The 72,089-nt window shown below is 30.6% G+C and overlaps 3 protein-coding genes across 5 annotated transcripts; 2 read left to right on the top strand and 1 right to left on the bottom strand.

Moving 5' to 3' along the window:
• Nucleotides 1-12,347: 12,347 nt before the first annotated feature.
• Nucleotides 12,348-29,664, top strand: LOC100169318 (nose resistant to fluoxetine protein 6). The gene is made up of 15 exons (XM_001947018.5): nucleotides 12,348-13,496; nucleotides 23,256-23,428; nucleotides 24,208-24,386; nucleotides 24,460-24,635; nucleotides 24,703-24,750; nucleotides 24,841-25,008; nucleotides 25,115-25,208; nucleotides 25,465-25,593; nucleotides 25,679-25,844; nucleotides 25,929-26,008; nucleotides 27,108-27,203; nucleotides 27,295-27,424; nucleotides 27,488-27,662; nucleotides 27,830-27,972; nucleotides 28,906-29,664. The coding sequence occupies exons 1-15, from the start codon at nucleotides 12,749-12,751 to the stop codon at nucleotides 29,029-29,031; spliced, it is 2,631 nt and encodes an 876-aa protein (XP_001947053.1). The 5' UTR covers nucleotides 12,348-12,748; the 3' UTR covers nucleotides 29,032-29,664.
• Nucleotides 29,665-32,167: 2,503 nt separating this feature from the next.
• LOC100164553 (26S proteasome non-ATPase regulatory subunit 5) lies at nucleotides 32,168-38,243 on the bottom strand. Of its 2 annotated transcripts, none has more exons than XM_001949542.5 (9): nucleotides 37,935-38,243; nucleotides 35,061-35,238; nucleotides 34,839-34,983; nucleotides 34,538-34,759; nucleotides 34,164-34,422; nucleotides 33,876-34,091; nucleotides 33,657-33,778; nucleotides 32,876-33,074; nucleotides 32,168-32,773 (listed from the first exon to the last, which is right to left on the bottom strand). In XM_001949542.5, exons 1-9 carry the CDS (start codon nucleotides 37,978-37,980, stop codon nucleotides 32,562-32,564), a joined length of 1,599 nt encoding a protein of 532 aa, XP_001949577.1. In that variant the 5' UTR covers nucleotides 37,981-38,243; the 3' UTR covers nucleotides 32,168-32,561. The 2 variants fall into 2 exon arrangements, with proteins under 2 accessions (XP_001949577.1, XP_003244310.1); XM_003244262.4 differs by having other exon boundaries at nucleotides 37,953-38,243.
• A 26,288-nt stretch (nucleotides 38,244-64,531) lies between these two features.
• Hb (hunchback) lies at nucleotides 64,532-70,377 on the top strand. 2 transcript variants are annotated; one of them, XM_008184541.3, is made up of 2 exons: nucleotides 64,532-65,053; nucleotides 67,815-70,377. In XM_008184541.3, exon 2 carries the CDS (start codon nucleotides 67,819-67,821, stop codon nucleotides 69,571-69,573), a length of 1,755 nt encoding a protein of 584 aa, XP_008182763.1. In that variant the 5' UTR covers nucleotides 64,532-65,053; nucleotides 67,815-67,818; the 3' UTR covers nucleotides 69,574-70,377. The 2 variants fall into 2 exon arrangements, with proteins under 2 accessions (XP_008182763.1, NP_001155982.1); NM_001162510.1 differs by lacking the exon at nucleotides 64,532-65,053 and having other exon boundaries at nucleotides 67,819-69,650.
• Nucleotides 70,378-72,089: the final 1,712 nt, after the last annotated feature.

Genomic DNA, 72,089 nt, shown 5'->3' with positions numbered 1-72,089 from the left:
AACTTAAAAACAAATATGTACCTATAACTAATATTAATTACGATTATTTACACATCGATAAATTGTGTATACCAACAAATTAACACCTAACAGCGCAAACAGATTTTCACTTAACACCCTTCAATTAAAATGTGTTTTAAATGGCCCTCAAATTATGTTTATTTTCTATAATTGTTTGATATTTTCGTATAATATCTATACCGTTAAATAATATTTATTAATAAACAATTTAATGTAATGGATAATTTAAATTGGTATAATCACAAAAATACAAACTATTATGTATCGTAATATTACTAATTATGTTTAACACATTTTCCTAAATATTATTGAACTTTGCGGATTCAAGGTTGAACAATTACATGCCCTAATTTTTTTAATTTTATACTTGTATACTATTAAATAATATAATACAATATATATACTATATTTAGTATTTATATAGTATATTATTATAAGATTAGAAAGACCAGTGGTCAATTATTTTGGAACCCATTTAATAATACGGCTATTGATTATTATGTATACTCTGTTTGCATCCCATGAGGTCACACCACTAATGGGGTCCTATTTATATTTTATCAATGACGTTATTATAATAATTTAAATTTGTATATTATATGCACGTGAAGGTATGTATATCATATAAATGATGCGAGTTTACGACAAATCATAACAAAAAAATAACTACATAATATTATGTAACATATTATGTTAATAAAATCGCGTGACCCTATAGGTACTATTATAAATTATTCATCTATATGAAGATAATAATCAATGGATCATTTACGCAGGTTCACAATATGTTCAGTTGGCACAAGTTCGTGACAAGCGAACTGGTTTTAACGTTTTTTTTTTTTGATTTTTTTAAATTTCTAATTCCCAGAGTAAATATTGAAAGCTCATTATGGAGCAGTTGATAAAGCGATACAACTTACAAATAAAATACAAAATTACAATAATAATGATGAATTAAAAACATTTACCTAAATAAGTGACATCTTACGGCTTATCTAAGTATAACTTTAATATTATGCACACAATATGGTGTTTAAAACTTAAAAATTATAAAAAAAAAAGAAAAAAAAAGATTTAAATTTAAATTTATGGATGGTAATAATAACTTTTTTTTCTTACGAGTAACATTGTTAGCAGAAAAAAATATGTGGTGATGGTTTTAATAACTGTTGTGCCAACCAAAAATAACCGATTTAATCTATTATCTAAAATTCTAAACTTTCACTGAATTGTCCAAACCTTTCAATTTTTTTTTAATTGCATAAGCTTCAGCCATTTTATTATATTATATGCATTACTATATTCACGTTAATCACGTTGCTCTCGTCTATTTCGCGTAAATGGGTTTGTGCACTACCACTGCGGCAGTGTTCTCGAGGGGCAACCAATGTTTCTTTATTTTGCTGATCCTAGTCAGAGGCTCGAGTTTTCTATTTTTTTCCGCGTATCTGACGTAGACCGGAGGTTCTTAACTAGTGGTCCATGGATCCCTAGGGGGTCCGTAGATAATTACTTAGGGGTCCATAGAGTGGCTGAGTTTTTTTTTTAGATTACCCAAAAAATGAACAAACTTAGAAACTAATAAAATAGAAAGAATATTTACATTATAAACTTTATAATATGTTATATTATAACTGAAAATGCTAATATAAACATTCAGTAAAATTGTCAAGTATCTACAGTCATTCGTTTTTTAATTACAATAAAATAAAATCGTTACATGAGAAATCGAGTGGATATCAAATGTTGTAAAAATATGAATTTCAAACGCTCATAAAAATTTAATTTGACTTTCGTGTAGACATTTTTTTTGAAAAAGGTAGACAAACTTATGAAGAATCTTGTATTACATTTTCAAATATTAGATTTAAAAGGAAAACTTTTCATGAATTTCCAACTCAAACTAATTTGCAAATTTTCGTCTTTTAAACAATATATCAGGAGCCTTCTATTAAATTTTAAAGCTTTTTTAACCAACAAATAACATTTTATTGATATTTATAGAAAAAAAAAACTTAAAAAAATGGAAACTGAAAATGTCCGTGAACAGCTCAAAATAAGTCAAAATATTTGGAAAATGTAATGGTGTATTGAAAATACTAATATAAATATTCAGTCAAAATTTCATATACCTACAGTCATTTGTTTTGGAGTTGCACCAAAAACCAAAATCCATTTTCTCGAAAACAGATTTTGCGTAAAAATTCCCGTTTTTCCTTAATTTTTCTTTTGTTTTTCACGTCGCTTTTGAAACCTATTGGGAAATTTTTATTTTTGACTAAGCCAATCTATTTGGTACAGACTGTACCATATTATTATACTAAAATAGACCTTAAAATACTAAAATATATATAATTATAAGATTTCAACATATTTGGTTTTTGGGGCCACAGGTAGCATATTAAGCGCAAATAAAGGCATCCCCTTACTTTTACAAAACTACGGCGCCCAGGGGAAATTGCCCCCTTTGCCCCCCCCCCCTTAACACGGCTCTGATTTTTGGTACCTAATCAATCAGTTTACACTTTACATATAGTCACATTAGTCATAATATAACCAATACTATAGAATACACCAATGAATAATAAATTGCAACTATTATTTTTTTACACACTCGCGACTCGCCCATCTTATGACACAATATTGACACCCGTCGTTAGATATTGCAATAAATGTAATGAAACGGCTATTCGAATAATAACAATGGTCTCCTCGACAATGCAACAGATTACTCTCTCAAAGCATAATATACGATACATATTATGTATATATTTATGTTGACTATACACGATGTAGTATATGTAAATACCTATATAATATTATGTCGGATGTACATTTATTGATTTAAAAATAAAAACCTTTCATTTACTCACACGGTTTTCGAGAATATATCGACACGTCTTGTTTTGTTCTAAATGAAAAGAGTATAAAAATCTCTTCTGGTTAGCTAATGATGAGTACCTAAACATGAAACTCACCGTGACAGAACAACGAATGTAATAATAATATGATGCCTACTATTGATTAAGCAACGTATTGCAACGCTGAATTAACAAACAAAACATCATTATGTGGTTTACGACAATCGTGCATCTGCAGCTGTTGCTAATACCTCCGTTGATTACACTATATTATAATATAATATCATTATAAGCCGTCTATTTTTCAATAACTAATTTCCAAAATAGTTCGGTTATTCTGTAAATTTTTTTCTTTCAGTTCATCATACGATTTAAGGTCAAATACTTGACGCTAAATAATTCACCTGAAAAGTAATTAGTCACAATCAAAAACTCGACTCATAGGCATTACCAAGACGTAAGACATACGCGTGTAGGTTATTTACAAATACCTATATGTCTTTAAATAATGAATCGTCTATTAATATTTCATGTTTGACACTTCCTACTCAATAATATTATGTTCGTAGTTTTATACGATGGCTAACGAAATAGTTTTTAAGTACCTAATAACAGGTGTTTTGTACTCTTTTAAATTACAGAATCTTAAGGTTTATGTATTTATTCAGAATTTATAATTTTAATTATGTTATGAACGTCGCAGTAACAATAATATATGAATGTCAGCAAACCTCAATAGTAAATTGGCATCCAGTAAATGCACAACGTACATAAACCCATAAATGGCCACCTAAAAATATTGATTACACACTTCAAAATTACAACTTACTGCAATAGACATAAAATTATTATTATAGCTTACTATTTATTATAATTTATAGCGTATCCAAGTAGTGAACAAAATATGTTGTCAAAAGACGATCGTAAAATATTATAATTGTTTCTATACAGCTAAATCCTCAACGTGTTTTCATAAACGTACACGAATACAATTTTTAAACAATTAATCAATTAATAAATAAACCTGTGTATATACTACAGGTTAGTACCTATACGTAGTTATTTGTTGTTGTTGTTATTGTGTATACGGAGTACGGACTTAATTATTGTGAATATTTTAAAACTAATAAACAACTTATCTATTAAAGTGTTTAAAAATGGTTTTTTGTTTAATAACTTACAGAGGACAGACTACATATTATGTATTTACATTTTACAGTAATATTGAACTTATAGCCTAGGAACTACTTTCATCGTATTATACCTGTTTTAATATTTATATTACAAAAAGTCAGTAACTTAATTGGTCTGAAATACATTATTACAGAATGTCTTAAATTTCATTAAAATTTAATCAAAGTTATTTTGTGGTTTTATGTTTTATTTATTCACTGACTAAAAGCATTTCCAACGAAAAAAAAGTTTTATTTTTATAGTTACTCAAACTTTACCCATCACTTTATTTGTGTTAAGATTCACCATTCAATTTTTATGAAAGACTGAATCATATAATCATTATTATTTTTTTTTTAATGTATTTAATTAATTGTGTCAACATACAATATACAATATATTTTACAATCATTAATAACCTTTTGGGGGTATGAATACTTTTTACATCTCATTTACTGAGGTCAATTGGTAAAAGTATGAAGCTCGGATATTGTCCAAAAACAGTTGGAATACCTAACCTAGATAGTAGATATATTAAAGAAACTCATAAGTACTTTTACCACATAACTCCTTGGTAGTATAAAATCAAAGAAGTCGTTTCCCCTTCCCAAAAAATCATCACTACTTAATTCATTAGTGTATTACATAAACTATAAGATATAATTATACTGTACAATATTTTATGTAGGTATATAGATAATAGATTGTATACATTTCTAATAATAATATTATATAATATATTGATTTGAAAATTAGTGAGTTAAGTTTAGTACCTACCTATAATTAACACTGATTCGAACATTTTATAAACAACAATCTAAACTTAATTATGTTGTTAAAGACAGTTTGTAGTCACAAAACAATAAGCCCTAAATTATAGAATATATTTTAAAAGTTTTCTGCAGATCTTTACTAGATCCACCACTGCCGAAACTACATTTAAAAGATTCATTTTGTATTTTAAATTTTGAATTCGTAAATTGTTAAGTTATAAATTAGGTATTCAATTATAGTTTACGTGGTCAACGACATTTAATTTGTAAATTTATATACATATAATATATATATATATATATATATGTGTGTGTGTGTGTGTGTGTGTGTGTGTGTGTGTGTGTGTGTGTGTGTGTGTGTGTGTGTGTGTTGTTTATGTCATTGAATCAAACAAGTGGTGTAGAAGTATTTGAGCCAAATCCAAGACTCGTTCAAGGAATTATTGTTATTTAACATCGAATACAATTGTGGAAGTATATAATGAACATGGTACGCACTATTGTTAATATTTAAAAAGTACCGGTAGATTTAAAGTATATAGGACAGGCGTGCATAACGATTATAAGCAATATTATATACGTATTTTGTTAATAATGTTATGTAGGTTTTTGTACTCCAAACAAGTGCGGCGATTCGGTATAGAAAATGGGTTAGCTAGCCGATCATCCGAACAAATCCGCACGGTCTAAAACCTGTTATCCAACTATTATAATATGTTCGTTCGATTAAACCATTTTAACGCGTATAATATTTTCGAACGAAAAACAGACATAAAATGCATACTTTTTCATTTTTTTTTTTACGTAAAATTTAACACGTCATATTATTATCATAACATAATACGAGTTATGTCGACTTATCGTTACTATATAACAATAACAACGTAGTTGTGGGATGATGTGAAACACGATATTTTGTCAAAGTCAAAAATGTTCTACAATCAGTCTAGATATATAAGGATAGAATAATATGTGATATATAATATAGTCTTTAGAAATCGTGATTTACAGTTAATTTAGGTATATATTATAACACTCATCGTTTTTTTTTTTTTTAAATGAAACCGGCGATATGTTAATTGGAGTTGGATGCAAAGATCTGTTATAATATGTTTTTAATAGAAATATTGTACCGTTATTTAAGAGTTTAGAATGAAACAAATAATAGTAATAAAAAGAAACAGGTATTTTGTTTTCTTCGAATAAATTGTGAGCGCGTAAAAATAATGAACTGCATTTTTTAAGTCGAAAAAAATAACCATGCTCTCTACGGTAGAGGGTGGAGTGTAATAGTATTGCATTTTAAAATATTAAGGAAAAATTCGTTTACAATGATTTAGTCGGTGTCATGCGATGGTAATTCGTTTTGTAATTATTCACAATGACGTATTCGCTAGTCTTCTGACACATACAAATTACAATAACAAACAACCGATCTGTGTATGACCATTGATCGACACCGGTGGCGAGATGAGGCTGTGCTGAACACGAGATGACTGTGCGTATAGTGTCTTCCTTGAATATTTTCGAAACGACTAGCTCTACAGCCCACCTACGAAATATATAAATATACGTCACAAATTATACAGTCTCATAAATTTTGAATTATTGTGCTGAGTTACGATTGATTAGAACGTCGAAACGTGTTGAGATCGAAATGCGACACAGTGGCATACGGGTCTTTACCAAAACCAAATATAGGTACTATAGCCCCAGCGTGAAATAAATCGATTAAATCCAATCGGCAATTATATACGACACGAGTATGCCCCTTGGATTTGATTTTTTTTATAAATTAATGCGTAAAAAGCGGGTAAGTGCGGCGAGGTGGAGTATGTCAGTGGTATTGAAAGTTTGTCCATCGTCCCTTCGGTCCTCGGACAGGATAGTTAGTGTAACTATTATTACAGTTTTCGATTTGAACGCATTGAATCGATAAAAAACGATTCTGAGCGGAGGATCAGTGTAACAAATAGTAATTATATATTTATATGTAGCATTATAAATATTTATATATAGAAATTAGTATGTTTAGTGTAAATAATATTGTATAATTTGAAATAAGATTCATAAAATTATGTTTATGTTCAATAGTAAATTAAATAAATATGAATTCATAAATTTTCATATTTTTAGCGGTTATTTAAAAATTTTATTTGTTCCTATAGTTATAAACAAAGCGTTAGAAAAAAAAATAGCTTAGCAATAGATTTATATTATATTATATTATATTATACTATATTATATTATATCGGTTATACCCTAAATTGTGGTTTTTCCCGTTGCGTTAGAAAACTATTGAGAAAATCGAAAAATTACCTCTTTAAATTTACTCAATTTGCTAACAGACATATTTTTATATGTTGAAATCGAAGCACTCTTTTTGGTAGAAATTTTTTTTACGTGATAAAAAAAAATTAATTAATAAACATAATATTGTAAAACCAAAAAAAAATATAAGCTAAAAAGAAAAAAAAAAGCAGGTAAGTGGATGTCGCTCTGCTGTACAGTAGGTTACAAGTGGGTCAATGTATAATGGATTATATTAAGCTTGAATTCAATGATATAAAATCATTGTATAAGGAAAACGATTCTGCGAGCGGAGACATTTTGTCAGTCTGGATATTTTATATTGTTATTATTTATTATAGCCTGTAAGTTAAATTGATATTATTATTTTTTTTATTATTATTCGTTTCTACCTATGGTGATAAACAAATCGTTAGAAATTAAAATCCCATTTTTAGCGGTTTTTTTTGTAATTTGTCGGTGGTTTTTCCCGTGATATTAAATAATTATTGAGAAAATCGAAAAATGACATTTTTAAAGTATCATCTTGATCCAATTTGCTAAAAGATAAGATACTATATTATGTTGAAATTGAAGCATTCTTTCTGGTAGACATTTTGTATACAGGATAAAAAAAAAAATAAACACCATTGTAAAACCACTAGCTTCCTCGCTCCGCTCAGAATCTTAAATGTATAAGCTATATTTCTACAAATTATAATAGTAATATAATATGTAATTTAAATAAACAAGTATTGTACTGAAAGAAAATGCATGTGTGAGCTAACATTTATCTACCTATAGAAAAAATAAGCTGTAATATCTTCTAATTATTTCTTCTATTACTATATCTGTAAGATGTAACCAATGGCAACCATTTATAAAAGAAAAAATTTTTAGTAGTAACCACCGCTCTTTTAATTTTTTTTTGAGTATGAAAATACCATGAAAAATCTCAGTCTCCAACTATCATAGTTTAGGCTCTACGTTGATCAGTCAGTCTAAAAATCACTTTCAGTTTTTCCCAAATGTTCTAATTTTTTAGTCAACTTACTAAAACCCGTTAACTTAGGGAAAGAGGCTAATTTATTCTTTAACTCAATAAAAATGACCAATACATGTAGGTCACGTCAGAAAAGTCGTGGAAACTCGGTTTACTTTGAAATTTTATTATATGTATCTATCTGGCATTATAATTACGTGTAGCCCAAAGTCGATAAATCTTTGGCAACCTATTCGCAAAAACTCGTCCAGTTAGAATTTGCAACTTTGAGCTATTTATTGGTACCTAACCAGTAGCCGGCACAGCCACAACTTTGACGCTGGATCGCGAAATCATGCTTGAAATCGGATTGATTTTAACTGCGGTTAATATCAACCCTACGATGCACCATTAATTTTATTCATTAACGCGTTACCTATACGTTTCCAGTGAGCTGGAATTTAAATGCATTTAACATTGTACTTTTATTGTTATAATAACTAAAAGAGGAAATATTGCTGGAGAAGTTCAAGAATTGGAGAAAATGTGACAAGTTTATAAATATATTTTGTTTACGCGTATAACGAACTGGGACATATAAGTAGTAATAAGTATGTAAGTAGGTAGAAAACTCGATGCTGCACTGAATTACTAAACTGCTTCTATACATAACCAGCCTGGAGACACGCCTCCCAGCATATACGGGATCGTAGGTACCTATATGTGTTTTTGAACGGCTGACAAGAAATTCGTACGATTTTGGACGCACCTTGCGAAACGCGCGACGTCGACAACAAAAAAATCGAGTTTAGAGCCGGCGAACAATGCGTGTCTATAATATGGAACAAAACTAAATCATTCAATGAAACTATTATTATTATTACTGTTGTTATTATTATTATTATTATTATCATTGTTATTATTATCATTTCAATAGATTACATCAGAATCGCTCGTGTATGCGTGTGCGCACATTTTAATGAATGTCTATCGAAAAGTAAGACTTACGCTCGATTTGTGTGTACATACATATTTAATATAGGTATAGACGTATAGTAATATATTATAGTACACAAATTCAGAAGCGACTTTCCCACCGCATTGCGGAACCTTTCATGGACTACTCATAACGAGAGAGAAGAATATCGTACAAACGCGTCAAATGTGTAAACACGACCGACTTAAATACTTAATGGTGTTACGGATGAAACGTCATCCGTCGGTGTTTACGCGTCGTACTAACCACCATCATCGTCCATCTCGGGTATAGGCGCCGTTAGTGTCGTTAGTGTTGTCACGTGAACCGCGGTCAGTTATGTCTCATGTCTTGCAGGAGTCTGAAACATGTTGATTATAAGTTATAAGGTCAATGGGTCCTTATAGGCGGTGCAAGTGTGGACGCATACATCATAGGCTCTCGCAAAATATAATAGGTTTGAAACGCGCAGGGTGGGTTTAGCGGTGTTTTTCCGTTCACAAATGTTAATTACCTATTCGCATTTCACGTAAAACGTGGAGTGGGTCACTTTACGAATATAAGATCATATTTAAAATCAATGGACGACGCGTAATCGTTTGGGGACGTTGACCGATTCGCTGTGTAAAAATAATAATAAAAGCGCCCTGTATTTGTATGCCTGTAATAAATAATAATATCACTTTATGCGCGCAGCATATTCGATTAAAAAATTTGAAATATTGTAATTTGTGATACCTTTACAACCGTTCGGATTTTATTATCATTAATCCAATAATCCACAAATTGTATACTGCCAAGCTATCATGTGATGTCGTATGCATACGAGTGTGCGACTATGTAGGTATAGGTGGGAAATATTATATTATACATTTATACCTCCTTAAAATCCTATACCTATAGTATAGCATTTCACTACTTCTTAGTTCATTTTATAATATTGTAAATTGTAATAATTGATTGTTTAACACATTTTTAGCGTCATATAATATCCTACAATAACGACTATTGTCGAAACCATTATTTGAACCTAAAAAATAAATTCACAAACTATTGTTCGTTCATATTTCTTGTGGCATTGATATAATAATAGTTATAAAAATCAAGTAAATAATGTCGAAACGATAAGTATCCATAATATAGTAAATGGTAATATTATACAAACTAATAGGATTATGTAATGGTACATTATTAAAATACGTTTATATTTCGGTAAATTAATATGGATTTATGTCAGACTGTAGTCTGTACTATTAGGAAACGTGACCTTTAATTAACATAAATAAATAAATAGGTAATATAATTTCTTCCTGATATGTTCAGTAAAAATATAATGATAATGTTAACATTTAATCGTCATTGCAGTAACTTATAATTTTGCCCAAATATTATAATATATATTATATATTATTATCATAGCGTGGTATTGATGTATAATAATAATTAGTCAGTATGTTCGTGCTCATTGCACATCTGTGTACATTTTATGTCACGCTCAAGATGTTCGGTGACCATCATTTACTTTTTTGCAAATGGTTTCCACTTAAAAACCCACATTATTATTCGATTACGATTTACTGACTTAAATCGTTGTTATACTATAATCATTTATGTATGATATGTCTGCATAGTCGAATTTGAAAGATTTTCCAATATTATAAAATCAATTCTATAGGTATAATATTATTATAATATGAAATACAATGCGAGGTAAAAAAAATTAAAAAACGAAATGTAATTCCGTTTCTTATAATTTCCAACTTATACCTATACTTTTATATTTATTATTAATTATTACATAATATTACATATCACCAAATTTGTCTTTACGCCTTAATGCCTTGTATAAGATATAATTATGTAGGTAAGTGTAACCAAACCTAGAGAAGTATGCATACCCGTTAAAGCGGAAAATGGGGGTGAGCGTGCTTGGTGATTACACCCTGTATGCACAAATATTGAATACCCACCTGTATTACATATGCACACAACACGAACCGTATTCACGTGTGTTCTGTTCCGAAACATGTCATCATTATAGGTCGGTGAAAAGCGACGGTTACGTACGACAAAATAATAATATCATTTGTGAACAAGTCATGGTCGCCGCGGGTGCCGATCGCCGATCACAGACATTACGCAGCCGCCGACGGAGAAGACCCGCCGCTGATGTAAACGGTAATTTTCGAACAAATTGTCTTACAAATAATAATTGGTTTAAAATTCATCAATGATTTCGGATGTTCTTTTTATTGTTTCCTGCAGTTACGATAAAAACCAGCAAAGCCAAGAGTAGATATCCGAAAACAATTTTCAAAGTTCAGAAAAAACTCTTCAGACACATGTAACAAATGATATTGAGTAATAATAGTACTATATTTTTGTTGACAGAAAGATGCTCGCGGTTGCGGAACGGTATACCTATATTGTGTACAAATTATACTTAAGTGGTGTCGTTATAAATCATAATACTCGTGTATAATGTTGGTATAATGGACACACTTTGTATGTATATAGTAATATTATGTGATGCGATGGTTTTTTGAGATAAAGTCGTAAAGGTACGTCAACCAAAGGTAAACACGTGCAGTGCTTTTCGAATATTGTACATCGTCCCGATTGTTATATAATAAGTTATATAAAAAAACAAATATCCTTGAATTTGCTGTTTGTATGTAATAATATACGAAGAAGCCTAACAATATTTCGACGCACGTCGTATACTCATACAGTAGTAGTAGGTACAATTATTATTATTATAATAGTATGATGGTTACTGACCATAACCGTCGATGAGATCACGATGGTTACACTTTACCATAGACACTGCAGCACTATAATTATAAACATTACCATATATATAATACCTATATATATTATACGCTTGCCCTCACGTGATAAATTACAATTACTGAACAAGTTGCCAGACCGTCTCGTATATAATAACAATAATAATTATATAAATATATATTATAATAATAATTATTAATAGTAGTAATAGTAGTAGTAGTAGTATATTAGCATAAAGTATAAAGTATAAAACACGGTTATGTTCAAGATAGGTATCTGGTATAACTTAGTCTGTACAACTATAAAATTGTCTGCGAGTTCGAATTACAATAACAAACTGTTAAACAATATTTGTTTGGAAAAACCCGATGGAACGACAACCGGAACCGCGTATATATATAATATATGGCATATATTGTAATGTACCGCGTCCAGAGTGGTGGTATAAACCTATCGGTAGCGCGATACGGCCGCCGGCCACGAGATCCAATCCGGCCGAGTCCGCACCAGAACTCTAGCCGGACAGACAACTACACCGACAGCTATAACGGCCGCGGCCTCACCTCCCTCTGCTCGTGCGTTGGTTTGCGCGCGCAAAACAGAAATTCCGAGCCCGCGGAGACACGCGGCGGCTAACGAACCACCGCCACCGCCGCACGTTTGAACGGATCTTCGAGCATACCGGCCACTCGACGCGTATCAGTCTCCAAAAACGTCTGACGCGGCACGGTCGTCAGATAGATAATATCGACAGTATCGATTCGCATATTTTTATATCGCGCAACGTACTTATACGAAGTGCCGTTTGACGGTTTACACTCAATATTTATACTACATACGTGTCGAGCACGAGAGTCGATAAATACACACGAAATCGCACGCGATGAAAACGTTACTTTGGTGTTGCTGTTGGGCGCTGATGTTCGCGTCGGCGATGCGGCCGTCCATAGCCACGCCGACGACGACAAACAGCTCGTCCACGGAACAACATCTACGTAGATTGAACGACGCCGGAACGTCTCATAACTCCACAGCCATTACGACGTCGTCCTCGGTGGACGGTGTCGGCGACGACGACAACGGCACTCGGGCTTCTGACTCGGGAGAGTTGACCGGTGGTGACCGCGGAGAAGACGACGGCGGCGGCGGTGGCGTCCTCAGCGCTGACGGCATCACCGCGAGTGACCGGGTGTCCGAACTCTATGAGGACCTCGAGGATTCTGTGGTGTTCGAAGATTCGGACGGCCACGGTCACGACGGTGGTGCGTCAATCAATGACGCTGCCGCAGATCACCAGCTGCCGCTGACCGACGTCGCACCGGTTCCGACAAACGGCGGCGTATCGTCTGCGTCCGCCGAGGAGTACGACGCGGCCGCCGAGGACGCATCGCCCGCCGGCACCAGCCCCGTCGGCCACGTCCTGCAGCGGTCGGTCAAGTATCCCGAGTACGTGCGGTCGTCCAGCTACCGGCGAGGGTGGCCAGGAGGCAACGTCACCCGGCCTGAAGAGCTGTTCCGCTTCTGGGATCCGTACGAGTTGACGGCCACGCCTGCCGTATCGTCACTGTGTGCCGAGCACGTGCAACTCTACCAAGCAGCCCTGCGAAACGGCAAGATGTGGGCATTCAAAAGTGAGTTTGTTGCCAATTAATTATAATTTATTATAACTTAACACCACCGACTAGATAATATAATTCGTTAATCGCGCCTATATAGTATAGTGCAGATAGATCGGACTAAATTATCTCAATTTTCGATTACCCAAGTCCTACATATTATATTGCGATTAAAAGACGTTAAATTTGTTATTTATTTTCATTGTTTTAAATGCCAATTAAATCAGTTAAAATATAAAAGATATTTTTTTTTGTAATTTTATGGAACAGTTTTTGTTTAGTTAGCAATGAGGGGGAGGTGCTATGCCCTCTTTCATGATTATTGTAAAAAGTACTTATCGGTTTCTTATGTACGTGCTAAAATGTCTTTCTACACGTGATAATCGAATAGGCCGACCGCTGGTGGGCAGTTTTTTTCTTTTACCCTCATACTTGTCGTATTTAATAGGACGCTCTCTGTTTAGTAACTATAGGTAAAAATGTGCAACATAGCAAATTTACGTTCTACGACTAATATTTCGTTGGTTAAGTGTTAATGTTAGGGAAATATATACTATTGATTTCTAAACACACGATTTAAACAAACGATATAAACAATTGATTTTAAACTTTTTATTATTCTTATTTATTTTCACATTTTTCAAAATTTTTAAATATCCATTTATAGAATAACATTTTTTAAATCGACCATGTGTTATTACCACATACAATGCACGTGTGAATTATGAAGTTATGATTTAAATAAATAATAACTATTATGAAGAATTTCTGAGTTTTAAAAAAAGTTTAAAGATTATAGCATAGTAAATACGTTTATATAAGAAATTACGACTATAACAATCGTATACAAAAATAAAAATAATATTACCATCCTATTCAAAGATTATTTATAATTCTTATTTTTATCCTTAATTTAACTACATAAGTAGAAGAAAGTTTTTAAATGCATAAACATTTAATAAAAACTTAATGAACCAATCACGGTTAAACTGTTTTAGGACTTTGTATATGTATAATGAGCCTTTATTGTCATTTGCATAAGTCTAGATGAAGATAAAAATAAAAAGTATAAATCTGTTGTCAGCAAATAGAATATTTATATTATGTATTATTTAATTCAATTGGTACCTACTTTCATTTAAAATAATATAAAATAGATTTTCTCTTATTATACTCTTAAAAGATTTTACTTAAGATTGATAACATATTATATGGCACGTTAAATATTTTAAATTTTGAAATCTGTATAATGCAAAGACAATAATTTTCAATAATTATTATTCTCCTTTTAATTGTATTTAACTGTGTGATATATGTACTAAGTACTAAACATCTAAACATCTTCTGTCGAAACTTTGTTTAGGAATGTACCTAGATGTTTAGCTAAGTAAAATATGGAAAACTTAACTTAAAAACAACCATGTGATAAAAAACAATAATCAAATTAAATGAACGTTGGTCATCGAAACAATTCTACCTATATCAGAAGCTTAAAAATTGTTTGAACCTAATAAATGGATTACATTTTTGGCGTTTCAAGAAAACTTGATCTTATTTAAAAGTCAAAAAAAGTGAACTTTTAACGCGAGACATGAACCACGATTAGTACTCAGAACTTACAGCTATAAAATAATAGTTGGGATAGTATGATTATTAGCGTCCATCTATTGATGCATAATATAATATATGATATTCAAAGTCTCGGATGAAATCAAATGCGTATGTATAATATACAATATACTACTCACCAATTTTAAAGGTCATAAAATATCATAAAATATTGATGCGATGAAAACTTTTCAAACGCGAAAAGTTTCTTTTAAAGGTTTAACAATTACCACGTTGAAATCAATACCATTTATCCAAAATACTTGATTATAATTTATAGTACTCAGATTCCAATGTCTGTCAGCTGAAAGACATTTATTTTTATAAAATATTATACATGTACCAGGTACCTATACATTTTAGAAATTATAATTTTTACGTTTCACTATAAACTGGTGGATACATTATTATTCACTATAATATGACCGCAACTAGGGTAAAATTATGATGAGAGACTTAAAGTGTTCATAAAAATGATTGCCCATAATATTTATTATGCTACAAAATTCATTTGAAAAGCTTATCACCAATTCGAACTTTAGGGACAAATGGAACTTCTTGACCCCGTCTTTAATTGCACATAGTTCTCGGCCTGAAATATTTTATTTTCCAGGTCTCCCCCCCCCCCCCCCCCCGGAAAATATACATTATATTATAACATACCTAGGTACACGTCATCTCGTCGTCGAAAATCACGTGTCACTGAGCAGTGATATCATCGTCTCGTGTAGGTTGCAGAGCCCTACTTAGGGCATTTAGGACACAGGGCTAACTTTTTTATGGGGTCCCTTAACTTAAATTATAAATTCCGTTTTTTTGCAAAGATTATAAATAAATTATACGGTAAGTCTGTAAGTATAATTACTTAATTATATTTATTGATATAAATAAACCGTATATGACTGTATTACAGTAATATATATGGGGGCCCTAATTATGTCGGGGGCCGTGGCTGCAGCCCCGTTAGCCACCATTCGGAGACTAAGTAGGGATCTGGTAGGTTGTGACGTCACAAAATTGCAAGTCTGCGTGTTGCGTCGGAGAATATCTAAAGCAAATTTTAAAAAAAAACAGAAACAAAAACAAAAACAAACAGACGCCGTTTAATCGCGGATACTATAATATACAATATAATTCGAGTGTAATAATATGATGGAAACGGCTTTAGCGAAACCAAACGCACACTTAAACACTTATATTATTGTTGAGTGTGACCGCCTGCGACCCGCTGCCGTGGGTAATTCGATTTTCGTGGGCCGGACGAGTTGGGAAATCGAAAGTGTGGCCAATTACCAAGGACCCCATTTCAAATGGCGCGTGTCACATTCGTCATCACGGTCAATGCGTATAATGTATAATATTATTTTTATGTGCTGTGCAGCGGCGCCGTTAGGTACGTATATATTCGACGCGAATCGAACGCGATTCGACATACGATAATGGGTATATAGATACAATATTATATTATATTATAAGACAATATAGGCAATGTATTTGTTGTATATTATATTGTATATCGCATAATATACCGAGTTATTCTTTTACCATAAGACACTCAGTATTAACGTTTTTGAAAATATTTTTCTACATAATTTTAAGTCATTAAAAAACAAAATTTTCTTAATAAATATTATTTTTACTATTTTTACTTTTTTTTAATGACAACATGAATTTTTAATCCCTCACCCTAAAGCAAAATATATTTTAAAGTACGTTTAGATATTATATAAATCAAATTTTTGACAAGTAACTTACGAGTTATAGTTTATTAAAGACTTAAAGTTTAGATGATCGGAGTGTGGAGTGGTACTTGGGTATGTATATTCTACATGTAGAATTTCAAAAAGGTTAGTCCATTACTCTGTTGCTCTAAACTTTAAATACCATACAACAATAACATACGACTAATGCACTATAGTATTTGTCTGAAATTTGATTTTTATAGATCTAAATAGGTACTCCGAATAATATACTGCTTCGGAATATTAAATAAAAATAATGTAATGACGTAAAATTATCTTCCTAAAACAAAATAAATTAATATTTTCTATAAAAACATTAATACTTGTCGAGATAATGAGTGTGTTTTGTGTTTACTGGTATATAATCAGCCTGTATAATATATCTGAGTTGCGCGTATACTGTATTAGATATTTTGAATACTTAGGTATAAGGTTTATATCCGAATGATTTTTTTTTTTCGTTCTTGTCCGTGTAAACAAGCAAAAGTAAACATTCACGATATGCGTAGGTATATATATTTTATTTGTTACGCATAACATATAACTGTAAGCATTTCGTATAAACATAGTCAAATATTTAATATGATATACCTATACATCACAATGAGTAAACAGATTTTCCGATTTGCCGCATTTGCTGGTTGCAAAAGGAACTCGGACCGAACAACCTATACACAGCAAGAGAATTGCCATAATCGATCAACCCGCGAACGCCATATAAAATATCATCAGAGTAATGAAAAAGATGAGGTCTGAAAACTGCTATATATTATGATAATGTATTCAGATGCTAGTAAAAATATTATGACGCATGGTATTTTGAAAAAATATCATGTACTTACTGGAATATCTAACGGATAAATAAGTTAGGAAATTATAAAAGTTTCAACACATTGTTGACAATCATAATTCATATACTCAAGTTATAAGAAATTATTTTTCAAACAGGTTATTTTCTATGATTTTTTATTGGATTTCATCCTATTCGTTAGAAAATTTAGTTAATTTACCCAAATTGGGTATTTTGAATTCTGTATTTCATACAATCGTACTGAGTATTTTGGCTTTTGACCTAAATTTACACAATCAACGCACATATTAATTATTTTATGGAAAAAAACGATAGATATATAACTTTTGCTGAAAACAAATAGGTACCCGATAACAATTATACAAATTATGTCATCATTTTCAACAGTCAGTATTTGTGAAAAACAATACACTTTGTCATTAATCTAATTTCTACCAATGTAATAATATATAAAAATAATGAAAAATAATTTTTTGAATATTTTAAACGTACTGACGTGCCTATATACCTATATACATACTATATGAATTATGAGCTTGTATTGCATATTGCTCATGGGCCTACGAAATTAAAATGTCGATTTTTTTTAAGACCAACTGTCAAAATTATGAATGCCTACTACTGCAGTCTGCAGATATTTATCGCACCATAGAAATGTTAAATATATTTGGTATCATAACACTGCAAGACTAACGATGTTCACAGACCACAGTATATATACGCAGCGCCTTGCACTCTTCATACCTGAAGAGAAATAATATTACGTACCTACTCTGTATAAACAATATATATCCAAAATGTAAATATCGTTCGAATAGCTTTCTTTCGAACACCGTTCACGGATATGAAGTGTGAATAAATTAGCTCATTTTCGAGCCTGTGATGAAATCGTCATCTATATAAATTGGTATATAATATTGTAAGTACATTACAGTATTATAGACTTCCTCCCACGTGTTGACGTTCCGTGTAATAGTGTGCTATAATACCTTTTATTATATAAATCACGCCCCGTAAACGTATATCTACCTATATAATATTATATGGAGTTTGTTCATGTAGCGTTTTATGTTATAATAGGTATATTATGCATACTCGGTTGACGGTTATAGGTACTATCGAGGTGGATATAATAGGCTCTTAAAAATCCGATCCACGATCAAGATAATACACTGATCACGATCGAATACGTCTCTACGACTGAGAATCTTTTTGGGGGAGGCGACGGGGGGCAATTGCCCAGGGCACCAAATTCTGAGTCCTTAAATGGCTGCCATCGCTAGAGGTTATATGAAAAAAAAAATTTTTATTTTATTTGATTGGTTGAGAAATTATATTAGTGATAACGGATAAGGGATAACCTGTACCTTTCTTATGATATATTTTACATTTCTAAACATATTTCTATATATATATATATTTATAATGTACCTATTTTATTATATTGTCATATGTAGATACAATTTAGAAAAATAGGCTAAAATTTAAAATTATAATTTGTTTTATTTTATTATAATAGTTGAATTTTTTACTAGAAATAAATGGAGTGGTAAAGGTAAAATAAAAGTGTTCTCTAAATTAATGGAAGCATAAATGCAATAAGGGGAAAATATAAATTTTGGGTTGTCGCTTTTTGACTTTTAACGGAGAGAAAAAGTAAATTGTAAATTAGAGGGGGGTTTAAATTTTTTTGTAACAATGAGTAAAAGAAACTGAGAAAAAAAGGCGCGCCAAAATCGTAAATACGCCTCTGATAATATTATATTTATGAATAAGGCAACGAGGCAATTCATTACCTATTAAATAATATACGAATAATAGAATAATAACAACTAATCATAATAATATTATATTTGCGTATTATATCATTATTGTGTATCGCCGCGAGGAACCATGTACGCATGATTTACGATTGCCCATAATTTATTTATGAATGTTACAATACAAGCTCACGCGAGTAAACAACCTTGAACTTGACTCCACGAGGTTTTGCAACGCTATAACATGAAAACGGAAACCCGTTTAAAAATGCAGCTATGTTCGGTATCGATTTCTTTATTTACTTATTTAACGTCACAATGTCGTTGTTCTGAAGACTGAAAATGTTATTTTTTTTCGAGACATTAAGAAATGTACAAAATATTATTAACTCGACGATTTTCCGATTGCCACGGTTGGCATAATATTAACTTTTGACTTTTGAGTCTTGATGGTATCAAATTTAAATTAATAAAAAGACACGACGATATTATGAACGAACCGATAAGATCTGCTACGACGCCCTCACGTGGTCTCTGCAGCTACAATTATACGTATTAGCATTGATCAATCAATATTATTATAGCTACTGGATATACTTCCCGTGGCTGTCGGTAAACGAAGTTTTTTTATTGGACGCCGATAAAAATGTGCAGTGACAACAGTAGTAAAACAACTATCAATCACGTTCATTGTTAAGACAATATAGACCTTATAATATATAGGTACGCTATAGTAGAGTAATATTTATTTTTGCAATTTTTGAAAAGAATTCTCTGCGTTTGAGGTATTCAGATAAATACTACTGCGCACGTATATTTCCAATATATAATATTATAACCTTTTTATAATTTATTAAACTGCAATGCAAAAAAATGTTCGTTCGCGGCCGATGTAAATTCACTGCAATACCTACACTGCCCACTGTCTAACTCTGTGTAACACTGTGTAACTCTGTGAAAATAATCTTTACGTAAATCCATTTTCATGAGTCTTGTAAACTGATAGGTAACTATTGCATTATAAATTTGTAACTGAATACTCTACCTAGGCAGCGATTTGTATTTTTAATTTTATAATATTATACAAATATTATTTTTAAAAAATAACTATTTTTTGATCATAAGCTAGATTCATCTGGAACGTTAAATGAATGTATTTATTCCATGTAATTTTGAGTTTTGGTTTATAGACACTATTCGTATTTTATTATGAGTGTTTTTCTTTTTCATCCATATAACATAAGACTATAAGAGTACTAATTACTTAAATCATACGTTTCTTGGTTCTTAGAATCAACTATAATACTCTCCGTAAAGTCTGGCTGTCTCATTTTTAATATGTACCAGAGTTACAACAAAATAACCATGATAAATTTAGTTTCAAATAACTATATGTCGTAAATATCAATGTTTATCGCAATATTTTAGGCCCTAGGGACGAGTGGACAACTGATGGAAAAGTCCAGTTGAACTGCCTTTCTGATTAGTATTAACTATATAACGTATCATATCTGCGACCACTATTTTATAATCTGAAGGAAAACCTAACCATATACAACTTTTGGTGGTTGGGGTATTTCTAAAGGTTGGAAAATCTAACTGAAAAACAAATACGTCAGTCAACTAACAAATTTCGAAGATTATTATTTTTAATATTTATACTCAATTAGCAACAAATTATTTTAATAAAAACATTTTATAAAACAATATTATTTTAAAAAAATTGTTTCCGCAAACATGGTTTTGGGAATACGTTATGGTATAGGTTATGGTTTTAATGCATTCTACACTATCCAAAATTTTAAAAAAAGCTCACGGTCTTTAGTGTTCATATAATTAATAAATGATAATTAATTACTATAGGTGTACCAGGTACCTACCTATTAACACGCATACCTAACAATTTATTATAATAAATACCTATTACTTTCCCAGTCCATGCACACATAATTTATTCGTGTTAGGTGTATTTTTTTTTGTCGGTCTATACTTGATAGTTAAATAACTGCATAATATATTAGACAAAATTCGCATAAAAATATCGTGTTTACATGGCGTAATCAAAACAACATTGAATATATTTTATTGTATATAAGGGGAAATAAAGAGTAAATCGCTATGGACAGCTACTATTTTAAGGGCACCATTTTATGGAATCATCCCATTATAATGGAATTTGAATAATTATTAAATACCTTAATATTTTCCTGGATAATATTCCAATGGGCGTATAATGTATGCAAATTCTACCAGAAAAAATAAATGTGAACACCATCAGTACTAAATTAATGTAAATTCCATTAAAAAAATGACATTTTTATGTACAGTTTATACTATGATTAAATATACATAAAAAATAAATAAACTAAAAATGAATTTATTTTCCAACTATACATAACGTATATAAGTATATTCGTATAATTTTATTTTATTATCACGCTTTATACGCTTTGTCAGAACATAATGCCAACTTTTCATTAATGCATTCTATGAAAATCAAACATTTAACTTGTTGGAGTTAATGGAGTACCTACACAGATCGTCAAAATTTAGTACCAGTGGAATTCACGTTTTTAATACAGGTAAAAAGGCATACCTGTAGAATTTACTTACAAAAAAGATAATCAACTAATAATCAGTGCAATTTACAATCTCCCATACCAATGTATTCCTCCCTCAAATTCTTAAAATACTTGGTACATTATTGACGTTATATATTACCCGGTCACATTGTTGAAGGAACCGTCTATACAAATCCCCGTGACCCTATTTTTTTTAATTAGACCATTCATTTCAAATAACAACCATTCCAAATTACATTCAAATCTATATCTGAATGTAACCTTCAACTTTGAAGTAATGCTCAATAATCAAATGTATTTACAGTGACATATGTTGTCTCCGTCTTTCAAGTGCATAACATTGCAAATTTTACGCTCACCAGTACACGTTTATTACTGTTTGTTTAAAAACTAGAGCGAATTGACCTCTTCTACAATTTAAAGGTAAAATTATTATCTAGGAAATTTCGTGGGCTTCTTATTATATTTTAATTTTAAAGCGAGTTATGAGTATTTACTATTTTAAGATGTACAAACAATTTACAATTTTAAAATACTCATAACTCGCTTCAAAATTAAAATATAATTAATTGCCTAGATAATTTATAATCTTACCTTTAAATATTATAAGAGATCAATTCACTCTTATTTTTAAACTGATGGAGCCAAATGTGATCTGCTGAACGTAAAATTTGCTATGTTCCGCACTTGTAAGACGGAGACAACACATGCGGGTTCCACATCCTCTCAATGAAATTAAAACTTTCCTAAGTACCTATTGTTCTTAAAACAATCAATATGCCCCACCATAATATATCTCTAAGCTATCAAAATATATATTCAGATCTAAAAATTTAAACCTCATACAAATTTAAACTTTTATTCGACGACGAATAGACACATTCAAACAGTAGTATGACTTAACTTGTGCTGAGTAATGAAGGGTCTTAATAAAGATCAGGTACCTGGTACATGTACATCAAAATTGGTAGCTAATGTCAAATTTAGTTATTTATATTAATATATATTTGTATATATTGTATTAACTGTATTGGTTTTAACTTTTAACACCTAAATATATCATAAAAATTACGATAAAACTCGAGTAAGTTCCTACTTTAAAAACTTTTTTATTTAGTCCCAAACTTTAAATTTCCCAAAGATGAAAAATGATAATATAATTATATTTAAGCGTAAAATTATGTAAGTAGACATCATATTCAACATAATCATTCTGTCTCGCCTGAATATTAAGAAAATTAAATGTATTTATTTTTTTGTTTTATTTATAGTGTCAGATGCTAGTGGACATTACAGCAGTGGTTATTTCTGGGGAAATACGTTCTGGTTAGGATCGAAAAGTTTGTGTACAGAAATATCAGAATATGATGAAGAACAACCTTTCAAACTAGGATTCAATATAATAAAAACATACATCGCCTTAAAAGCACCAATTAATTATACGGTAAATATGATTTTATTTAATTTAAAAAATATAAATATGTAAAACTATGTATTCCAATTTGATTTGGTATACCTAAATATTACCTATAATGTATAATAGTATGTCTTTGATTATTATTTCACAATCAATAGTTATCAAATTATATAATACCTAATATAAAATAATACTTTAAAATTATACTGCTAATTGATATTTTGAAAGTATATTAGATTTTATTGTTTTCAATATATTAATTACTAAAAATAATAATTCTTATATATCGCTCGCCGCAGCGAAAAAGGTTGTCTCTATTTTCCAAATTATTTTTTTAAAATTGGTATATTACAGTTTTTTCGTAGTTCCCGCGAAACTAATATAATAAAATAAAACAACTAAAGACGTTATATATAATAAAATTCAGTTACTACCGTCTTCGCGGAACTACAAAAAAAAAAACAGTTTCAACTTGAAAAAAAATATTTGTAAAAATAGATACAACATTTTTCGCTTCATCGATTATCTTCGATTTCATTACCTCTATTCCCATCTAAAAAAATTTCGCCGAGATGCTCTAGCATTTCGCAGGTTTAACCACCATATAAAAAGGTTGGAGACCCCTGCTGGCCTGCTATATTGTATATTGTAGTTGAATTTCGGGACAACATTTAAACTTTAGAGGGTAAAACATTAATTGTTATACATTATTAAAAGAATGTTTTGTTTTAATTGTAAATTCCAAGTTACAGTTTATACTTTACCAATTACTTTCATATTTATCTTATACGTGTTTTCGTAAACAGGAGAGATATCAACACTTGGGTTTGTGTTTACCTTACTCCTGTTCCAAAGAAGACGTGGACGAGATGGTCAATCAGACGCTGCATCAAGACATCCCGGAAAGAGATGTAAGAGTCGCCAAGGTGAAATCGCCTCACGATCACTACGACTTGTTTGATGACAGAGTTTTCTGGCTCCTCGTGTAAGTGTCCATCACACGTAACTCAACCATCGATTGCATTATGTTTAAACCGTAATATCTTTCCCGTTTATAGAATAATATCCGCTATAACTACGGTGTTCCTGATATTGGGCACGGGCTTAGACATGTACTTGGAAAAAAACGACCGTAACAGAATGAACGGGTTCATGTTTGACAATTACAGGTACGCTGTCAGCAGTGCCAAGTTACAACCGCTCTCCGAACATTCCAAAATAGATTTGGAGTCTGGTAAGCTTGGATTTTTAAATATTCAAATAGATTGTGTATTGTTTGAACTTGATTTTATGTCGTGCAGAATCTTCGAAGAGCTCTGAGACGTTGTCTAAAACCGAACCGATGACTTGTAAGTACATAATATATATATATATATATATATATGCCAAAAGTCCTCACCGCAAAGTAATGGATCGTAATGATTTGTTCGCGTTTTCAGGTACAGCCGTGAACATGTTGCTGGCGTTTTCCGTGCGAAGAAACTTAAGACAAATATGCGACAAGTCGATTGGCGAAGACACGATATCTACGGTACATGGTCTGCGGTCATTGAGCATGGTTTGGATCGTTTTGGGCCACGTTTGCATTGTTTCATTTAAATACTCAGGTAACTATCTTCAATTGATCATCATTCGCAGGTCGTCACTCTAACACGATCTACATACGCTATAACGTGAGTTCGACATTTATCATACAATAAATATTTGTTTTAGACAACATGGAATTCCGTACCACGGCCGAACGGCATTTGTTGTTTCAATTGATCAACAAAGCGACGTATTCGGTAGATACTTTCTTCTTCATCAGGTAAATGCAGTGCTGTTAAATATTTAATTACACTTTTATTCGCACCTACGGAAATACTTTTTATATTCGAGTGGTTAATTTTAGTTTTTGGGTAATTGATAAAAATGTTACTAAAATAGTACAATATATCGATAACTTGAAAAACAACAAATAATATAATAAAAAAGTTTTTTAAATATTTATAAATAAGTACTGGTAAAAACTAGAGTATTCTAGATGAGCAAAATAATAAACATTTTTTTTCTTGTGTTTATAGTGGACTTTTGGTATCATTTCTATACTTCAGGACCACGGCAAAAGTGGACGTTAACAAACTGACCAAAGCCACAGGTTTTTTGTCCAATTTTATCGAGTTCATAGGACTTTTGGTTTACCGATTCTGCAGGTTAATAGCGCGCACAAAATTACTCACGGACTGTAATGATTTGTTATTCAATTTAATAATACAATTCTCAAATGTTTATACTCAGACTTACTGCACCGTATTTCTTTGCTTTGGGCGTGGTACAGCTGACAATGAAATGGTTCCATTATAATTCCGTGTTCGACCCCCCGACAGACGACCACTTAAATTGCCCGAAATATTGGTGGAGAAATCTGCTGTACATCAATACTCTATTCCCCGTTCAAGACATGGTGAGTAAAAGGTTACATAGTAAAATGCTTTAATACGACAGACCATCGCAACGATATAATATAATGTTACCGTATTTGTTACAGTGCATGCTTTGGAGTTGGTACTTGGCAGACGACACGCAATTCTACATACTAGGTGTTATTCTTCTCATACTATCTGTTCGGTGAGAGATCAAACGATTAATTAAATATAAGCGACCAAAAATAATGTAATAAGACTTGTAACAGACCATTTATACAGGTATACAGTATACACTGTTTATAGTGTTTATATATAATATTATGCCGAGTAATTATTGTATCATTATACCCTCAATATTTAAAAAGTATAAACGTTATAAAAAAAATAATATTATATAATGTAATATAATTACATTAAAAAAACCTTCAATATATTAATTTTTGATGACTGCCCAATATTCCATCAACAAATGGCCTCTTCAAGTTTCAACAAGTCACCACTTATGTCTGTCCTTCACACATCACTTACACTTTTTGACTACCTATTGTACCTATACCTAATACAGATTGTGTAGTGAATAATATATGTTTAGAAAAAACCTTAATGTGCTCCCCTATGATGGCACTGAATAGTGGACAAATTGGGTTTTATATAATGAATATTGTATGCCTCTAGACTCGATTAGCCACGTTTATATTACGTTTATACACGCCCACAAACCACAGTACAATTTGAAATAATTAATCATTTAATTCTTTTAGTCGTAGGAATTCAAATTAAAAATCAGTACAAATTTTTTTTTTATGACAATCCAAATTATTTATTAGGAAAGATTGGTTTTCATTTATTTTTGTTCATTTGATTATTACAAATAAGTGAATATTGATGATTGATACTGTACTCGATAGTTTGTCCCAAGCGAAACTGTTTAGTTTTTCTATACTATCTCGTTGTTACGCAACAACCATTGTTAGTACTGATATGAGATCACTTTTAAAATATTCTGTATTTTTTAATGTATTGAATATTAAAAATTTTAATTCATCCACAAATGTTATTCAAATTGCCTATATAAAACTCCTTAAATAGCGGGGGTATTGAGAGTATACCTTAGTAGGTTTAAAAGCCAAAAATACTAAATATCCCACACCAATAAATTTTCCCGTTGTGAAGTCGGCAAATAGAGTGAATAAGCTATCGACGAACATATTTATTATGTTTTGCATTTTTACGACTGTTGTCGTAGGTATTATAATTTACGATTGTGTTCAAAACTCACGACACCTATATTGGCTGTTTAGGTATTTCAAAGTATCGGCTGTCATTTTAGTGCTTTGTACGGTCGCCTCGTGGTTCACTACCGGATACATAGCGTACACTAACAAGCACATGCCAAAGTGAGTGATTTATGCACATTTTTTTTTCTTCCCCGTATTATTATTTCAATAAAAACCACTAAAAATGACGAAACAATTCGGTTTTCGACAGCATTGACGACCCGCTGGCGCTATTCGACAAGATCTACGACAAACCGTGGACGAGACTTGGACCGTATTTCGTGGGCATGTCCATCGGATGGCTGCTGTTCAAGACCGAGTGCAAAATCAAGATGAACACGGTAAGTTTCTTTCGATTTTCGGTTTGGCAACGATATATAACATTCGCGTTTCAATATTTTCAGCTGACCGTGATTGCGGGATGGACCATTTCGTCGGCGGTGCTCTGCAGTCTGATATTCGGTCTCCATCAAATGGATCTACATCCGGTCGCGGCCGCCGCATACTCTTCATTGAGTCACACTATGTGGGCCCTTTGCCTATCGTGGACAGTGATCGCTTGTGCGACCGGACACGGGGGTAAGTCACATTCAATTACCGACGTTTACGTACACACACACACACACACAGTTCATAATTTTCTTAACAATGATATTGTTCTAATAGTTACAATTCATCATTCAACACCACTAAAACTTGACTTACATATGTTATGTATAATAATGATGATATTATCTGATTTACAGGTTACATAAACAAATTACTGTCCTGCAAAATCTTAATACCGTTCAGTCGGACTACCTATTGCGCTTACCTAGTTCATCCAATCATCATTAGGTACGTGGTAATGAAAAGAGACACTCCACTTCACCTGACCGTGGAGACTGTGGTACGTATATTATATATCGTTTAACCATAATAAGTATAATAACTATATTATACAGGGAAGTTGTACAAAACTGAGTTGGTACCTACTAACTATATAATATATTTCCACGGTTAAAATGTATTTTAAACTTGTAAGTAACGTTTTATCAACGCGTACCTATATTGACTAAACGTAAGTACCTACGCAAGATACTAGGTGAATTGTGGATTTGCTCCATCCAGTGGCATAATTGTAGTAGGGTTATAGTAGGTGATAAAAGGTACACAACATTTTTGCGGGAAGGGGGAAAGAGGCAAAAGAATCATTTTACCCACCCGGATAGGTATGCCTACAAAATAAATCTTAAAATCTTTTAAAATAAAGAAAGAATGCATTTAAGTATTTAACATAGGTACAATAAATTATAAAATAAATATTTTTTTACTCAAATTATTGCATAAAGTACAGGTACCTATTTCACGTTCCTCCTGTTGTATAATATATTATTATTAATATGTTGATGTATTGTCAATGTTATTGAGTTTCCTATCTGGTTTACAAAAATAACCAAATCATAATATTTCATGAATTATGATTACAGGATTATCACCAGAATATTTTTTTCAAACAAGTTATGTACCTTAATAGGTACCTACTTAATATTATTTAACGATATAGGTATCTAGGATTTGTTTCTAGGACCTAGGTCATAAAATAATATTAGGTTATGGTTTCAATTTTGGTGAATAAGTTATTTTACACTGCCCCAACAATAAAATAGCCAGACCCCTGTACTCTAGGTCTCCCCCCCCCCCATGTGGGGTTCTACTTGAGTGTAACAGATTTACAGAGTACAGACTACCTCTACTGGTACTTGCCAACTTTATTTGACTCCCTACTATACTACTATATAGAGTATAAGTAAATACAGATCTACATTCTTTTGGTTTTCAGGCAATTTTGTTTTTGGGACAAATCGTCGTGTCTTACATTTTTGCGTTCATCCTGTCTATCGCATTCGAAGCACCAATCGTATCGCTGCTGAAACTCGTGTCACCTACCAAGCGGAACAGCCACTGATCATCTGTATTTTCTATATTTCATTTCATTGACATCTATGCCTATTATTTTATTTTATTATTGTATTGTATTATATTGCCTACATACTCTTGACTCGTCCGCCGACATGACACAAACTCGAAAACGAGTTTTTCTCAACGTGTGAATAGACTACAGATTAGCAAGCTAAAATAATAGAACTTACTATATTTACCTAGTGACGAAAAAACCATAGGTAGAAATCGCGAAGTGCTTGGGGGCTTAGCCCCCCGCTTACATTGGAGTTAAAAATATTAGCCATCTCTGAAATTGTAAAGGATTTCTGCCTATGGAGAGAACAGAGTATTTATAAATTAGTTAATAATATATTTATGTGTTGATTATTGTTTTAATAACAGAACATATTATTATATTATATGTTAATAATTGTTGTTATATTAATATATAAACGATTTTCGTCTTATATAATTATGTTTAATTACCTATATAAATAAAAATGTTACTGATTCTTGAATATTATAACTATTATTTACGAATTTGATTATCAATATAATATACAACACAGTTTTTATATACGTTGTATTAATTTAATGTAACAAATTAATTTAAATTTTACAGTAGATATTTTTATATAGGTATATGATAATGATGCACTGCTTCCTAAATCATTAAATAATGTTATGTTATTCGTTATTGTATACCTATCTGTTTGTAACATTTTAAAAAATATACGTAAAATGCAATTAACGTTTTGATTTATTTATTTATCCTAACATAATCTAACCACAGTAGGTAAGTTGATTCCCGAGACCTACTTTATGTATTAGTTGATTCCCGGGTCATTAAGATGTACGTACGAGTTGATTCCCTATTGTATGTATACCAAGAACGCAGGTAAAGAGTTCGGCCGTCAGACACAGCGCGCGCTCATGTCCACCAAGACCACGCTCGTATTTACGAAACAAAAACATTGTAGAGTTTATGGACTACGTCGTATTTGATAATTATTTTTCCTCAGAAGCTTGTTTTCCACCAAGTATATGGGCTCAATTCTCCACTACTTTAAACAGAACTACGAATAGTTGTGAGAGTTTTCATTCGAAACGCAACAATTGTTTTTATAGTGAGCAGTGGGTACACAAATATTTATAGATGAGCTGTTAGAAGTGCAGTTGGAAACGTATATAAAATGCAGAAGCAGTGGGATTAGAAAATCTAAGAAAAACCAAGAAAAACAAATTTTTTTAAGAGAAGTGATGTTACGGTATACTGGTAATCTCATTACCGGGTACCAATTTTTAAAAATAGTGTTTAAATTTTTACCAAATAAATAAATTTTTTAATACAATTTTTTTACCTAATTACTAAATATTGAAAAAAAAATAAAATGACCAGTGAATCAACTCGTACATACCTTTTGATGACCCGGGAATCAACTCTAAGTACTTCTTAATGATCCGGAAATCAACTCAACGGTATCAGTGCAGATAAACAGGTACCCGGGATTCAACTCGTACGCAGCCTATCTAACCACAATGAGCTTTTATCAAGTGAAGTATGGAAAGTCTGTTGATTATAATTTATAAATTAATATACAATCGCTAAACATCGTATTACAATTCAGTGGTTTAACATTAGTTTAACGATCATAATATGGGCACTAAGTTCTCGGCATGAAATTGTGGACGTTATATCACTCATATATACGCATGTAATTTTTCCGGCTTACAAATTCATGTCAAACTACTCAAACTTTCTAAATTGTTTGTTCTGAATAATCATTTTACTATGTTATATAGGTACTTATGTTTAAAGAATCAAAATCAGATTACGTTGACAAACTTTAATTTTGTAGCAAAATTCGTATTTCTAGTGAATTGTATATTGTTAACGAGTTATGTGCATGCTCTGACAAAAGTTAAAAAGTAGTACCCGCATTGGATTTCACTCACACTAAACTAACACAAAGATTCCGAGCAGATAAGACGAGATATAAAATTGCCTAAATATTGTCCCTTAAATAATTGCCCCAGCGAGGTTAAATTAAGGGGGCTGGAGCGTGATTCATTTTCGTTCGAAAACATAGCTCACGACTTCAATCACTACGTCCAATATAATGTTGCGATATAAATTTTGAAAGCAAATTTGAATTCGTCACTAAATTATCTATGCTTTGAAAATTTCATTTTCCTGATTTTTATTTTTTTTTTTACTTAGGAAATTTACTGACAAAAAGAGTAATAAAAATAGATCATATTCATAATTCAAATTTAAATACATATTGATATAGAATATGAAAAATGTACGACAGTTTAAACATAGTAAATTTAGAGGAGAATTCAAATCTGCTTTCAAAATTAAAATTAGAACATCCTGAGCGTGGTAATTGAAGTCACAAGTAGTATTTAAAAAAAAAAAAATGTTTGTAATTTTATAAAGCAATATATGGTGACATGTGCATGCGGGTAGGTAAATTACAGACGTACATCCCGGTCAGTATGATGCCCAGATGCCCCTATAAAACGTGATCAGTACTACGAATTAAACACACTAATGTTCATTGTTCATTTACTTTCAACACATTCATAAGACCTAGATAAACAGAAATATAAAATGCCTAGTTTTTACTCCTTAGAATTGATTACGCTCCAGCCCCCTTAAATATGATATTATTATAATATTAAATATTTTTATATGAAATTATTATACCGAATCAAAAACAAAGAAAACGCAATACAGAGTTCCACATAAATTGATCATATGATCATAACCTGTATAAGAGGTTGTTAAATCTACCGGATTACGCTATTAATAATAGTAATATAAATATAAAACTAAATATTAAAATACCCTTTAAAACATTATAAGATCAGAATTGTATACAATAATTTATCAATTAGTTCAAAATTAACACAACCATTACAGTAATCGACTGAATGACAAGGCACAGCAGCACAACTTCTCCGGTTTTATCAATTCATATCAAATTTGAATGATTTTATGGTTTAGAAACTAATATTTGTCAAATTGAATTAAGTTTAATGATAGCATTTGAATAATTGGCTAATTTGATAGTTGGGAAGACTAATCAACATTTTATGTAAAAATATAATGTCCATAACCCATTCTGAAACCACAAAAGACAAAAAATCAATGATTTAAAAGTTTAAAGTAAAATATATTCAAAATTATACTTTAACAATTATTGACCATTCAATGAATTGCATATTCAGTCTTTATTCTATTTTATAAAATGAATATAATACCAATTATATGATATAATATTCCATTGATAATTACATAAATTGGCTTAATTTGATGATTGAAAAATAACTTTTATAGTTTTTCTTTAAACTTTAAGTGTTAGTAATTTATGATATTAAAAAATAAAAAAAAATCAATCTTTTTCTACTTGTAATAAAATAGTAAAATGTTTGAAGTTAAAAACAATTAATGAAATTATCAAGTTATAAAAAAATACACCATATTATATACTTAATACAAGTCAATATGAATAATATATTTTATACAGTAGTAAATTCATTTAATTACTAAATGGACATATTTTCCACTAACACATCAGGTTGAGGTGCATGTTCATTTGATTTTATAGCCTCACTATGTTGAATTCTGAATAAAAGTTCTTCGCTCATAGTATTTTTGGAAGTATTAGACTCTAATAGAGTTTTAATTATCATTTTTTTCAAATCTTTAATTGGAATAGGATCTTTTGGACAGTCCTTAAACACAAGATCCAGTAATGCTGAAATCAAAGCATATTGGAATTAGAAAATGTATACAAGTTAAAAACTTTCTTAAAAAGTTAAAAATAATAAATTAATATTTAAATATTAATTATATTTACTTGAACATTTATTAATTTCCTCTTGACCCCATGGCTGTTCAGCCAGTGCCTGTAACATTTCATATCCAGCTTGCTGTATGTTTAAAAATGGTACGATACATGATGCATGGACAATATTTTTTAATGGGTTATCTTTCAATTGTTTGTACCATTTTTTTGTACGTTCAATCATATCACTTCTTGAAGATAGTTCACCATTCTAAAATACAGTGATTATGTGAGTAAAAAAACAAAACCGATAATGTTAACTGTTAAGTCCTAAGTTAAATGTAACACTAAATATTAATGAGAAATAATATTTAATCTGTTTCAAATATTTGTAAGGTAGAGAACACTTTAATGCACATTTTGGGAAAAACTTGGAGAACAATTCTATTTTATAATAAGAATGCTTATTTTTTTTAACAACAGATTAAGATGCATCTTTTCTTTTTTTTTTTGTCATATTTATTTAATTTGTACAACCTTTAAAAAATATATTTACAATAAGCACAATGGAACCATGGAGGGATAATTAATAGGTCATGGTTGGCTTGATTGAAGAAGCTATTCAAAATTAATACTTCATGGCAGGGTAGTAAGATGCATCTAAATTACTGAATGTGTTGTAAATTTGGAATTTTTCCAGAATATGGACAAGTCTCAATTAGATTTAAGATATTATAATATATTTAAATTAAAAGTCATTAAATAAACAACAGTTTAATAATACTTTTACCTAATGGGATACAGACATACAGTATATAATATTATAGAAATAAACAAATCAAATTTTAAGTACCTCTATTTGAATAATCTTTGTGATGGCTTGAATAGCTCCTGCTTTTAATTCAGTTTTGGTACTAGTAGCAATACGATTTAATTCTATGATAAATATACTCCAGATGTCTAATTCGTCATCACCTATTTATAATAAATAATTAGTTAAATTTTAGATAAAAATAAATCATGGTTGAATAGTATATTAAATATTCTTTAATATTTAAGCTAAACACTTTACCATCATAGTGTAAGATCGTACTAGCTGAAGGATTATCCAACAACATTTTGCACTCCCAAGAAGATGCCAAAGTAGAGATAGCATTTATAGCCACACCTACTAGTGAATCATCTCCTTCTTTTAACACTTCATAAATTACAACAAACACTTTAGGATATGTTGTAAATATGAAAAGTGGTCTGACTTGAGTAACTTTTATGAAAAACTCCAGCACAACTACATACACAATATTTTTAATATTAATCATCATAATTTTAAATATTTAAAAATTATTAAACTAGGACATACTAGGGTTAAGTATAACAACTGAAGGGTCGTCCAATTCTTTTGGATTAGAGCTCAGTAAACGATACAACCCACTTATAATTCCAATAGAATTCAAATAATCGAACCCATATTCAGTGATACTCAAAGGAATTAACATTTGTATAGTAACCATCTGCATCATTACATCTGGATATGTGATGTCTTTAACCAAATTGGTAAAGAGACCTTTGGAACTTATTAATGCTAAAGCATCCACAGACTTAGCCCAATGAATTAAAATCTGTAAAAAAAACAATACATTTAGAAAAAAAACTGATAGTTGAAATAATTTAGGAATTGGAAAATACCCAGTATAATCAATGATTTAATAACTACAATATGAGTAAATAACTCACATCATAGACGCGTGTACGTATTTTTGCATCCACTGCCATTATGATCTGTAACTTCGATAATATAGGAATTGATGAAAGGGTTTCAACACTTTGAAATCGTTTAAGACATTTAACTGCATTGTATGAAACAGTCATATCACTGCTTGTTAAACAGTCAACTATAGTACAAGCCAAATCCACTTGGATGTCCACATTATTATCATTGGCTAACATTTTTTCCAACTAATTGAAAAAAAAATTTTAATTAATGCATAGAATTACACTTAAGTATAATAAATAATATTCCATTAACAATATTTACCTCTGATAAAATTGTAGATTTAACTGTATCATTTGGATGATGTATAGCACGTTCGATACTGGCTGAATACTTATTAAATGCATGATTTGGCTGTAAAACAGATAAAAGTTTTTGGAGCAATGCACAGCTCATTTCAATTTGTGTTCTATAAAAAAAATGTATTAACTGCATTATAATAACTAATATTTAAAATGATATATCATGTAATATAATTTTACATACTGATCTGTAGTATTCAAGCAATCAAAAATAAGATTTAAATCCATGAGGTTAGCCGATTTTAATAAATCACAACGGTTCAATTTAGTGAGATAAATGTTGCAGTCAGTCAGTACATCTGTGACATTTGTGTTGTCGATTGATAGTTTATGCATTGCTAATGCAATCAAATTTGTATCAACTAAAACGTAATAAAAGAAAGTTATATTATGTAGTTTATTTAATATTTATGTGTTTTGGTTGGATATAACTTTTTTTTTTTTGACCGATTTAGCGTAAACAATTTTATATTATTTTTTGTGAAATTATACACTAACAGTACCACACAACATATATATGATTCTTCAATTTTCCTTGCAGGGAAAAAATATTGAGTAACATGCTAAATTTTTTATGTTATTTATTGCAGTGATTAATGATCACGTGATAAAAAGTCAGCCAATATAAAGTAACCCAAAAAAACTGCACTTTAATTTACAATTCTCAGTTGCCAGTTAGCAATGAGTGGATAAAGTGTGTTTTTGCCATAATGGGAAATTTTTCATGCTTAGCAGGTACTTCTATTTTCCTATTAATTAGTGCATTCAGTATTGTGTCATACCTATCATCAACAGAGTTAGTCTATATTTCAAACAAAAGTTATATTAATAACATAATTACTATACGTATATTTATAAGCATAGACCGAGGCATAGACAAAGAGTTTAGGGGCTAGGTTACTACTTAGTACACTCACTACTTAGTAAAAATGTATAGAGGCAAGTGGCCCAAAATAAGTTTTGTACCATTTCTATGAACCAGGCCATGGTAAACAGCCAAACAGTCAAATGGCAATGCATGTAGTGGTTACAAAAAAGTTTGGATAGATATTAATGACCATTTATATATTATTTTTAAATTTCCGAGAGAATTGTTTGTATACCTATAAATGGTTGCCATGGTAAGATGTAAAACATATTTATCATAATATAGAGTTGGCATTTTTAATGGGCAACAAAGTGCACAGGATCAGCTAGTGACTAAATAAAAAAGGCCAAGGGCAATTCGGACTCGCGCACGAAGGGTTCCGCACCATCATCAGCTATAAACATGTTAACACTGCTTATATTATATATTCTAGGATTTTTAGTATTTGTTGTTATAGCGGCAACAGAAATACATAATCTGTGAAAATTTCAACTTTCTAACTTACATGGTTCATGAGATACAGCCTGGTGACAGACAGACAGTCGGACGGACAGAGGAGCCTTAGTAATAGGGTCCCGTTTTACCGTACGGAACTCTAAAAACAATTAACAATACTAGCAGATGGCTTGAAACAGGTGAAAGATGGTTCTAATTACATTGTTTCAAATTATGTTCCGTGTTAAATAAAATTAATATTAGGTAGTTAACAAAATGTCAGCACATTACCTACAAGTTGAATATAATATTGAACTAAATAGCCTGCACGAGATGGCAGGCGCGTATCCAGAATTTTATTTCAGGAGGGGCTGATGAACATTTATAAACATAGTAATACAGTAAAACAAAAAAATAATATTTAATGATTTAAAACACAATGTATACAAATACAATGTAGGTATTAGGTAGGTACTATATAACAAGTTTTAATTGTCTAGCTCGTCCACTATTGGCGAACTTGTCTAAAACCATATCGTCCATTGTACAAATATTTCTATGAATATTTAGTAATGCTAAACTAACAAGACGATTCTCTGAAGTTGAGTTTCTCAAATATGTTTTTAATCTTGTTAAAAAACTGCGTTCAGCTGATGCAGTTGACACGGGAAGTATGGCAAGTATTTTCAGCAGTTGGTAGAGATTGGGATATAGAGTTTTATCACAAGAAATTAAAGCGTCTGTGAAGGTGGAAGGTCTTGATGATGGTTCTAATGAGGTCCATTTAGATATCCATAAATCATACTCAGCGTCAACTGTATCTTTAAAACCTGGCAAATCATCCATGTAAAAATAAACTGCTTCACAAATTAATATAAAGAGAATGTAAATTATACTGTAACAAAATAATAGTTTCTTTTTGAGTCATAAAACGATCATTTAAAGATGAAATTAAATCATCTAAGTGGGGGATAAAAATAGTTCCCACATAGTCTTTCTTCAGTGGAACAATGTGGAATATTTGATCGATTTCTTTGATTAACACATATTCGTGGTTTTTTTTCCTCGACATATAATAATGTTGCAATTGCTTTTGCTTCTTAGTAAATATCACCAAATACAGCTGAACAATTTTCTCTCATTTTTTGAAATTTTAATGTTATGGTTTCTATTTGTTTAAGAGCTGTAGCTAGATCTAAATTTGACTTTTGTAAGTATTGTGACAAATTATATGTATATTATCCTAATAACTTACTTAAAATATAAACTGCTACAATAAAATTAAAATTACATATGCAGTTTAACACACCGTTAGTTCTAGTTAAGTCAGTTCCAACAAAATAATACGAATTTAAAATCTATAAAATGGAATTTAATAATTTTGCATTGACTTTCATAGACCATGAAAATATTTTTTAGATTTTCTTAAAATTTCGGGGGGGCTGCAGCCCATTCAGGGAACTCAGGTTGGAAAAGTCAACCAGTGTCGGCCTGGTCATCACCAGGTTAAGTTTACACAGTGAAGGAGCCCCGAGCTTTATAAATTTACATGCCACAGGTAGACGCTTAACAAAAATATGGCCTCCTAGGAGCCAAATCTACAACACTATCTATAAGAGTTAACGCGCGTCACACATCAATACATCATACAAACAATTTATTTGAAATTTTATGTACCTATTGTTGTTTATTAAGTATTTAAGTATATATCGTATAGTTTATAATATGTATAAGTATAAGTCAATAATAACTAACGAGTATGTGTATTGTTACCGTCAACCGCTGTTAGATCCACAGACATGACTACAGGTTCTGTAATGAACTTTTGGCGGAATTCGCGAAGTCGACAAATCGAATGAACGACGGTCTATGAGCGGACGAAAAATCGGTGAATTTAATATTTATTATTACTTGGATAAAACGTATTACTATGAATAGCAATGAAAATATACAACAGGCAATAGTGAATACTGGTTAATGGACACTGGTAACGTCTGGTTCGTCAGTAAAATTTAAAACTAAATCGCAGTCACACTGCGTCTCAGTGGTCTCGGGCAATGGAGCACCGGGTATCGGGGTGCGCAGTGTTTGTTTTTGTTATTGTTTATATTTTTTCTGCGAAATCATCTAGGACAGCACGACCAACGTGACGATACAACGCACGCTGCAGTCGCTCAGTCGTCAGTGAGTACCGATAATGGGAATTACGATGACGACTGACAAATCTAAAATCTCAAAATATTACAGAAAAATCAATAACATTATCTTTTAAAGAAAAGCAGTTACAACTTCTTGATGATTGTTTGCTTTGAAGCACGATCGCGGTTTAAGAAATAAAACAACCGTGAGCACGATTATTAAATTGTTTATTATCAGATAATAACACCCTAATTTTACTGTGTAAATTAAATATTTTAATCAATGATAACACGTAAAGTGTTTTTTACCACACACGTCCCATAGATGGCGACACAAAATATCCCAAGCCCATACAATAATTGAATATAATATTATATTATTATTCGGACATGAATAAGTATTATAATTTATAATTTATAATTATTCGTAGCCCCTGGGGCCCGAGTTTGAGGTACTGGGGTGTCAGTAGCCCCTCTTTGTATATGTATCTACAACAATATATTTTTTTTAAATGTACACAAGACGAAAATAATTGTAATAATAATATATAGTGTTTTAATATAAAAAGATAATAATTGTAAATATTACAAAACAATATTAAATCCCTACAATACAGTATTAATATTAAAAAACCAACTGAGTAAAAAAGATTTTCGTGAACCTTAAGTTGGCCTTGTTACACGTTAGAAACACGTAGACAAATAATAATACATGCTAGTAGGACGTCTTGTACTCTCGAATTTACTATTTACGTACATTAATAAATAATAATAATATACCCGAGTCACTCAATAATATACCTAAACCTAATATAACTATTAATGGAATAATCCATCCAAGTAAAAAATTATCTTATTAAATTTGACTTAAAATTAATATTTATTAAAAAAAAAATTAAATTATAGAACAATATAAGTAGGAAAAGTTTTCCAATACATTTATAGTGTGTTGATCCTACATGAGTGGCGTCTCGTGAGACAGACAGTAGGCACTAGGCTAACCGACACTAATAAAATCCTAGCCCGGGTACGTCACCACGTAGCACGTAGGTTACAAATATAGGTATACCTAATTGACTTCCATTTAAAATTTCAAAACTTACATGTTACATTCAATTGAAGATTTTGATTTGGGTAATCTTCACTTGTCGGTGTTTTAAAAAACAATTCATTGAAGTGGATAAACTTAGTTTACGTTGTTTATTTTGTTTCTACAATCATAAAGCGTAAGGATGTGTCATTTAGTCATATTTTCATAATTTTTGTTGCATAAAAAATCGGTTAGATCTTAGATCTTTTGAAAATTAGTTAAACAACATTCAATGAAATATACTCTGCATGTAATACAATGTGAATTTTAGCACAATAGTTGGTCAATATTATCAAGTCAACTGAATTTTAAAAGAGATTCAATCGATTAATCGAATAGATATTGAAAAAAGCCGATCTTGCATATTATTTGAACATTTCATTCAGTATATTAATTATGTATGTATGAATGATTTTGAAGCCCACTAAGCAACAGATATCCTCATCACACCAGAAATCTGAATAACGTGCCTATTCAATAATATTTCAGTTCAAGATAAAGAAAAATACCTACCACTTTTGAACTTTTCAATAACGATAAATCAATAAACTATACAAAGTAATACAGTATACACTTACCTAACAACGATTTAAACAATGTTAAAATATACATAATTTACCTAATTATTGAAAATGTTGTATAATATTATAATATATAGCATACCTACTATTATATAGTTTATGGATGAATTTTGAAATCTTAAAACTAAATAGAATGTTAAAATTACCACCCCTTTGGGCTTGGGGAGACCTGTAGTTAGTTGTAAAGAATCTAATTTCAAAACCAGCAAGTCAGTTTCATATTTCAAAACATATTCCTCGTAATCCAATGATATTTACGTATATCGTACCTTCATATATATGTATTGTTCATTATTACCTATCTGTATTTAAAAAAACGCATCAATTTACTATACATAATAATATTATAGTATATATATAGATAAATCTATAAATTATTGTATGCATACAGCTATATCTATATGACTATATCTATTATTGTCAAATTCTATTAATTCTAATAATACAAAATATATCTAAGTATAACAAACGCAATATTGCAGTAGGTACCTAGTCAGGGTTGGGCAGTATCTTAAATATAATATTGTATCTTGTATCTTGGTAAAAAAGCGATACAATTCTGCTTTTTATCATCAAAATTAATATTTAATATAGATTATAGGTAATTCAAAATTTATTTTATGAATATATACAAATTCAGGTAAATTTACTAGTCACAGGTGATTTTCTGTATGCTGTATATTGTTGGAAATTATTTTTCAACCCATTACCGATAGATAAATCATAATATATAGACATATAAATATATTGACATATAGTTATATCTGTGACGTACGCTAAACGCACATTGAATGGGACTTTACGTCTTTACCATAGGCTCAAATAGCGTTTGAGATTTGGGGGGGCTAATAGGGCTAAAAGGGCCTTACTTTGATAATATTGAATAAGCTTAAAATAAAATGTAGGAAATGTTTGGGAGGGCTATGGACATTTTTTTGCGGGGGCTTAGCCCCTAAAGCCCACCCCTTATTTGCGCCTATGGTCTCTACTGTACGTCTGTACCTTATTCGATATCTTTAATTTGTACATGACGTATATTGTCTACCTTTCACGTGATTATTTTATTTTAATATTAGTGTAATATAGTCAGTCTGCGTTTTGGTCGGCAGTCGGTTAGGATGTGCTCGACTTTCATATAGTTAGATACGGTTTTCCTTGTAATAAAGATATTATCATTAGTCATTACCATCGATTATAACTTTACAGTACTTACTGAATAGTGTCATTTTTTTATAATTTTCTTTGCCGTTCCCAATATTTAACGAAGTGGCCATCCCCACCAGTTGCGTAGCCAGGGTCAAAACCCAGTCAATGGGACTGTGTTAACCTTAGAATTGTAACAAAAAATTAAAAAGTGTAAATAAAAGACATATCGTATTAATTGTATTTTTGTATTTCTTTGTAAGACTTAGCCCCCCTCTCCCCAATACAAAATTCCTCGCTACACCACTGATCCCCACAATAATAAATATAATTATTAAAAACCTGTGACTAATTTTATTCAAATGTATTGTATATTCGAGTATCGAATATCTAGCAGTCTTGTTAAATATTCGAGTACTTGTATTTAAAAACGATGAGCCATAATATTTTGAAAATCGTATGGTGTATACCTGTATCAATATAAAATGCTAATAAAAACATTCAGTGAAAACGTAATGTATTTACAGTAAAAGTTGCACTAAAAACCAAAAGAGATTTTGTCCAATTCCGATTTTGTGTAAAATTGCCATTTTTAATTATTATCTTGTCGTATGCGCTCTACCCCAGATTGCGGTCTACCTGCGAAAATATCGTTTTTGTTTAACGTTTTTAAACGTTTTTGATTGTTACGTTTTTAAAAACGTTATTTTTCTATATTGTTTTTGAATAACGTTTTTGATAATAATATTTTTTTTTTATATTATATTCTTATAACTTATAACTTTTAACTTATTAAGTTATAATAGTAACGCGCAATATAAAAATGCACTTAAATGTTGAAAATTAAAATTAATTATCATATATATACAAAAAAAACAATATTATCAAAAACATTATTTGGAAAGAATAGGAAAATAATTTTTTTAAAAACGTTAGTCAAAAACAATACAGAATATAACTTTTAACTTTTAAGTTATAATAGTAACGCGCAATATCAGTGGTGGTTCCAGGGGGGGGCAAAGGAGCATTTCCCCCCCCCAACACCGTAGTTTTCCTTTGTTTTACACTGTGTTTAGTCAATTTTGTAGCCAATTTTGCAACTTTTTGTACTTTTGCCCCCCCCCATGCCCCTCCCAAAATTAAGCCCTGGATCCGCCACTGCGCAATACAGAAATGCACTTAAAAGTTAAAAATTTAAATTAATTTAAATTTTAAATCAAAATTATAATTGATATAAAAATTAGAAAATTCAAAATTTCTGATTAAAGAGTTTTTAAAGTTAAAGATTAAAAAGTAAAAATAAGTGAAATTTTTTTTGGCTTTTAGGATATTTTGTTATCGTTTTTCAGTTGTTTTTTTTTCGTTTTTTGTTTTTTTCCGTTAAAATCTAGATATAATTGTAGAGTGGCAAAACACGGTAGAGCGCATACAGCAATCGCAATGTTACCGGTAGAGCGCATACGACAAGATAGCCATTTTTTTTTGTTTTTCCCGGCACTTTTGAAAACTTATGGAGATTTCAAGTTTTGATTTCCCGAACGCACCAACCAGCTTCATTTTGATACCGGAAATGATATTGAAGTTGAAAATCAAAGCATTATTTCAACTTATTATCCATAGGCGGAAATCCATTAAAATTTCACATTACTAATATCAATGTGAGCGGGGGGCTTCGGTCCTACAAAACTAAAAATGAGGGGGTTTGACAGACTTTTTGAGGGGGCTAGGACCCTTAAAGCCCCCCTCTCGGTGTCAGCCAACGTAACTTATCGTGTACACAAATTAAAAAATGTAAGAAGACGCATCATTGTAAAATCAATATACAAATAGTATACCTATTTAAATTTTAAACATTTTGAGATACCTATCAATAACTAATTAAGTGATATATTATAATTTATGGCGATTTGAAACAACATTTTTTGTAAACGAGATTCGACAATATTGAGATATCAAAGTTCGAGTTACTGAGAGTACACCAAAGTATAATTGTATAGTTGTATAATACATCAATAAAACCTTCAAAATATTTTTACTTTTTCACCATTTAAAAAGCTTTGATAATGCACTTCATTCAAATAATGTATATAATGCATCTAATTTTCGTGTCAACAATTAAACTGACATATTATGCGATTAAGTTCAAACTTGATTTGAAATTATTTTCGTTATAAAAATAGTTAAAAGTACCTAAATACCTAATACATAGGCGCAAATAGTGTTTGAGATTTGGGGGGGGGGGCTAATAGGGCCTTACTTTGATAATATTGAATAAGCTTAAAACAAAATGTAGGAAATTTTTGGGAGGGCTATGGACATTTTTGGGGGGCTTAGCCCCTAAAGCCCCCCCCCTATTTACGCCTATGAGTCCTTATATTTGATTACAGTAAAGGCGCGTCCAAACGGAGCAGCTTTTGACCCTCGGCGCGGCCTCCGGCGGCCCCATACCGCACAGCAAATACGCATTCACACGAATTAGCATTTGAAAAAAGTTTGTTCGGCAACTAATTACTTAAAAAATAATTTAAAAACATAAAAAAATAAGTACTGATTCCGCGCGGCTTTGCCGAAAATACGTTCACATTATGCGGCATATAGTCGAGGGGCACAAGCCGCGCGGCTTTCCTTTGATGTAGACCGACTATTAGGCGTAGGCCGATCGGAAATTTTGCACGTGGCATCAAAAAAAGCCAAGAAAAATGTATTTATGTATTCATAGTATTCATACTCATGCCAAACAGCCATGCCGCGCGGCAAAAGCTGCTCCATCTGGCCACACCTTAATGTTAATTTTTGTAAAAGTCATCTTAGACAGTTAAAAAGGTGGGTAAGTGGATTTCGCTCTGCTGTACAGTAGGTTACAAGTGGGTCACTGTATAATGGATGGTATTAAATTTGAATTCAATGATATAATATCATTGTATAAGAAAAACGATTCTGAGCGGAGACGGTATGTTAGTCTAGGTATAAGACATAATATTATATTAGGTACCTATAATAAATTCCAAATTAATCATATCATAATATTTATTAGGTACTTATAACGCGTTATACATCAACAAAAAACCGTGGTACTATCATAGATATATAATAGTATACTTTAGAAGTTTCAAGTACCCACGAATAATATTATACAATCACAACAAAATAACTAAAATAGTTATCCTAGGTTTTTAATATGTAATTTCGTCCAAATTTGTACTTAAAATGACTATAAAAATAAACTGTGCTTATGTATTTTTTAGAATTTTTGGCAACATAATTAAATATTTACGTGGAATCTTGTTTTAAATTTTCAATCCTTAGATATAAAAATTGAACATTTTATAAATTTTTAACTACAAAATAATTATTCAATTTTAAATTTGATAAATTTTGTCAACATTTTAACTTCAAATGCTTATAAAAAAAAATTGTGCCTATGTATTTTTAATATTTTTCAACTGCTATTGTAAAAATGTATCAGGAGCTTTGTATTAATTTTTTACACTTTTTGGCCCAACAGATAAAACTTTATTGATATTTATAGAAAAAAAACTAAAAAAATTGAAAACTTACAATGTCCGTAAACAGCTCAAAAAGAGTCAAATTATTTTCAAAATTTTATCGTATATAGAAAATGCTAATATAAACATTCAGTGAAATTTTCAAGTTTCTACAGTCATTCGTTTTTTAATTACAACAAAATAAGAAAATCGTCTCATGAGAAATCGAGCAAATATCAAATTTTGTAAAAATATGAATTTCAAACGCTCATCAAAATTTAATTTGACTTTCTTATAGACATTTTTTTTTGTTGATAAAGGTAGATTATCCTATAAGGAATCTTGTATCACATTTTAAAATCTTAGTTCTAAAAAGGAAAATTTTTACGAATTATAACCTTAACATAATTATGTAATTTTCGTGATTTTTCCATATTTTGTCAATTTTTGAACTTTAAATACTAATAAAAAAAAACTGTGACTAAGGATTTTTAATATTTTTCAAATGTCATTGTAACAATATAGTAGGAGCCTTGTATATTTAATACAATAAAATAATGCCATAACCATGCCGTCTATCGATACCTACTTATATATTTTTAACGTATCTAGAAACTCGTAAAGCATTTATGTATAATATCTGAATATCTGGCTCAATAAATTGTTGACCAAATTACCAATATTATAATATCAATGATAAAAATATTCGATACATTTAAATACTGACTAAATAACCTAATAACTTGTGTCAAAAACTCTGTCGTGAATCATGAGTTCCGAAACAAAATATTACAATATCCGGTGTAAGTAAACCACGTACTTAAATATGTTAGATATTTAAACATCATTCAAACTCTATTTAAACGCTTGTAGGTTTGGTTGGTGTTTAAATTTGGCTATGTTATCTAATAATCTAGCCAAGTCCAACATACGCTAATGACTAATGGATACTAAAACAACATTTTCCCTTACTAAAATATAAATAATACTCTTTGAATTTTGTTATATGATATAAGATAATATCCATTAAAAGTTTGATCTACCTATATATTATAGTATTCCATACTACAGGTACCATACATTTTAGTCATTTTACATTGTAATACACTAATGCCGATATGTACAATGTTTTTAGGATAAAAATGTTAGTACAATAGTAGATTTGGCCATATACATTATACTTATATAGTTATATTAAGTAAAACTGTAAAAGTATTAGTTCAATGAACTTTATTATTTATTATAAATTAAAAATATATTCTAATTCAGTTTTAATCATTAATTTCATTACTGCAAGGAAAATATACCCAAACATTTTACTGTTCACCCATGGAGTGACGTATTTTAATATTTTAATTGTTATTTTTTTTTTTTTTTTTGATAGAGATGAGTTTAATTGTATACAGGGAATAGTTTTATATGCTCAAACAAAAAGCTAAACTATAAATAAATTATAAATACACGGTAAGTGTAAGTTTCTCTCCGCGATGATATGTAGATATTAATATTTTATGTATTTATATACCTAGGGTTAATATAGTACATTATTTATTATATTTATTAGTTAAACAACCAAAAACTTATTTCACTCTTCATTCAGACTTAGATGGTGTATCTTGTACCATGGAAGTATAGCTAAAAATTACGTTTTGTTGCAAGTTAAAGTGTAACATCCAGAATAAAATAAAACTGACCTATTCATATTTCATATTTTCGTATATTTTGAAGTTAATTAATATTCTACAATATTTTATACCAATATATTAATTAATATTGCTTATTACTTATTAGTTTATTACATATAAGATACTATTGATTTAACATGCACCCTGCGGCCTGCATGCATAATGTATTTCATTATTTTAGTAAAGCCTATGAAGCCATGATCCAGAATACATCGAGCGCCGATCTCAATTTGCCATAGGATTGTCCTATAAGAGGCCTCGATTTGCCAACGAAGATTACCGCTGCAAAGTTTTTCAGTTAGTCGAAAGGTAGTAAGTTAATATTTCGTTAAATATTTCATATTATTATATTTATTTATTTACGTACATAATGACAATAATCAGTTGGTACCTATGACTTAGGTACCTCTAACAATATAATGTTCTGTTGAAATGGAAAATAATATGTTCAATCTGTTGTAAATCGTGATCGGGATCATCGCGATCGTAATAAATAAGATAAGATATAGGTAATGATTTTCGATAACGGCATAAATATTTACAATATTTATCTCGGTTTACAACTTTCAAAATAATTCATTAAATTGTCCATAATTTATAATACATTTATTCACACAAAACACAAGTATTAAACCGAAATTCAGAAAATTTATTTAATACACAGTGACAGTGCATATAGTTACAACTTAAATCTAACATTTATTTGTCTGGGCGCCTGTCGTCTGTGCGATCTCATCACTTAATGACTTTTCAAGCCATTGAGGTCTGGTAAAAACACAACTTTTTTTAAATCCTAGACGAATATTCCATCAGAATAATACCAAATTGGATTTTTCAAATTAAGATAAGCTACAATGTAGAACTATAGAAATAATAAAAAGCATTCAGTCTAAAGGGTTCAAACATTACTTTTATCAACATTATAATTTATCATATCTAATCATACCTAATTGTGACTTTTAAAAAATAATTTTATACTATTTACACAATTAGAACTGTTTATTATGTATATCTATTATTTACCAACAGCATATATTATAATTCATTAATTTATCAATGAATTAATCAATAGAATTTTTTTAAATAAAACCTATTGATTTTTAGCTAATCTTGAATAAAGAAAAATTATACTCTGGACATTCTATGTTTCGGAAACAGAGATTACACAGCAAATAATATTCATAATGTTCATATTATTTATTAATGATTAACAAATTAAATACTGCTGTACACAATGGTTAATAACTGAATAACTGATAATAAATAATACTAATTTTGTTTTGAATTTCATGATAATATTATATCAATATAATTCATTTAAGAGTAAAACACTCTGAAGTACAATTATTACTGAATGAAAAAATAGTAGGTATATGGTGTACCCACGAAGAGATGATTTTATACATTTATTTTCGCGGAAAAAAATAAAGTTCTGTAGAACGTACTTATTAGCTAGTGCCTGGTATAGTTATATGGCGTATGGACACTATAATATGCGGAAATTCTTTTGTATATTATATTAGAATATAAAATATAATAAAATAATAGTCCATACATGATTTTTAGTTTGAAATGGTTAAACAAACAGTCTTTATTTTTGTATGTAATACGATTCGGCGTGAATAATACGAATTTAAAATGTGCAGCTCATATTATATAGATACTAAAAAGTGTTTATGATTTTCCTTCCACCCACAAGTTTGTTTAATGTTTATAAAAACTATTGAAGTGTAGATTTTTTTTTAAAAAAATAAGGGCAGTCACATATATGCGGTGATGGAGTAGGGGGATGATTTATAGGATCAATCTTCCTCATGAGCCTAAAAAAAACATAATTCAAATAAAAATTTATATCTTTATAATAATATAATAATAGCTAATGCGATTAACATACATTTTTATTTTTTATCTCAAATACTGTTGTATAAAACTATAATCTGGGGGATCAAGTTCAGGCCACCCGTTGAAAACGATAAATGTAGTTGTATTACATTGTGTTTAGATTTATAATCGAAGTGCTTTTTAAATGGTTTGCACATGACAAAAACGTATAATAGTGCTTATTGTAATTATATATACATATTACATAGGTAGGTGCCTATATTTTATTGGTGGTAGCCGGTATATAAAAAATTGTTGCGGTGTAAAAACTGTTATTAAAATGTGTTATATTATAATAATATTACCGACATGATATCGCGGAGCGTATCTCTACATTATCATATTTATTGCGGACAGTTCGCGTGTCCGCCACCGCCGTGAAAATCGTAGGCGGACATCCAGTCCGATCCCCACAATGTTTTCGTATACATAAGTGTGTACGTACCTATATAATAATAATAATAATAGTAATAATATTAATATTAATAATAATAATATACGCGCGTGCAGCACGGGCCAACGCACCGCACACCGTAGCCGAACAATGCGCGCGGGGACGAGGTGTGCACAGTGTGGTGGTGCGTCCGCAACCTCAGGGCGGCGAGCAGATGGTAAAACGCGACGGCGGCACAGGGTGTGTGTGTGTGTATAATATTAATAATATATACCTTGGTATATGTATATGATTTCGCTTACCGTCGGTTGAGGGGGGACGGCGCGGCCGTTGATCGGCGGACGAGTGGGGTGTGGGGGCAAAACGTAACGTAATAATAATATTTCCTGTGGCACGCGTCTGCGTCTCATTATATTTAGCGTGCGCGCGCGCTGGCAATGGCTCTAGCGCCCGGGCCGACAGGATCTGTTCGGTAACACCTTCCGCGACGTTAATTACCCGCTGCACCCGCGCCACCACCGCCGCCACCGCCCCGCGACGACCGTAATGGTATTTTCCCGCTGTAATATGCATAATATTATTATAAATTATAATTATTATAACATATTATTATATTATAAATTACATTATACACAGACTGCAGAATTTTTCATTTTATAAATTGTCTCTGTTTTCGTGTCTCATCATCGTTATAAATATAATAAAATACAGCGGACCGGTTCAATTCTTCGATTAGCCAGTCTATACTAATTGAATATGTCCTGGGTTTGTTTAAAACTATTTTAATTTTAAGCTTTTTTGAGCTTATATGATACACGGAATCACATAACTATGCTTACGTAAACCCCTTTCCACCGTTAACGGTTTTTATGGCTAATTTTAAGTTTTTAGAACTTATATGCGCCTACCAAACATGACATTTTAATTTACCATTTAGAAATAGATTATACGGATATACGAATTATACGAAAGTATATACAATTATATTATATCTACCTATATGCTATAGCAAGATGGTATTTGAAGAGTTTTTTGTGGAATTCCACCCTCTCTCCCAAAATTATATTTATAGTCGATCAATTTAATTTATGAAACTAAATTAATTATAATAATTTACCATGTTTCCCTAATAATATTATATGATATCTATTTTCTATATAGTATATTTGTATTGTTATACCGTATTATATTATACATAAATATTCTTATATATATATATAGGTACCTAATTATATTATATACCTATAATATATTTGTGCGAATGCACATTTTGTTGGCATTAGTTATTATGTTTAATAAATATGTCACAAAAGATTTATTGACGAATAACGATACCTATAACTTATTGAATACTATGATACGTCTATAACCATCATATTGCCGTTTTTACCCGAATTCGGCTTTTGAAACATTTACTAAATGTAATTCTGAATGTTTTCCAAATATATTTTTTCTTTTGAAATTATGAGCTACCTACATTATCACTGGTAATTTACTTGTTAGACATACACACCAGAACGCACATTTTCTACCATGAAAAGATTAAAAAAAATCTATTTACGAAACTCATCAGACCAAGTACTCTTTTGAGTGTACATTGACAAATTGAAATTAAACCAGATGATATGATCGATTGTTTCGCAAAAGAAAAAAATGACTGGTAGTTTTCATGCTACAAAAATATTTAATTTAAAATTGTATACATTTATCATACATGTTATGCATTTTTTTTTAAGTTTTCCTGACATTAAATCATTTATTAAATTACGATATATAGATATAGATATATTATATAGATTTGCAACTTTTAACATTTGTATATAAAATAATATTGGTAATATTGTAAGTTATACTAGGTTTTAAATTTAACAGAAGGTTAAAAAATTTTACATTTTACAATTATGTTACACTTAAGTATATAACAGTTATACAATTATACAAAATAAATTATATTTAAAATAAAACGTAAAGTTAAATGAGCTATTCTAAAACGTCACGGGGAGGTTGCGTCTGTTAGAACAGACATTCAGCCCGAAATGTTGTAGACCGCTAGCTTTGTGCAACCTAAGTCCTTACTCCTTGATGTAGTTTTTGATTGTAGATATTTTGAAGTCTGTGTACAGTGTATAACATGTTATGCATAAAATTTCTTATTTAGATGTGTTATTATATAGTATATACTATATTATACATTTTTTTTTTTTAATTTGGTTTTTCATATTATGAAAATATATGTTTTGGTTTTAAGGCCCTCCCGAAAATTTGTTCCAGCTACGTCCTTGAACTAACGCAATAGTGATTAAAAAAAAAAATGAAATACTTTCAACAATCTTTTTACAAATACTTGATAACTGCGTGTACACTGTACAAGCACAATTTATTATACTGCCTGATAAAATTTTATCGTTTACATCAAACGTTCATTAGATTATTATTATCCGAGGTGAACGATAAGACAGTGTTCTATTTAATTCAAATGTGGCGGTGGAGTAAACAGATAAATAATAATCAATATTATTAACACAATTAAAAATATCTTAGTATACCTAATGTCATGTCTTTAGCTAATCGTCATTCTTCAATGTAACTGACGGGATCCGGGGTCAAGTTTACCAAAACCATATCCTATAAATAAAAAAAATGTTTCTATGCCCATATAAATACTTGACCACCTTTTTTTTTACCTTAAAATTACCAAAGATCATTTGAGATTACTTTTTTAGCCCGTTTGGAAACGATAACCAAGTATACCATTTTACCTTAGATTTACCAATGCCAATTTGAATTAAATTTGTATAGTCTATATGAGCATGGATTTTTACGGAATCCTCATCTTTGTAATACAAAAATTATTGTGTATAGAAAAAAAATAAATCAATAATTTTCTTTACTAACTTCTGTGTATATTAGATTTGAAATTGTTCAAAAAATTATCGTTAGTAAAAAGAATTATTTATTTTATTTATCTACGAAATCTAATTCTTGATAATCGATACTTGTACAATTCTATACGACTATACATCAACAATTAAAATTAAAACACTTCTGCCCGTTGTTATAAGCTTAACGTTATGCACTTGGCACTTGCACAACGAACTTAATAAGTATACTTATGAACAACAGCACGACAGTTTACTCAATAATTGAAATGTTTAAACTATATTAATATTGTACGCATTGATAAGCGATAAATGTACTGGAAATTAAAGGCTATAAAATATGAACTCATTAGTACATTTTATAATGTGGAACTTATCTACTTCTACTTATCTATACCTGAATAAAACAACTACCCGACATAGCACTATAATAAATTGGTCATTGAAATTGCGATCACATCTCCTACGATTTTATCTATATGCGATCAAACGTCCAACTTCCTAATGAAGACTTTAAAAACGGAAAACATCAAGAGTTACTCTTATACTGTAGGTACTGTACTAGGTCTACATTCTATACCCTGTTCCAAAAGAGAAGACACCAGATTTACGTAGCAAAACCGGTTTTGTCTGTGGCCGCCTGGTGTCTTCTCTTTTGGAACAGGGTATATATGTGGACAGGAGAACAGCAGTCGTCGCCTCAACCAATCGACAGGGATTTTTGGAGAAGCTTTAAATCTACGATACGCCTGAAGACAAGGTGACTTTTGTAGTTAGTCATTAGTCAATATTGATATATGGATCATTAGTATTGTTAAATGGTTTTTATCTAGGTACCGTATACGAATAGGTACTACACTTGGTAATCGAATAACCGCGATATTTTGTACGTTGGTCAGTTGTTCGTGGCGTCCGATTCTCGATCAATTGTTGCCTGTGTGACGTGTGACATGTGTAATACAGGCCACGGTGACAAGTAATAGACTTTTGAGCCCTCTTATAATATTTATTTAACAAGTAAATAACTCTAAGTCTAATTTGGGAATCATCAAACAAATATATTATCATCGTTGTAAACTTGTAAATAGGAACATAACAATTGAAAATATTGAAAATAAATATGAATAAAATGAACATTTTAGATATAAATTAGATACAAACGCACATAAGTTAATTTTTGTATTACAATATAAAACAATAATATAACAATCAAACTTACATTTTATTTAATTTTTATGTTATATTTTGTATCCAGCGCTATTTCACACAATCAAGGGTGTGCTTGTGGAAAAGGGGGTGATCATGGGGTTTGACCCCCCCCCCCCAACAGAAAAATTACTGAGTACGTCTTTGCACTCAATATTATAAGAATAAAAGCATTAATTACATAATAAATTTGATAGGTATAAAATGAAAAACAATCTGGACCTTTTCCGATCTCAATAACGAAGTGCCCCTTGTAAAAACTTTAAAATAAAAATTATAAATTATCATTAAAGTATTGAATGTTGTCTAAAAAATCAATAAAATCAATATATTATGTTGATTGAAAATTGAAATAATTAAATACATATTCATAACCTGGAAAGTGAATAAAAATATTGTAGGTATTTATTGCTATTATATTGAATGAACACTGACCACTGCAACAATATACTAATTATTACAAAATATGTATAATAGTTAAATGTAATAAATTATATTCGAATTAAAAATAGGTGAGTATACCTACATAAAGTCGTAATTTATTTTTAAATATATTAATATATACATAGGTACCTATAATTTATAAATAGTACCTACGTCCTACCTATTATACACCCTTATTTTTTTTGAACCAAAGTAAATATACCTACATAATTTGAAGTTAATTGATGTAATTTATTTATTTATTTATTAATTTATTTAATTTACAATACTGCATAGTTCATTCCTAGCCTAATGTACAAACAACCGACATAATACAGTGATAGTATAATCATTTTTCAGGTACCTGGTACCACACTAAATTTCTCGTCCAGATCGTAATTTTTTTAACATGCTAGGGTGTAGTGGTGTACCTAAATAGGAATTATCCATTTACGAACATTTAAAATAGATTTGTATCTCTCCTAGAAATTAGAACGCACATGTACAGTAAAACCGTATTTTACAGATATAAATATTTTTGATACCATATTTGGGTAGGCCTAATTTTTTTAAGTAATTTTGGCTAAACAGAACAACTACCTATATAAGGCTCTAAAGTTTAAATTGACTGAATGAGAGCCATTTCATTTTCAAATGTATAATATAATGAAAAATGCATTTTTTTCCTTTTTCGATTTATTATTATGTTGACAATCAAATAATTTGTTACATCACTACTATTTTTCATTATTTAATTGTTATAATTGTAATATTTAAATAAAATAATAATTATAATATTGAGTATATTTAAAAAAAATCTAAAAACATTAAGTGCTATCTAAAAATAAATGATCACACTCTATATCAAAATATATTTTGACAAAATACTATTAAATATTATACCTATTACCTATTATAATATAATATAATATCTCTGAACTGCAATATTGGCATTGCACAGTTAATAATTTCACTTCTATAAGAAAAATGAGATAAAAAATAATGCTATCATGCGTCTAATTTATTATTGTAAAAATTATTATCCAAATTAAGGTTACCGCTATGGTGGTGTCCCGGTCTGTCGACTGTCGTCTGTATAAACAATTATTCATTTTACCTGTACTGCAGTGATATTAGCTCACATAATACAGCATTATAGCCGATTATTACAAGACCCCGGTTTCTTCATATTTTTTCGAACTAGCTCATTAGTAAATTATTAATCACCCATCGTTACGTTAGTGGATTTTTATTTCTTTTATTAGATTCTGGTAACATTAGCACAAAAACGGTACAAACGATTTGCACGCGCATATAATATAAAATAGTTATATAGGTACCTACATGTTATATAAATTATAAATGAGTATATTATTGTATATGTGTTTGCGTTAGTCGATTAAATGCAGCAAATGTGATTCTAATAGTCGAATAATTACATAAATTATTATATTACATGATACGTATACATGCGTGCTTCAAAACGATTTCTCTATAATATAAATATACGCACCCTGACATAAGTCGTTTTCATAATGACAGCGTTCTACTTTTTTTGTTCGAACCCTTTTTACAAAGTAGAAATATTTTATGATGGGAGTGAAAAAGAAACGTTGATGATCATTGGTAGATGGTTTTTTTACGTCCCCGAGTTCATTATGCAGGTTGGGAAAGAAAAAAAAACAACCCTTCTATAATAAAATGTGTGTTACAACCAATGGGGATGAAAGAATACAAGGTCGAGGGGGACTGATGCTTTATTTTTTTTTACATGCCCGGGATATTTTTTTTACTCGGTCCTTCATTTTTTTTTTCATAATCGTTTATGTACGGTACACCCATTTATATGATTTTATTGCATTACAAGCGGGACCTGTCAAAAGCGTTTAGTTATAGATACACGTGGTCAAAAATAAAGTAACAACGAATATTACTTATAAATAAAATAAACATCCTTATTCACGGTTTCTTACTGGATACGATAAAGATTTGTTTTGTATTTGAATATAAGAAAGGAAAGGAGGAATTTACAACTTGGATCGTGTATACTGCGGAATGTGATGCGAAAGGATTGCCACTTGGAGTTATATTTAGTGTTATTTTATTTCATGCTGAAATTCTATTAAATCACGTTTACATATTCAACTGATAATTTATAATATTTTTAAAACTGAACTATAAATCAAAATAATAATATTGTCATATCTACCATGGGTATACAGTATAATATACATTATAGTAGGTATAGTACTAAATATAATATAATATAATAATATATAATAATATGGTTTAAAATGCAAAATTAACATACCTACTTCATTGATAATTGTATTTGAATCTTTCTGTAATATCTATAACTGATTAATTTATTTCCAGTCATAAATAAATAACTCGGTTAATATTTAGATTCCTACGTTTCAATAATAAATTTAACTTCCATTTAATGAATTTCAAAATAAAAACAAATATTTACCCACGCCCCACAAGGCACAACTGACAACTGACAAAAACATATTTTAAAATTAATTCTAATTTAAAATATTTACTACCTATTAGCCAATATTAATGATTAAAATTAGGCCTTAACATTTTATAAAATGTTTGGTGTCATAATAATATAAAGAACTAAATTATTATTTCATACAAAAGAAGTCTAATTTTTTAAATATTTAACACTTGGCAATAATTGATAAAATTAATTATTCATATTTGATACATTAACTTACTACTTATTAATTTATAAAATAGAATATTATACTAATATGACTATATGGCTATATCAATTTTAAATTCGTATAGAAACAAAGTTTTAAAATTATTACATAATATTTATTGCTTGATATAAGAACACATTTTTTTAATTATTCAATTGTGTTAATTATATTAAATTAATAATTCTTCTCATATTCGTTTTATTTTATTCTTATTCTTATTTCACTTTAATGATAAATTAATATTTCCTTATTAGTTACTTAAGTTACTGTATTGACAATAAACATAAATACATAATATAATACCTAAGTTTATTGTATAATTATTATTATTTATTTCAAATACACTTTTCATATTATACAGTATAATAATAGGTACAATATACGTCAATTTATTATTAATCTTTATGACACATGAGATATTACTGTAAGTAGATACACAACAGTACGACACCATCTATCATTTAAATCTATAACATTATTATTAAATGGTTTTTTTTAAGAATTCTTTTTGGCATCAAGCGTGTAATAAATCACGGTACCATTTCTTTTAGTCTTTTATATTTCTTGGCAATATTTAGAGATGCGAGATTTTTTTGGGAGGATGTATCGGTTTGGGAATGACTACGGTCTACGATGGTCGTATTATACTTGTAGGTATATAGTAGAAATTCGCTAGACTAAACCGGTGTGAAAAATAATGCACCGGGAATCGGGATGTTTGCACCATATCATTTACATGGTTCATTATCCCGGTGCGGGATAATGTGGGATAATTTTAAACCGGTTTAGTCTAGCGAATTTCTACATATACTGTAGAGTTGCGTATATTTGTATATAGTTTTCATTATTAGAAAACTATACTACTATAGTACTATATGTATAAAAAGTTAAGTTTCTTCTTTACAAAAGATGATTCACATACCCAGTGGCGGTCAATGATTTTGTCATGGGAGGGGATACGGCTGAGTGTTTAACATATTATGCATTATTTTATCATTAAAAATATCATTTATGGTTATGTCTAATATCAATCTATAAAATTATGGTAAATACACCTTTATTTATAACTTAGGTATCATGGTATTATTTAAACACTGAATCACGGACATTCTCCTCGACCATTAATTTATTCATTTTTAATGCTTAAAATATAAAATATATGCTTATTTTTTTTTTAATTTTAATTTTTGAAGTAGTTCAGTGGATCGAACAAATAGATTTATAACCTATTATATTTATGAAAAAAAAATGCTTATATTATGTTTTAAATTAAAAAAAAAATAATAATTTCTTATTAAATAATATTGTATTATTAAATTCAATATTATTAGTCAATAATAAAATTAAAAAAAAAATTTGGGGAAAAATGTCCACATCAAAAATATATCGGGGGGGAAATATCCTACTACACCGAAAACAATCAGGGCCCCTGATTAACTGCACAATGAACAGCCATAGAAAAAATATTACCGCTAAGTCACAACTTGATTTTCTGTAACGATATTAGTGACCTTACTTATTTTTTCATCCGCCGAGCGTTTAGAAGTAGAGGAACTTGCATCAAAATAGCTAGTCATTTTCCTTTTATAGACATAGTAATAAATTGTGAAAATGTAAAATAGACAATATAGTCAGTCAATATTTCAAAAGACACCGACCGTATAATAGTAAGTAATAGAACTACATGGACCTACAGTAGAAAACACGAGTACGAGAGAGTAAAGACGAATCACTGGTGATAACTAAATATTATGAGTTATGACAAATAATAAGCAATCGACATTTCAAGTTTCAAACAACTAATGACTTGGGGCTGTTGGTATAAAAAAAAAATACGTAATATTGTAAAATATACCTACCAATCGCACTATCGCACGTATGGGCCAATGTTCTGGGAAAGTGTAGAGCTAGTTGTTATTGAGAATTCTCGATGATCGAGTGGGATAATTCCCATATTATATTTTGTGTAAACAACTAAATATTAATAATAATAATAATAATAATATCCTAGTTCCTAGATATGAGTCTAGATAGTAATATAGTCATGTCATATAAACACGTATAAACATATCCCGACAATCTGTGGAAATTTACAATATTTGATAATTTGTTTTTAGAAAAAAATAGAACAAAATTTAATGCATTATAGAATATACTTAATTATAAATTGTTATAAATATTGAAAAAAGTTCATGGGGGGGATCTATCCCCCTCATCCCCCCCGTTTGACCGCCACTGCACATACCTATAGCCTATAATACTAACATTTTTTTCTGGATTGTAAAGCATCAGCTTTGGCTGTCACTTTGGTTTTATTAGGAGAATTTAAACATAATAAGTATTATTGTATATTTTGGCATTCAATTTTGAATTTTCATCTGGATAAGAATTTTTCCAAATCTGTAATTGTTAGTTCTTGTAAATTGAAAATGGTACTAAAATCACGCGATAGACGATAGTGAGACTTCAGTTACTCAACTAATCAAGGTATTGCTTTAATTTTGTGATTAAACAAAACTACAGTAATTTTTTAAGTTTGGGAAAAATACAATATATTTAAATTACACTTTGCACTTCTGTAAATTACGACGTGTCGTTACAACCGTTAACAATGTGCACTTATTTATTATTTTAATTTCATTTCAATTTTTTTGTTAAACTAAAAACGGTAAATGTGATTATAAATTCTTTGGCCAACAATGCGTTTTTAATTTTGATGTGGCCCTTGAGTAAAAAGTTATGGTCAGGCAAAATAGGGTTTGTTACCTAATTGCAAGTTATTTTTGCATTATTATTGATACAACTTATATATGTTATTATTATTTAATATTCAGTATATTCTATTATAGTTAATACCTATATAGCTATATGTATTAATTCATTTGAATTTTAATGTTTTGTTTTATGTTTAATTACTATTTTTTTTGTTAATTACAAAAACAAAATACCTGCTAACACTTAAGAGTTTATCAATAACAAACCTATTAACAAATTGTCTGCTATAGTATTTAGTGTTTACTTTAGAAAACTATTAATTATATGCATTGCATTGATTCTTATAACTAAAATGTGTCATTATAATTTCACTAGAGTTTATATTACTGTTAATAGTATTGAATATTAATATACGAGTCAGTGGTGTTTTCGGGGTTTTCGATGGAGAGGGGTGGAAAATTTGTTTACAAAGTTTGCCACACGGTCATATAGTCCCTTTTCATCCCCAATAATAATAGAATATACACTATATATATTAAATATCAATAAATATTATTTTTATACTATATCAGATATCTCATATTAAAAAAAAGATATAATTTATAAGAGTATAATACCTACATTTTTTTGATTTTTGAGACATGACATCTATCAAGAACTTCTTCGGAATCAATTAGCACTTCTCAATAAATGCCTAGCTATGTTAACACATTAAGACTGATCTAAAAAATGATGCTAAATCAGAAAAAATAAAAATTAACATTAAAATATTGTGTTTCTAGTTTCTATTAGGTTAATTTTTATAAGCTTTCAGTATTTTCAAGAGTAATAGTATAGAAATAGCAGTTTCGCGACAAAAGGCTTTTTTGAGGCCTGTGCCTCAACCAAAATCGGTACCAAGACCTGCGGAGGCCAGGTTAGTAAGATTATGAGATCAGTGAGTTTGGGTAATAAACTTACAACTAATATAAAAATGTATTACATTTAACTTAGGTAGGTACTCTACAATCTATACAAATGTTATACTTATAGTGTATACTATTACTTACTATAAGATATGTCTAGGCTCTACCCATGAACCAACCATAATAAAACTAAAAAACTCAATACTCAATAGGTAACTGCTTATATTTAGTATTTAAAATTACATATTATAATCTATTTAGTCCAAATTCAGCACATTCTACATTTTTGGAAAGATGGTAATGCAACATGTTTACATTTTTATTACCTACGTCTGGGTTTTATGCAATATCTGTAGTAGTCTGAATAATAGCAATTAAGTTCAACGGGTTATATACACAATTAGGTACTTGACGAATAATTATTGTATTATTACCCTATCTACTACAAATTGAACCTATTTAAACAATTCAAAAATATTCAGTTACTTGTATAGTTGTATGTTTTCTTAGTTCGGCTATAACGGTATGAATGTCAGCCAAGTGCCTGAGTCAACGTAAATGTAACTGGATAAAAAAAAAATTAAAAAAGATAACGATTAACGAAGCAAAAATTATTTCTCAATATTATTATTAAATACATAACATTATTTGTCACATACAAGTAGTAAGCGCATGATAAACTGCACTCCTATATTAAAAGTATTAGTTTTTAAGATTACATATAAAAAAAGTTCTCGGAATTAGGAGCGATCCGTGAGAAACTACATAATATGATATTATGAGACAAGCGAGTAATCTAAATCAATTGGTGTAATGGTATAATAATATACTTTGGGAAATACCTATAGGTATGAAATACCAACAGCATAATATCTAATATAATTATACCAATATAAAATGATAAATCGGTGGGTACTTTATATTCTTTTAAGTTTTTTCTGTCATCTTAATACTTGTAACAACTATAATATTCGTGTTGTCGTGTATGGTTAACCTATAAATATTTTATTTTTCACTTGTTAACGGGGTTTTTATTTTTTTGTTAGTTTTCAATTTATATGCTACAAAATAATGAATATAATATGAGGAAAAGAAAAAAAAGTTTCTTTCTTCGGAGTTCTCTTTTTCATAAAATTACAATTCAAACAAAATAACTTGTAACTATATTATAATATAATCAATGCGATGAATTATAAAAAATAGATACCTAAACGATAAACATATCATATAAATCTTATCTTATTATAATATATTGCTGTACTTAAATTTAAAAAAAACTATTCAAATGTAAATATTTTAAATATTTTTTCTAGAATAAATAATTTGTGAAATGTTTTACGGAAATATGTGAATGAATATTAAAATAATTTTTCAGTCTATTTTATTATTTAAGTTTTGGAAAATTATTTATTCATCAATCGTATATATTTTTTGTTACTTTTTTTATTGAATACCTACATTACAATAAAAAGATCCTAAATCTTTCGTATTTTCAAAGATTAAAATTAAAAAATTAAAATGTTGGTTTCTTTATTTTTTAAATTTAAATTCCAATTGATTTACCTTATAGGAGGTAATTAATACAAAAATAATTCTGTAGGCTAAAAAAATATTGTTTTAAATTTACCTAAATTGTAAAATTTACATATGCACTGAAAATTAAACGATGTTTACTAAAACAAAATACTATTTATAATATTAATTTAATTAGTTTACGAAATATATCTGAAGGAAGTAAATATCGCAATCGTTTTAAATAGTTTATTATTACTATTATACCTACTATTATATTTATTATTATCTAGCTGCAAGTATAGTAAGTATACTTATTACATTATAATATGTAAACATTTTACCAAACGCTTGAAAATTTAAATAACTATAAATAATTTAATAGAGGTATAACGTTTACCGAATAAGTAATAATATATTTTAGTATGTTCGTTATGAATTCTGTAGTATATAATATATTATTCTATAAGTCTGTGAATTTTATTTATAATCTTATTAGTTATTGGGTACGATTATCAGATTTAACCATTTGTTACAAAATACAATTTTAGTTATAATAATTATATATTTATAAACGTAAAAATTTGTCTTATCTTAAACGAATGATTTAAACTAATTAAAATAATTGTGGAAAAAATAAAAATTATTTTAAAAATCTGACACCTACCTATCCAATATAACTATTGCAATAAATTGTTTATTTAATTACATATAAGATGTCAATGTCTATAACAATAAGTTAATAACTTATATAATATATATAGTGTATAGGTACTTATGATAGAATATAAATAGTACCTATGTATAATATAAAATTAATAACACACAAGCAAATACTTTTTTATTAAGTCTTATTGAAACATATTTAAAGGGTTTTTTTAAGGGTTTTAAATCCAAACAAATAATAAAATAGTTATATTAAAAAATTAATAAGGATGCACTAAGAATACTTTATTTTAAAAATATAGAAGAACCATAATTTTTCCAAAATATACTGTAGCCATATTATGCATTTTTAATATATATATGGTCGTAGATGTAAGTAAATAATAAGAAATGCAATAACTAGAAAAACAATTAAAATATAAAACTTAGATTAATTCTATAAAATACAATAAAATTATAGTTTAAATAACTATTATACTTTTACAATTTTACATAATATTAGGTAAGTATTCGTATCCCACTTAATTATTATTTTGACTCCTACAACGGCTAACCAGTAACCACTATACTAATGTGTACCACCTATAACTTTTGTTAAAATAACAATATTCTTAGATTTAAATTGTTATACTAATTACTAATACAGTAACACTTAAAAGTTACATTTTACTATAGGTAGGTACTTCTCAACTATAGGTATGGTATATAGTTTTATTCAAATACAAACAAACTTTGTGGCTTTATATATAGTGATTGGTTTTGTCCAGTGGCGTGCCGAACTGACAAGCAGACCTGAGGCAAACTATACAATTTGATCCCCCTCCCCACCACCAACAGTTTTTTCACTATTTTTTTTTTATTATTCAAAATAATAAATATTATTAAGTTTTTTTAGGTATAAGTTGCACATCTATACTAACACACCCACCCACCCACCCAAATTTCCCTTGAGGCAATTGCCTCAAAAAATGACTGTTCGGCAAGCCACTGGTTTTGTCCATATCTAATATTCAGTTCAGACAGTACATACATCCTTTACCAAAACTAATTATAATAATATGCACTTATTTTGTTGATATAGCCATATAGGACAATTTTCTATACTGTTCTAACTTAAAAATAATTATTTTGTAAATATAACATATTTATTGAATATTAAATCATTAAATTATTACAATTCATTGTTCACATTGGTAATGAGTACCTACATTAAGAATGTTTTAACATTGCTGAGTATTTTAAACTCATAGTCTTAGGTTTAGGCTGGTAGACTATTCGAATAATTTAATTATCAAAAATAAATTACATTCAAAAATTGCAATTGCCCGCAATTGTTACATATTACATTTAGAGTAACATCTTACATTCCTACTAACAAGTAACAACAAACATACATTGTACTATTGTACTATTAGTATCCCTACCATGGCATTTTTTTAACAGATTTTATTATGTTATTTAGAAGCTATAATTAATAGCCCACAGGTACGATGAATATTTATAATTCGGAAATTCCCATTGCTCAACTTGTTTTTAACCATTGATAATAATCTCTGTATTGCATAAAAAAGTTTTGTAACTCAAATTTAAAATATTATTATGTACGAAATAAGATAATACGATATAAATATATTGTTTTACATAAGGTATTTAAATTTAAATTTCAAACTATTTTTATCAGACCTTCACGAAAACTCAATTGAAGTCTATTTTTTAATTTGACTGCAAAGGTGTTAAATAATTGTTTAAACTTGTGACATAGGGAATTTTTAAGGATTTCCTAAATAAAAATAAATAATTATTAATTACAATAATTTGTGTTGTAAATTATCAGCACGACAGCACATTACGATTTACCTACTAATTCTGTTATGATTCAGAATAGTCAATTATCCTAAAATATATTTTTAAGGTTTACCTATCTGGCTATCTATCATATGTAAATAATGTTTCGGTATTTTTTGTGGTATAAATAAAATTGTTAATAGATTTTTTAATTTTTTTTATAAATATTATTTCGCAAGTATAGCGAAGCCTGAAGCATATCAATGGCAGCTGCATACGGATAAGTATGTATCCTAGCATCTTGCAGACGTTTGCTTAAGGTCCGTTTATCCAAAACAAAAAAAAAATGTCGATTATTATGGAACATACTATTCCTAATTATTATCGATGCATATATACCTACTTAATGCGCAGTATTCTGCGTTTCAATTTTACCGTTTGCATATATACACTTATGTGATTTCTTTCAACCGTCACGTGCATCTTCTCGCGATATCATATCAATTCTCATCCATATCATAATATATTAATATTATAGGATATAAATGCACCCACCCGACGGTGTGTAAGCCCATGTATGTCTGTGTATGTCTGTGCGGCTGTGTCTATCTGTAATTATTACAACGATACGTTGTACGGCGCGATGATAGTTGTTCGTCTACGAATTATGCGGGTGGCAAATCGCTTATTTTTAAACGAATTCTATTCATCTGGTTTCCTTCGGACGCGCTCCGAGTAAAAATAAAAATAAATCGAACAACACCAATAATGACATACCTACAACTTAACACTATTAATAATAAATTGTCATTATACAGTTATAATATACAAACTATACATAGGTATTAGGTAGGTACGCGTTATGGTAATATCGCGTTGGCGGTGGCGTATTTCTATTGACAGAGAGGTGGCGGTAAAAACACACCCAATTACGGGGCTCGGTCCAATCCTTTCGTACGGACGTAAAAGAGTAAAAAAAGAAAAAGTGGAAGAGGAGAAAAAAAACCGACACGCACACGCGAGCGCTTTCGGTGGGCGTGTATCGCGTCGCGAACCGTCGCGTGCCGTCGTGCACCGTCGGCGACTGTAGACGGTGACGGAGGGGGCCAACTCGTTGGGGTAGGTTAACCGAGCCCGCGGCAGCAGAATATGAACCTGCAATAATCGCCGCCACCGACGCGACGTACAGACCGGTCCGTGCAGTGTCCCTTAGTTGTACTTGTGCGCTTTTTGTGTGTCGGTCACGTGCGGATTTCGCACAAACGTTTTGATTTTTTCACATCGTATATCTGTTATTGTCTCCACGCAATAATTATTGCACTCGCCGCAGTGTTGCATCCATTCAGTAGAAACAATATTGGCACCTATTTTATAGAGGCTCGCGCCGTTCGTATTTATAGTTATTATAAATATAGTGCCCGAACGACTTCGGGCTCGTCCGACTTTCGTGGATTTTATATCATTAATTTTTTTATCGTCGTCGAAATGCTGTTAATCTTGAATAGTGATCCGTTGTCGTATCCGTCACCGATCCATGTGTCGACGATTTAAATCTAGAAGAAATTCGTCCACCACGGTGTCCAAGACCTCACACTCACTATTTACCAGCCGGCTCGACCTACAAATGACTTATTGTTGATCGATCATCAGAGAAAACTCGCACGCTTAAACAGTAAGTTAACAATATTTATGATTTTTATTGCAATTGCCTATTATTAGAACTGTAGTTTTAGGTTTTTTTTTTGTGCGGGTGATCTCTATTACCTACTACTATACGTAAATCACGACTAGTATTGATAAAAATGAATTCCTATTTATGAGACTCAAATTATACTTCAGTGATGGACCCTCTTATGATCAAACACTCATTTAAAATAATCCCTAAATTGATGGTTGTCTAGAGGGAGTTGATCAAACGGAAGGGATTTACCGTCTATACGAGTAACCCTTTATAAGTACGCTCACCCTTTAGTCAATTCTCCATTAAGATTTTTGGACTGGCTTTATTACAGTACGTATTGTTTTCTAATTGGAAGTATTCTCTGTTTCTTATGGAGTTGTATTTATGTTCACATTAAAAAATATATAATTATATATTTATTTCTCCATTATAAACGCTTGGTTTAAAAATGCGTGTGTTCTCTTGTATTTCTTATGTACTTATTTCTATCGATATTCGATGTTAATTAAAAATCAACAGATGAACTCGTACAATTTATTTTTAATAATTACGAAATTCCCGGTGGATAAAGAACAACCAATTTAATTGAATGACACTCCTATGCCTGTGCAATGGTTATATTTATATATAGATAAAAAAAAGCTACCCAAACACCGGTTCAGCGTGTTTTTTTCAATAGGCATCACTGATAAGTTAACACGAAGTTCTAGGTAGGCACCTCATTAACGAGTAACGACGTATTGCGTTTGATTTGAAATGGAATAGTTGTTTAAGAAAAAAAAACTACAATATATTTTAAACGTTAGGTAAGTTCTTATCGACGTTTACATTTTTAGCCAATGGAGACTTTTATCACAACAATGAACAAGTATACCTGTATATTTAAATATAGCATTGTAGCATGTACACCAAGTACCTATCATAATCATAATATAATATCAAAGCATGTTTTTAAATTGTTATGAAATCTGAGTAGCCCTCTATTATACCTACTCTCCATTTGGTTTTTGAGTGTTTTTTGAAAGAAATAAAATATTTTGACACAAATTAATATATTATGGTTTACTTACCTATAATTTAATGGTAAGTAAGTAATATATTACTCTTCTGTGATAATAATTGTCGTATTTAATATACCATATTTATTAAAAATGGATGTAATAAGTTAAGTGTTTTGTTTAAACATTATTTTTATGTTAACTACCCCACTTTTTCAAACAGATGGTTAATTGAAACTATTGATTGTTTAACAATTTAATGATAATTGCTGACTAATGCTAAATAGGTACTATTTCATTGTCTATGCGTATTATACAGTTGATATCTAATACCTATTAATAAATTAATTGAATCTACTTACATAGATACCTGATTAATATAATTCAACAGAAATTAAATTATTCATTTATCTTAAAATATTACGTCGTTCCCAATTTTTATTAATAGAAGTCCTAGATTAAATAACGTTAAAAAATATATGATAAATAATTTTATGATTATACATTTTAAATCTTAAAAAAAATATGATTTTAGTTATAATTAAATAAATAGAAGACATAGGTATATGTATATGTATATGTATATGTACCAATAAATAGGTACATTGATTTTATTGAAATATCATCAATATAGGTAATCGTGGTGGTTATTTTAATATACACAATACATAATAGGTACTTAATACAAATATACAAATATATATAAATATAATAGCATTATATACCTTTTATATTTATTTATTGAATTATCTTAAATTCTAGGTATAATATAAGTTCATGAATATCAAATACACATACGTTATGAAATTAAATATCGTGACATTATTTTTTCATCAGGTTCATAAATAACTAATCTACAATTTTGGAAGGTTTTATTTAAGATTCCGAATGCATATATACAGTTATTTTTGGTGGATTCCAATTTCCAACTGAAAATATAAGTCGTAAAAATAATGTTCAATTTTCAACAAGAAAGCTCTCACTTTTCTTTACTTATTTTTTTCTTCCCCTCGCGTGCGCATTTATCCTCTGCTCACTTCTCGTCCATCTCTTTTTCTTTCACCCCAAATGAAAACCATTTTCTTCGAGACCACACACACACACACACACACACATGGAGACGATTCCGAGAAAGAAAAAGGAGTAGGACACGCGGAATACGATGTACCGAGTGGTGAAATGCGGGGTTTGGTGGCGGTAGTGGAAAAAAAAAAGGAAAAAAAGTATGCACGGGCGGCGGTGGTTTCTATCCCGATCATCCCCTTCCCTTATTCATTAGAAAGAGGGGCCCCGTGCTTGAAGAGGCATTTATTTTATGGCTTTTTGTTTTGTCCAGGGAACGGTCGGCCATTTTTCCGCCCCTCGCGCACCGCCGTCGCACACGCCGCGCACACCGTGGCGGTGAAAACAAAAATGAAAAACTCGACCCTTGCGGCGAAAACGATTTTTTACCCGCTCGCTTGGCCTTCTTTCACACTGCGTCCCCCGGTCCAATCAATACCGGCAATCATCGCTTCTCTCTCCTCTCGATGCTCATATATATATATACACGACGACGTCATGCGCCCTAAAAGTCGTTGGGGCTTTTTTTCTTTCTTCTTACTTCTCTTTTATTCTATTTTTTTCCCCCTTCGCGACCCTTAAAAATCAATTCGACGAAATATTTCGCCTGCCGTGCACGTTATACACTACGTTACACCAATATACGCTTATAGGATGTATTAAAAACGTTTTGTTTCTTTGTCGTTTTGCAGAAAAATGTTTTTGGAAAACGAACACCAGCCAATTATTAGCCATTCACCGTACGACCTAGCACGTCCACTTGAACACCATCACCATCATCACCTCAACCATCACGCCGCGTCCAATCATCTTCAGTCGAGCACCGACCACTTGCAAGAAGATTCGGAAGGCCGGAGTACGGCTAGCTCGCCGACGTCCAGTTACCGCGACCTGTCCGGGTGCGAAGACTTTGATCTGAAAATCCCGAAACCGTCTGGTCACGGGTCTGGCACTGGTGGAAATAACAACAACAATAACCACAATAACAACAACAACAAGGAACAAAAACCGAAAAAGCACAAGTGCAAACACTGTGGGCTGGAGTGCACAGAAAAGGTGCAGTACTGGAAGCACATTCGCACTCACATAAAACCTGAACAGTTGCTGGAGTGCCCAAACTGTGAGTTCGCCACCGACCTGAAACACCACTACGAATACCACCTGCTGAACCACACGGGTGCCAAGCCGTTCACGTGCCCGGACTGCGACTACAAGTGCGTGAGCAAGTCGATGCTCCAATCACACCTCAAGTCGCATTCGAACGTGTTCCAGTTCCAGTGTTACGACTGTGGTTACGCATCTAAGTACATGCACAGCCTCAAGCAGCACCTGAAGAAGCGCGACCACCGGCCGGCCACGCCGCTCAACCCAGACGGCACGCCGAACCCGGACATCGTCATCGACGTGGTGGGCAACCGACGCGGGCCGCGGCAGAACAAGAAACAAAACCGGCACAACCCGTATCAGCAACAGCACCAGCAGCAACAGCTCCAGCAGTCTATGACGGTGTGTTCGTCGCAGGACGACGGCGGCAGCAGTAGCGGCGGCCACCCATCACCGTACTCGATGCAACAGCTGTTGCAGATGCCTGCTTCCGGATGCGCCCAAGTTACGTATCCGACCTCGGCCGAGTCGTTTATGTATTCGATGATCACTAAACGCTCCATGGAGATGGTTGATTACCAGGCCGCCGAATACATGGCCATCAAGAACAACAACAATAATAACAACTCCTCGTCGGTCGATGATAAGATGGAAGTGCAACAGCACCACCAACAATCACTACAACACCACCACAACAATCATCACCATAAACGCGGCCATCAGTACCATTCAGATGACGTGCTGAAAGTGGAATTGGCTGGGCGTAGCGGTAGTGGCGGTGAACTGACGCCCGAACCACATGTACCTGTGTTGGCGGTCGCCGATCCTTCGCCCCCGACCGTCGTTTTGGCCATCGAGACGGGACCGTTGAACTTAAGCAGAGACTCAGTGGCTCCTCGCGCCGCGGGCAGCAGCCGGCGTAAGGGGATCGCGTGCAAACTCGAGCGACCGGCAACCGAATCGCAGCCTAAGTCGGTGTCGGTGCCGGTGGTGGTTGTTCCGGTGTCGCCTGCAGTACCGATGGATTGCAGTAGCGAGTCAAGAGGAATGGTGGAGGAGACTTTGATTCCGGTAAAGGAAGAATATCAACAGTACCACCACTACCATCAGCAGCAGCAGCAGCAGCAGCAGACGTCGTCATTGTCTTCGACGCCTGAAAAAGAAGACAAGGAAGACGAGACGCATGTGTGCCACCACTGTGACATAATATTCAAGGAGAACATCATGTACTCGATGCACATGGGTTTCCACAGCTTCAGGGACCCGTTCGCGTGCAACCTGTGTGGCGAGATAACGGCAGATAAGTTTTCGTTTTTCGCTCACATAGCGCGCGTGCCGCACAGTTAGGCTGCAATTAGAAGACGCACCTACGAAAGATACGAAATAATAATAGAGTACAAATTTTAAAACAATTAACCCTTTAGGTATGTAATATAGGATTTATCGTAAGAAAAAATTAAAACAGATTAAGAATATAAAGTAATGTTACATAGGTACTATATTATACATCTCTTTCTTTTTAATAACTGTCCCCCCCAAACCTAAGAGTGTAGTTACGCCGCACCCATGCTTCGTACAAATGAAAATCGTTTTTGGCGCTTAGCTAAAAACGATTTTAATTTGTATACCTACGCGGCCGGTGTTGTTGAACGGTTCCGGTTCTTAAACGTTGATTTCAACTTATCAACGTGTAAGAGTCGGCACCGTGTCTTCAAATCGTGATTGCGCACATTAATCGTCGAGATGCTTAGTTGTTTATCGTTTTAAATATTTTTTTCTCGTTATATTTTTCTCGGAAATAAAATTTTAATTATGTTTTAATTTTATTTTCGAGGAATAAAAGCCATCGCCAATTTTAGCGATTTAAAAATGTTTAACTCGTGTCCTCATAGTTAAGCACAAATTATTAGTTTATTTGTTACATGTAAATTTTATTATCCTTAAAAATAACTTTTTTAACTTTCCAATTACCCAAGATTGAATCAATAATGACAAATATTGATTTTTTTTACGTTTAAATACCGTAATACCTCATCTTCTTCATTATTTTTTATTGTTTGATCTAGTCGTTAAACTATTTCTCCTCGTATACTATAGTTTAGTATCGTGTATACCTATGCACTTATGATAGATACTATTAAAAATAAAAAAATAAAAAAAACTATTGGTTTTTTGTTTGTTGTGATAAGGTTGTTTTATGACGGAGTAATATCGTCAATTTTTATAAGTATAAATTAAATTAAACTGATCTGCCGAGTGGGCGTTTTTTTTTTTAATTTTGTAAATTGTACATGTTAAAAGTAAAAAAGTATATGTATTTTATTGTTGGTGCTTGAATGTCTTGTATAAAAAATCTCAATCACGGCATTAATGGAAGATCTAGTCAATCTTACCCTCACGTCTCTCCAAAATATGCCCGTCTGTATGACGCGTGCGCAGGATTCTACTTGATGTGAGATGGGCGAAACTCCGAAAGTCATCTGTGCGTTTTGTAGTCGCACAGTGTTAGACCCCTGCGCACGCGTCCTTTCATACGCATCAGGACTAATTCTTAGAAATGTAAAAATATGTGTAAATATTAATTTCATAATATGTATCGTTAATGCACTATATAATAATAATTATAATATTATATTTTAATGTAAACGCATCAACAATGATATAACACTAGTTGTTATATAACCAATAATATTATTAATTATATCTAAATTTTTGTCATTTTTGTAATTAGATTGTTCGTAATCTCAACCCTCCTCCCTCATACTGTGATTTTAATTAAGACTAAAAATATCTTGAAAATGCCGTCTTGGATTGTAATAACTAATTGTAACAAACCATCATATATTATGTAATAATTAATACACATCTTTTACGAGATAGCGCCGTCGTGCTCGTGTGACCATAAAACAATATGTATATATATATATAATATACCGCATGGTGAAGAGGCCTAAAGTCTGATCTCTGTATAGCAATCTAACATTTTTGTCACTTCGGTCGTCTTATTTTATATGACATATTATATATACATAAATATATTTAATAGGTATACAGTTTATTATATTATTATGTATAGGTACTCTTATAATGAACTGTTTTACTATGTAAATAAATATCTCTATGCAAACATAGGTGAACTTGTAAGGTTTTTTTTGTATTATTTTATTTAGATTATCTAATTTTATTTATAGTTGAAAAATACTACATGTACTATGTATAATAAAAATATTATGTGCCAAAAAGTTTAATAATTATCATACTTATCATATAATATTTGTTTGAAGAGAATAAACGTGTTTTCGTTTTCCAATGAAAAAAAAATGTTTTTATTTTACCATATTAACTACGATTTTTTAACCCTCTTATTATTTCCTATAGTTATTGCCGCCACGTTACTCATGTAACTATGATGAATACACAGTCGTAGAAGTCGTCGCGATTTAGAATTGTAATTTATTCCCTTATAGAGCTCACAAATGTCCATAATATAGTTAATTAAATAATATTAATTATTACCATTATGATATGGATAGATTTTGAAATCTGAAGAAAAAAATGGATAGCCGCCACAGTCCCGTGCCATAATCTTTCATAAAATATTATTCTCTAGTTTGCATAATATTCATTGATAGTTATTGTTAAAACGGATTCTACTCGCGGTTACAAACCGGACGAAAATAATATTCTCTCCTCTATGCCCTATGGTACGAAACGAGTAACGACCATAATAAATATAATACTATCACGAGACCGCGAGGGTAGTCGGTGTGTCGCGCCGACTACCTGTGCGTGTGACTGTGATAAATTTCATGTACCTGACGCTTGTCAATAGCGAACCATGGCTGTCAGTTAAACTGTGTAAA

The sequence above is a fragment of the Acyrthosiphon pisum genome, chromosome A2 (assembly GCF_005508785.2).
Source record: "Acyrthosiphon pisum isolate AL4f chromosome A2, pea_aphid_22Mar2018_4r6ur, whole genome shotgun sequence".
NCBI lineage: Eukaryota > Metazoa > Arthropoda > Insecta > Hemiptera > Aphididae > Acyrthosiphon > Acyrthosiphon pisum.
This window is presented reverse-complemented; position numbering and strand designations above follow the sequence as displayed.

What these genes read in the sequence shown, in the direction of transcription:
- LOC100169318 (XM_001947018.5), top strand. Translation starts at nt 12,749, where the DNA reads ATGAAAACGTTACTTTGGTGTTGCTGTTGGGCGCTGATGTTCGCGTCG. An exon ending in AAGCACCAATTAATTATACG is followed by an intron (nt 23,429 to 24,207) that starts GTAAATATGATT and finishes TTTCGTAAACAG; the next exon opens with GAGAGATATCAACACTTGGG. An exon ending in TATTCCCCGTTCAAGACATG is followed by an intron (nt 25,845 to 25,928) that starts GTGAGTAAAAGG and finishes TATTTGTTACAG; the next exon opens with TGCATGCTTTGGAGTTGGTA.
- Hb (XM_008184541.3), top strand. Translation starts at nt 67,819, where the DNA reads ATGTTTTTGGAAAACGAACACCAGCCAATTATTAGCCATTCACCGTAC.
- LOC100164553 (XM_001949542.5), bottom strand. Translation starts at nt 37,980, where the DNA reads ATGTCTGTGGATCTAACAGCGGTTGACGGTAACAATACACATACTC. An exon ending in TGCTTGAATACTACAGATCA is followed by an intron (nt 34,984 to 35,060) that starts GTATGTAAAATT and finishes TTTTTTTTATAG; the next exon opens with AACACAAATTGAAATGAGCT. An exon ending in CAAAGATTATTCAAATAGAG is followed by an intron (nt 33,075 to 33,656) that starts GTACTTAAAATT and finishes ACTGTATTTTAG; the next exon opens with AATGGTGAACTATCTTCAAG.